The sequence below is a fragment of the Tinamus guttatus genome, unplaced genomic scaffold, assembly GCF_059628265.1.
Source record: "Tinamus guttatus ecotype Peru unplaced genomic scaffold, ASM5962826v1 Tinamus_guttatus_pri_ptg000226l, whole genome shotgun sequence".
Taxonomy (NCBI): domain Eukaryota; kingdom Metazoa; phylum Chordata; class Aves; order Tinamiformes; family Tinamidae; genus Tinamus; species Tinamus guttatus.
In genome coordinates, this window is record NW_028288760.1 from 5,119,114 (window position 1) to 5,183,678 (window position 64,565).

General features: G+C 41.8%; 2 protein-coding genes across 3 annotated transcripts; both read left to right on the forward strand.

Moving 5' to 3' along the window:
• The first annotated feature begins 34,120 nt into the window (after window positions 1–34,120).
• On the forward strand, window positions 34,121–37,866 carry ZBTB43 (zinc finger and BTB domain containing 43). Its single transcript, XM_088525416.1, has 2 exons — window positions 34,121–34,242; window positions 36,393–37,866. Exon 2 carries the CDS (start codon window positions 36,416–36,418, stop codon window positions 37,805–37,807), a length of 1,392 nt encoding a protein of 463 aa, XP_088381542.1. The 5' UTR covers window positions 34,121–34,242; window positions 36,393–36,415; the 3' UTR covers window positions 37,808–37,866.
• Window positions 37,867–44,551: 6,685 nt separating this feature from the next.
• On the forward strand, window positions 44,552–55,790 carry ZBTB34 (zinc finger and BTB domain containing 34). 2 transcript variants are annotated; one of them, XM_088525420.1, is made up of 3 exons: window positions 46,324–46,427; window positions 47,599–47,724; window positions 52,573–55,790. In XM_088525420.1, the coding sequence occupies exon 3, from the start codon at window positions 52,595–52,597 to the stop codon at window positions 54,086–54,088; it is 1,494 nt and encodes a 497-aa protein (XP_088381546.1). In that variant the 5' UTR covers window positions 46,324–46,427; window positions 47,599–47,724; window positions 52,573–52,594; the 3' UTR covers window positions 54,089–55,790. The 2 variants fall into 2 exon arrangements, with proteins under 2 accessions (XP_088381547.1, XP_088381546.1); XM_088525421.1 differs by lacking the exons at window positions 46,324–46,427; window positions 47,599–47,724 and adding an exon at window positions 44,552–44,594.
• The last annotated feature ends 8,775 nt before the right edge of the window (window positions 55,791–64,565 follow it).

The window sequence follows — 64,565 nt, forward strand, 5'->3', positions numbered from 1 at the left end:
TCACGCCGGAGCTGAGCCTTGCTCTCCCTGATAGCCTGTTAGCTGTCACACAGATGTTTGGGTACAGCCACACGCCTGCAACTGCTACACTGGGAAAAGAAAGCAACAGACAATGGAATTTAGTGCAACACAAGGAACTCCAAGAAATGAGCTACCCTAGGGGTCTTCCACAGTACCTGCAACATCCCCATTCCCCCAACAATAGTGTCACCCATCGTGAATCGTCTGTTGCGGTCGCTCTTCCCAACACTCCTGAAATGATGTGGCTGGAGCACTGTGAACTGGTTCAGATCACCCTAAAGCCCCCTTAGTGGTTAGTGCTGTGGGACATTAGTTCTGGATGACTAATTATTTGGTTTAAAAACAGGTCTTTTGTTTCTTGGGCTATAAAGACAACATGACCACTTTCTGTACTTTTGACCCCAGGGAAAGAAAAGCCACAGATAATAGAATTAAACCCTCATTTCACTTGAGATAATATTTGTGTAAGCTCCCTTAGTAAAACGTCATGTACACTGCCAAGTCTGCAGGTTATCACTTCCACAGTCTGAGTGTTCGGAGACAGGGCTTGGAAGTAGGGGGTATTTGGGGGAAAGCTCTGAGAATTATAAGAGCTGTAACTGTAGAACTTTTTTCCTACTCAGCCTGATGTTTCCTTCAAGCCTTTAGCTCAGACAAAATAACAGATAGGATATTTTTTATTGGCCCAACACAGAAATATTATATAAGGTTTCAAGGCCACACAGATGATTTTCCCTGTTCTAGTAAGGCTGTCTGTAGACTTTGCAGGGAGAAGAATCAACACGTTCAACTATGATTCCAGTTGTGTTCTCCTTTCAATGGATTATTTTAAAATACTAAACATCATGAAGTAAGAGCACGAGTCCTTCCCATCAGCACTCAGACCTTTTTCCTTACTACCCTGAAATCACACCAACAATAATAAAGCTCCTTGGCAAAGTGTTAGCAACATGTCATTCCATTCCAGCGAAGAAATGAGCTCCTCCTTCCTTTCCTGCTGCAGTCCTGTTGGGTTTGGATGCCCATGTAGTTTCAGATAACTAGGATCAGACTCTCCCATAACTTGGGGGCTAATCCCTTCATTGCCTTCTCTCTTCTCTGTCATGTGCTGTTCCTTAGAACAGGGTTGCCTTGCAAATTGCAGAACACATTCTACAAAAAATACCAGCAAGGAGATCATTTCAAACTCTTTGACATAAGTAGCAGTCTAAGCAGATTGTGGCATCTGACACTGCAGAGCTTTTTTGGATGGTTTAACTTTGTCATAAAGAAATGGGGAGGTTCAGAAACTCCACATAAAACAAAGTACAATCTTCAAAAAGTACAACCCTGTGGTGTAGGCATTCCCAGCATCTTGGTACTTTCCAGCTGTGTAACACAGCTCCAACCTTTTCTGTGCAGAAATTGAAACTATCTACTAGCAAACGCTCCTGCGCTGTTTCCACCCTGAGCACTCTTCTGGGGCTCTGCGTGCTCACTCAGTAATAGCATTGCACTGTAACACCCCCCCTTATCTCTCAGTTTCCCACCATTTCCACATCTGTTGCCTGCATGCAGTCATTATACAGGGAAAACACTGGACTGTGGCAGCTCTCCATACAACACTGGTTGAGGAGGACAGAGAGAAGAAAACAAGAGACAAAGCAATTACTAGTCCTGGTTTGTGCCATACATTTTGGTGTGCAATTACAGATCCGTCCACTCAACAGTAGAAACCAGAGTCCTTATGGGTGGCCACCACTGATGCATGACAACAGGCAGATGATGTTTAACTGGGACACACGCATATAAAGATCCTCCTTCATCCAGCTGAAAGTCAAAAAAGACCTAGCGAACACATTTCCATGGTTACTTCTCACACAAAATTAGAGGTTTATTTATTATTCTCCTCACCTTGAAGAAGTTTTACTGTAAGCCACCTCCAGACAGGTTATACTGACAGATACTTTTCATATTGCATGACATCGTCATCCTCTCCACAGCATGTTCCTCACTCCATGGGATACAAAGCCAACACCATGCCACTGGCTTCAGGGCAAAGCTGAGATCTGCCCCAAGCACATCAGTCACCTCTTGTAGAGTGGTGGCTGTTTTGCCTAAAATACCCAAAAGCCATGAGGAAGTTGAGCTGAAAATAAGCTCTGGGAAGGAAACAGGCAAGTCTGTGATAAAAAAGTTTGGAAAAAAATAATTAAAGCAAATTACATTGTTATGACTAAATTGCAGAATTCTGGGATTAGGACAATGCAAAAAAAATACTGAAAGCAGAAAGATCTTTAAGTAATGGTGCTTAGGAACTTCTCAGAGTTTATTATGGCTCTGGCGGTGGCCAATACTGTATCACCTGCCAAGAAAGCAGTATGACCTCACATACAGGAGACTAACTTTGCTGCTTAGGGCCAAGCCAGGACCTGAAGCAAGACCCGAAGATGACGGGAAGTAGCTTTTGTTCATTTCCACAGGAGTGGTCAATTGTCAGGGACACTAGGCACAGACTCAGCTCTTGGGCAGCAGAAGATGGACCCTCCACTCTGCTGTTCTGCAGCACAAGACATGAGGGTTTCTACCCATCAGGTGGACTGCGTGCCCCAAATTTTCAGCAGCTGATGATGCATATAAGATCAAAACAGAGATTTGTAGGCATAATCTCAGGAATTTGGGTAGCTGCTAAATGGCATTCCAGGGTCTATATCATATCTGTTACTCTGGTCTAAACCTGGCACACAGCCCAGCGCTACACCTCAAAAAAAGTCTCCAAGAGAAGAATCTCTTTAATCTGGAAGGACAGATGTGCAATAAATAGTACATTTTTAAGGACATAAGAGGACCTCTGTGGTTACTTAGTGTATACTGTGCTATAATGAAAAGCAATACAATAATCCTTTATAAAAGGGCAAACAACAAGGATTGTTTGAACAGAAATCTAAAAAGTATCTATAAAAATTTCTGCAGCAATTTAAGCATATTATTTAAAAATCATATTTTTAATAAAAACTCTGAAATTGTGTGAAGAGGATTATTCAGCTAAAATTCCAGAGAACACTTGTAGATAGTTTCTAGTTGTCTTGCTGTACAGGCAGAATCCTTCCCAAAGATCTCCAGCAATCATCCTCTGTTTCCTCCCTCTATATATATATCTATATATCTTCAGTATTTCTGATATTGCAGAGCCCTAATACTGAGCAATGAACAGGACAAAAAAAAAAAAAAATCCCAGTCTTCTCCTTTCAGCCATAAAAATGCTACAGAGGATACAAACACTATTTCTTCTCCTTCGCAGGTCACTTGTAATAGACAAGCTGCTTGTGATGCATCCCATACTGGGACCAGCTATAAGCCATGCATCTGCTGAATTTAGGAATAAAGAGCTAGCCCATAAAACGTGGAATCAGAGGAGTGGCCTCAGGGGCATAATGGTGCATTACTTCTGTGAGATCAGAGTGTTTCACTAAAAGATATATGTTTCTACAGGAAAAAGGGCTTCCAGGCTTTTTGATTATGTCATTATTTATTGTTTGCATTGTTCATTCTGCTGTGCTAGATTACATAGCAGGGTAACCCGAGCAGAGGGTCTGCCTCCCACCCCACAGCACGCATTATTTACCATTATTTACCACTGCTAAGGAACCGCTTGCTACAAGAGTAACTTGCGTGCAAGAACATTTAAGCTGTTGCTGGAAGGTCAATGGATCTTAGATAAACAAGTGTGAAGAAAGCTCAGCTTAGGAACAGCCTTATTCACAATAATATTTCTTCTGCATCTCTTTCTCCATTTCTTGTCACCAGAGACACATTCATGAAAACAGGATCTATGCCAAGAGTTCTGTTGCTAATTAACTTAGAAAAAAACATTTCTGGTAAAAACGGATTTCAAATAGTTTTTCTTCACTACAGTTACAATGACCATAGTCTATTACTAATTGCTATTCCTTGCTTTACACATGAAGAATCACAGGAAGCAAGGTTTTACCCAGGCTGAACTTGAAAGACAGAAGTGATTTGTTTTTTGACAAAGACACTTCACTAAGAGAGACCACAGTTTCTTCAGTGCAACAGCAAAACACTTCCAAGTGCCTAGAGTGCTCCCCTTCCCAATTGGGACTATTATGACAATGAGGCACAGAGAGAGGCAAAGAACACCCGAGCAAGCCCTGTCTCTCATCACTGCCATCAACTATTAGCTGGATTTTTTTTTTCTCTCTCTCCTCAAAACAATTTCTGAGATAGCTGAAGCATTGTTTTTCACAATCCAGATAATCAGTATTATTAATAAATTTGCTTTCTTATTGATCAAATATCTTAATTGCAGATCTGCTACCAACCCTGAGGCTGATACCAAGCTCGCAGGCCTAGGATTACCCAGCTGCTCCTGTCCGTTAGCTATCTCCATGCTCATGCAGTGCTTACGGCACTTTCCTGTGCTCCCCTTTGTGGCTGTTCAGCTGGGGCTGCCACAGTGCTCAGGGCTGGATTTCAGTCCTTGGCCTGTGAACACCCGACAAAAGCAGAGAAGCATTCCAGGCATTTTTCCTTTCTACCTGTGTGAAACAGTATGATGGAGACTAGCAGGACAAATCAAGAGAAGCAACAAGCTGGAAATAGGGCCACTTAATCTGGCATCAATGAAGGCAGAATTCTAGCTCCAACCACCCCTTTTAAGATCGACAAAGGACAAAAATCCATTTCACCCCACTCAGATCTTCACTGCAAGAAGACCCCAGGCCATGACAGGAAGTACTGACCTGCTGACTGTTTGTAAACCTAATTAGTCTCTAGATACACCTAGAAATCATCACATTTACAAAGCAATGAGCAACCACATCCTCTGCAAATCTGCCCAGCTCTGGGTAATTTCCTAAGCTTTCTCTGCTGTAGAGTCTCGGTGTATCAGAGGCTCATAAGACCATCGCTCCTTAGCTTTGCCAGACACAAAATATAGATTTGAAGTAGACTGAATAAGTTAACAATTAAACTTTCTTGTGAGATTTTTATCCAGAAACATGCCTCTTCAGATGGAGGTGTCTGTGCATATTTCTGCAGTCAGATTGGCAGCTTGCTGCCAAGTGCCATTTGGTCTTTCACACGACCAAATGGAAGATCATTGGTTATCAGACCAAATGGAAGATCATTATGGCTCAAGGTTACGGCTGATAACCGTTTCTAAAGCTGGCTCTAATAGTCAGGCCAAGCAATGTGTTTCTACTTGATAATATGTCCCCGCTGCACGAGCAGTGGAGCAGGGCTGCATGATAGGCAGCAACACCTTCTGCATGCTGAGGAGTGTCACTTTTACTAAGTAAATCAACACCATGTTTCCCTTCTTATCTTGAAAGCTATGGAGAACAAATTACATTTCTATGACACTTGGCTTTGCTCCTGCCATGCTCTGGCAGCATCAGACTGCAGTTGCACAAACTGCCTTTGCATGCTGTCGGCTGACTATCAGAAAAGCTCCACTGTGCTCAGCTAGGACAGGTTTGGGACGTTTTTATTGCTAAAATTCAGGCAGCATGCATGCTGGAAAGGCAACTATGGGACTTATCATTGGTGGGACAGAACTATTCAGCCCCTGCAGGGTTCACCTGGGCAACCACAGATGAGGCCACCCTCACGTGGAAGGGCTGGAAGTACCATGAGCACTCACTTTGCTCTGCCTCAGCTGGTCTGAGTTGCTCAGAAACTCCAGGTCAGTAAAACAGAAAAAGAAAGTCATAGGTCAAGAGAGGATTTCTGGAGATTAATCCATCACTTTTCCTCAGCACCCCAAAAGGGCTCAGAGTTACAAACTATCTCTGGGAAACTGTCGGAAAATACACGGAGTAGGATTACTAGGTGATAGCTAGATCTAATATACCAGTGAAAAGTGTGCCTTTTGTTGCAGGGAGACATAGCAGAGCAATCTATTGGCTTTTGCAGGATGCACACAGCCAGGTGATTCTGAGTGAGCTTGGATTTTCAGAAAGCTTTCCTTCAAGAAACAACACCAGCAAAGGCTGCTTCTGGGGCTTAATCAGACAATTAAAAGGGGAAAATAAAAAGCCTAAACAGTCTGCTGTTGCAGTAACACCTCTGCTCTTGTGAAGCTCTTGTGATATTCTTTCACATGATACCAACTTGCTGCAAAGAACTCCTGATAAATTACAAAACAGGAAAATAATACTTTATTTCACTTTGAGTGAGCAAATGCATGTGAATTTTCTTTACCATGGACTAAAGAAACATTGATCCCTGGCTGCCAAGCTGTACTCTGACAAGAGTCAGACGTGCAAGAGGTCTTCCCAAAAACCTTCACTAAGAGCATGAGGCTCACAAGTAAGACTCCTCACAAGACAACAAGGACATGAGACCACTCTCCTGTCGTCTCTTACATGAGGTATTCTTATTAATGGTGAATAAAAATAAATACTTGGATTTTGCCTTTTGTTTGTGCCTGCACCTGGGGAAATTTTAAAGCATGTTCCATAAAACAAAACTCAGTGATGACTGTGTATGTCACTGCTCTAAAAATGGTCATCTACATAGCTTCTATCACAAAATAGACACAATTAGTGACTAAGGGATAAGCACCACTGAGGCTCCTACAACAAACTGGTGTAACTGTCCTTTGCCATCCATGTCTAAGAATACACACATTTTAATGCATATGTTTACATGCATTTTAAATGTACATAGAGACAAACTGTCCTCATGTCCCAGATGTGTGGAAGGGGACAGGCAGGAGCAACAGAGACTAAAGGCACAAAGGAGTAATGAGAAAGAGCCAAATACAAATAGCTGGGCCCATGCAGCCAAGACAACAGCAAATCTGAGGTATTTATAGAAATATACTACAGAGATATATAATTTGTGTGTACTGGTCTACTACCAACAGGGAACCTGAACTTGAGGCTGGAAAGGGCATTCCCAGCCAGCTGGGTAATTGTGTCCAGTCAACTGAGTAAACTTATTTTATTGAAGTTTAACCCAGCACCCAAAAGCATTTAATTCACTCGCATAAACGTTCCTACCATAGCAACTTCCCAGAATTGTCTGCTGGGGACAGGATCTGCTCATGGCGCTGCCCTTGGCCGTGGCACAGCTGGCACTCACCTGCAGGCACGCTTTAAGGCCAGCATGGCTCTTGCCTGGTGCAGGAGATGCATGTGATGCTTGGAGTCTGGGAGAAGGCCATGAGGCGGAACTGTTCTAGATTGAAAATTATTAGCAGAGACTATGTGCAGAGTTAGAGGTTAAATGTGAATTTGTATTTTATAAAACAGCTTCTCTTTCACTCACCTGTCAAATCCTGACCTCCTACATTGCCTATGTTAGATTGATGATCTCACATATCCTACTAAAATAAGGTTTAAAAAAAAAAAGAAAAAAAAAAGAAAAAAGAAACTGCGGTAGGTGGCTGTGATGTCATCAGAAAAAACAGGAAAACCCTACCCCAAGTTCTGGATAAAATAATAAACAGGAAATGTTATATAAGCCTTACTTCTAAGATACATTTATCCTGCATGTCCACTGTATAAGCCCCATGTGGGATCTTAAAATGGATTGTGATCTTTTTCTTTTTCAAAGACTTACAAGCTGCATTTGTAGGTATTTCCTTCCCTGCGCTCCCTCTTCCCCCACCAAATGAATATGGATGCCTCTATATATTGCTATAGATTCGACCAAGACAATTCATTAATATTCTTGGAAGAAAGCAGGTTAGTCAATGCCTTAATACAAATGACATATAGGAGAGAAATAATGAATATAGATTCTGGATATTAAGTTGAGCACTCAGCAAACTAGTCAGAAAATGCAACTGCAGCAAGGTGAAGAGTAGAATGGATGTCTGCACAACCACAACCTGGTCACCCACAAGGACACATCACATCTGCCAATCCCAATCCACTCAACAAATGCTGAAAAGTCCAGGTCCCTTCTGGGATTTAAACATAGAAATTAGATGGAGAAAGAGAACCACATCCATTTTGTAAGGATGAGTACCAGATCATGGGTCTTTATATTTGTGACGAAAACCTTCCCAAGATGGTTGTTTTCATGAACAGCCAAAACAGACGTCCTTTTGACAATATAATTCGAAACTCCAGAAATATAGCTCAGAATCAGTGCCCTGTTCACATACAATCTTTATTTACTTTGGATTTTTTTTTCTTAGCTTGAATTTCACAGCACAAGAGAGAGAGGAGAAAAAAAAAGGAAGAAAAAAACCTAACTTGGTATTGATCCTTTAAGGTTAAGATCTTGGTGCACTTAAATTATTCTAACCCAGAGAGTTTGAAATTTATAGTCCCTCTTGAGCCTCCCTGCCTCACCAGCTTCCTTGGGAGGACCCTGCTGCAGGCTGCACGCCAACTGCAGTAAAATTTAAAGAGGTGAGAGAGAAACTTCCCAGAAAATATAAACATTTCATGGAAATGAAATAAGTCTTCCCTTATAGGAACTCACCTCAGCAAGCTTTAGATAAATGGAAAGGTATTCAGAATTGTAAGTGGATATAAAGTGTGGTGTTTTAGATACATTTGTTTATGAGCAATGCAGAAATGAGCATTGTCTCAGAGCCGCAGAGGCGAGCGGCAAGGGGCTGTCGGTCCCTTCTCCCTGCCAGCGCCAGCGCCGGGCCAGCCGGCTGCGGGCAGCAGCTCCGGGCAGGACGGGGGGCAGCCGCGCACCCCTGCCCGCCGAGCGCCCCGCGGGGCGGCCGGACAGGGCAGTTCAGAGCAGCAGCCGCGAGCGCAGCCGAGAACGCGCCTGCCTCCCGCGCCCCGCTCTCCGGCTGACACAATGCAGAAGGCTGCACAACCACTCAAGAACAACAGCAGGGTGAGAAGTAAAGTGCTAGACAGACTATAAATCTACCACATTGGGCACCAGCTCCATGGCCACTTGTCCCTCTGCTTGCTGTGACCCATGCTTCTGGAAAAAACAATGCACCTTTGAGGGCTGCGAACCACTAGGACTCCCTGGAAGCAGGGCCAGGATTTCAAAAGGGAGATGTTGCCTGGGTGGAGCCTGGCTAAGCCCCAGCCAGGGCAGCACCGGGACGCAGGAGGCTGGTGCTGCTCTGCTGCAGCCGCACAGAGAGCTTAGGCAAACACAGCGTGGCATGAGATAGCTCAGGCAGGGCTGCTGCACCCATGCACCAGGCCTTTGCTCACCTTCAGCTATTACCTGCAAATTGCTAACTGACCAGGGCAGATACACAGGAAACCTACGCTCACTCTGTGCATGCACAGAAAAAGCCACAGATAGAACCCATGCTTCTGGCCAGGCTTGTTACATTCTCTGTTTAATAGAAAATTAAATATTCTTAGGGAGGGAAAACTGATGCACAGCTTTACCAACTGTTCCTAGGCTTTTAAAAACTCTTTCAAAAATGCAATCGCACCCCTTAGAGATATCCCATGTCACTTACTGATCGTTATTGCTGGAGTGCTGTTGGTACTGAACAGGGACACATGTTGGTGCAAGCAGCAAACAGCAGTGCAATGCCACACACACTGGGCACAGCTTACACACACTGACTGGGAAGCTACTGCTGCTCTTCCAAATAGGAACAGCAGTTAAGGAGGAGAGATGGGAAAAGCTTCTGACTTCAGATGCCATCAATTAGCCGTGAATGGGAGAAACCTGTTACTGCAGCTGTGAGGCTCCTGGGGAGGCAGGCAGTGAGTGAGAGCCCCGTGTCTGTCCCTGCAACTGCACCAGAAACATTCTTCCTGTGGCTGGACAGGTGCAAATGCTGACTGTGTCCAGCAAAAGCCTGTCTGCATCCACGAGCTCATCCTGTGTTAGGGTCTGTGAGCAGGGGAGCAGCCCTGAGTGCTGTGGTAGGACACGGCCACCCTGTCCCTAGGTCCAGGCTGATGGCTTGGGCTCTCATCCCGGTTCTCACCGTCCCTGCAGTGTTTGCAGGCCTCGCTGCCCCTGCAGCCCCGCAGTGTGCTGGACATGCTGGCGCTCCTGGGAGGGGGTTTTGGCACCTGTGCGCTGCCGTGCTGAGGTGCAGCACACCGGGGTGCCCCAGCGCTGCACCATGGGCAGTTGGCCGCCCTGCTGCTCCTCCACATGTCCCATGGGGCAGACAGGACCGTGCTGCTGCACCCCGCGTCGGGTGCACCGCGTCCCACGGACGAGGAATTGCCTTGTAGGGAGCATAAATCAGGGGCAGCTTTTGGCTCCTCAGAAAATGAAAACTTTGTATGAATATAATTATAGCCTCCATGCAGGTAAAACAAGACACAGCAGATCCAGGAGACTGCCACTGCTGAGCTAGGGCCATGAAACTCCTGTAAGTGACTCACTGTTGGCAGGAGGTTCAAAGGAGACGCTGCACTCCCTGACATTGATAGTGTGCCTTTCTGAAGCCTTTTGCTCTGTTTTATACACCTTATGAAATAATAATTAGTCAAGTTTGCCTTGGACTGCTTCATTTGAGGCAAAGTTTTTGATTTCCAAGCACCAAGCAGCTTTCTTCCCAGAAAGAAGAAAGAGCACTCATGCTGTGTTTGGTTCTTGACAGTGACTCTCCACCTCATGCTTGAAAGGGTATGGCATTTCAAGACCCGCCCTCCACTCTTCATGTCCATCCTGCTCCATTGCCTCTATCTCTCTTTCATTAGCAAGAAAAAGTTGTGTGCATCTTTTCATGAAGGAACTGCTCTAAAGTGAGGACATTTCAAAATATGCAGCTTTAGATTCCAAAATATCTTCCAGCTTTTTTGCCTGAATAAACTGTTTTTGTCGTGTCCGTGTGACAGAGCAGCACTCAAACACAAGGGCAGAGTCTGTATAAGGCATCCAGGTTTTATAAACAGATATAGCGACATTATTTATGTGCCAGGCAGAGGGGCTGGATCAGGCACACCACAGAGGAATAATGTCCTGTCAGGAATCTGCAGGATTTAGGGAGTCATTAGCAGGAAAGACGACATCAAAGTCCTGCTCCCCCCTCTGTTAGAAGTTACCCAAATGCTCCCCGTTAGCTGCTCAGATGCTCTGCGAGTGATCAATCACCTTGACTCCTCATGAAGATAACACTCTGGGCAAGGGTAAATTATAATGATGAAGTCTCCAAGGGAGTATTTAAACAAACTATAATTACTGAAGGTTACTCTCTATGACACTTTCAACTACATATTCCTTATCAACAAGTCTCCTACAATTTGTTACTTTAATTTATAGCCTCCTGGGTTATGTTTGTCTTTGAAGTTGCCAACCTCCTCTGGTCTGACCCCTAAAATGCTCAGAAATTAGGTTACCTGGTATACATGCAATGTTTTGTAATGCCAGTCACTGTAAGTCTGATAATCATGCCACTGTAGTGGTGATGAATAAGTAGGTCTGCTTAAGTCAGGTAGAAGTTTGCAGTCTTTGCTTGCATTGCATTGGCTTTAACAAATACTTATTTTGCTGGTACACATTTTTTCATTGCATATAAAACATGGTGCTGGTTGTGTTACTTCTACCTCCTTGCCTGGGTAAGTGGCCTGTGCATCTAAGGGATCTCAGCTGCTGGTGTGCCGTTCTGTTGTAAACACAGCTCTTTCTTGACCAGGCCATGCCATCAGCATGCTCAGAGTAGAGGACCAATCTTCACTCCCAAATCGGGCTCTTCATAGAACAAGGTATTCTATGGTGAATTATTTGACCAAAGAGAAACCTCCCTTATGTCACCTGGATACAACAGTTCCCAGAAACCGGAAGATCCTGCAGGAGCCCTTGCAGCTACAAGGCTGAAGTTTCCATTCTGCTCTCTTTACTAGAGTTAATGCTAAAGCCAGACCCTGGGGGGCCAGAGTTCCACCACAGGCTGCATAGACATTATGGGTACAGCGCAGAGCAGCAACACAGATAAGCTCACTTGGGCAACTGTGCTGTTGTTGTCTTCCTTAGGTCATCACAGCAAAAGCAAGAATATCTCCATGTGCACATGGCATACATGACACAGAGTACTCGTGCTTCTCTGCCATGTTGCTTTACCTCTCACCACTGCAGACTGTTCAGCCTTAGGCTCCATCGTTAGCTCTGAGAGCCACCTAAATCATAGATGCTTTCAGTCTGTCTGAGCAATATTAAGTTTCACCAAGTCATTTGCTATTTTAAGAATAATAAAGTTTTGCAATTTGCCATTTTTCAAACCTATTGAATAAGAGTATCTAGTAATCTAATACTTTGCAGTGTCAAAGAGCAGGCAGGCTTAAGAACCACCTGCTAAATGTTCTTCCCCACTCCTCAGCATCTATTCTGGTCTCAGAGGACATCACAGATCTCCTGCAGGAATTGGAAAGAGAGACTAAGGGTGGACACAGCAGTAGAGAACAGCCTTGGACAAAGTTAGAATGAAAAGAACCAACATACCTGCAGTTGACAACTGTCTACACCTGATCCCATTGCTGCTGCCCTGGCAAAGCTTGTAGCCAGTGCTGGGAGGACCATGCAGCAGCTGTGGTTCACACTGTTCTACGGAACAATTAATGCAATCAATTACTTTCCAAGAATGTCTTGTCTAGTGAATCATTGGGCCATTAACCTAAACAGACCTAGCATATATTCCTACCATCAACATTGCTTGAATAATCCTCAAGGGAATAATTAAAAGTGCATCATGCGGAAGGAATGTGTAATGCATTACTGGGTCCTAATAAATACAGCAATCCTTTAGCATGTTGTCAGTGATTTAGAAAGGAGCTGGTGGATGCAAAACAAAGAGGAAGAGAGAGTGGCAAGATGTATGGGTAGCTGAAGTTAATACTGTGCTATAAATTCAGAAGGTTTGTGTATCTCTTTTATGACGTTCAGGCTGAAGAAGTGAACAAGAGAAGGAACTAAGTTACTGACATTCAATAGGATTTGGCCTCCCAAATGGTAAAGTTGTTTCTGAGTAGGAGATTTAGATCTTGCTGTGTCTAGCCTGCCAGACTGACTTGCTCCCTCTCTGCTGCAGACTGGCAGCCAGGTAGTCCGTACTTCAGGCATGATATTCCATGGGGAGGCTCCTTTCTTGTTGGTCACTAGTCCCTCCCTCACAGACATTTGAGAAGAGCAACTGAGTAATTCACACAAGGACTGGGCAAGGCAAGGGAATAGAGGAAGTTGGGAAAAGCAGCTTGCACTATCAGAGATTAAAATGGTGAGACCTTGAGTAGGAATTTTTAAATAATATATTAAATTCAGACTAATTCAAACAACAAATGAATTCCTACTCTCTTTTCTGGTACATGTAAGTCTGTTGTGGTAGTATCTCATGCCTGCTTTTCTACAGTCTAAGATAAATGATTTTCCATCATCATTAATTATGAGCCAGATGTAGCGAGTGCTTGTCCCAGGCCTGCCAAATTCACCAAACTTTTCAATGAACTCAGGGATATAGCGTGTGCACAGGGAGTAAACAAACACAGCATTGGAGGACTTTTCCTTTAAATGTTCTATGAATTGTACATGTCTGCTTTGTTTGTAAATACTGGTGGCAAAGTTCATTGATGCTAACTTTTGATACACAGTTGTATAACAAACAGCCTGTTAAGGAAGCCTTTTCCCACTTCTTTCTGTCATGCTCTCTCTTCCTCAAAATATTTATTTAGTTTCAGATCAAATAAATAACTTGATGCTTAAGCCAAAGCTTCAGGGCAAGCGCCTGTCTCTGATGCTCCTGGTCCTCTGTAATAAGCAGGATTTTGGAGGTCACTGTGGATTGATATAAAGTTTGAAATAAAATGTCAGAGCAAGTTTGGATATTAAACGGCCTTTACCAGTGATTTTTTGGGATAGGGAAATAGTAATACTTGAGTGTTCAAAGCCAATGAGAGCCTCTCCTAGCAGTGCTACCACAAAAAAAAGGAAAGAGAAAAAAATACAGAGACAACTGTCAGCTGCCAAATTTTCAACATCATGTCTAGGTGAGGGAATATGTGCTGCCCTGCTTCCACTGGGCTTGCTCTGCGTTCTTCAGACTGCTCATCTCAGGGTGATCAGAAATGGGGATGGAAATCTGGAACAAACGTTGGTGGCCCTGTCTGCTCCTCAGATGAGGACACGAGCTGCGGGGACACAGTGCTGGCAGAGCAGCAGGGAATCGCATCGCCAGAGCTGCATGGAGCACTGGGCACAGCCACACAGCAGGGAGCTGTCACTGCACAAACGCGGGAGGGCAAGGATGGTGCGCACTGCTTCTCCCTGGTTCTACCAGTTACCTATTACAAAATAGAGCCGAGTTGGTCCTCATAAAATCCCTTTGATGGAAAAGCTCTGTTTACACCTTAACATTGTGGAAATATATAAATAAATCAATCTGTCCTGTATCTTTCTTACTGCAGAGAAGATTTCAGGTAATGCTGACACTATAAGAACAGAACAACAAAGATATATGCCCACTATGAATAACATTTTTTCCCTCCTAAGTATGAAGAGTACATTAAGTAACCTTCCTCTCCAATAGGATAAGAATCTAATGCCAGCTTAAGAAACTTAAATGTTGTTAGCAGTTATATATTACTGGCAACATATTTTACACAAGGCAGCTATGAAAAAAAAAGTCATAAAAAATGCAATTAAATGTCTGAACTGTTGCTATTTTGGAAATTAAAACAACACACAGTATCCTTGCTGCAGCTTATATTACTTACTTATGACTTGTGTACAGTTATTTTCACCAGTTTAACCATGCTTCTTTTCCATAAAAATCTACTGTTAATGGGTCCCTTAGGAACCCTGAAAATAACAAGATCTGTAATAAAAAAATTAATAACAGTGAGAGCAAACTCAAGTTAGAAAGGCTGTTTAGAACACATTAAATGTTCTATTTTGAAAAAGAAATATTTGCAGAGAAAATCCCAACTATTTCATTTTCTACACAGTGTTGTGTAGCGGGGAAATCTGAACAACCGTTTCTGAGACATAAAAGATGAGAAGTCCAGTCTTCAGGGAAGGCTGCCTGACTTTGCTGGGTGTATGGCTTTGTGGTTACTGAGAATAGACTCACTGATGTTGCGTTAAAAAAAAAAAGGGTCTTTTGATAAAATCATACACAATAGAGGGTGGCAGTGAACATCATTCATGTATAAATCATTTCTGCATATATATATATACTTTTTCCTGTGCACAAAAACTTACAAAGATAGCACTGCCACACTAGTGGTTCATGTCACAGGAGTCCACAATGTCATCAAAACACCAGCTCCTGAGGGTGCACTTGCATCAGTTGCAGTTACACAGTATGTAAACAAACTCATTATCATTAAATATCACTAAATTAAGGTTGCAATTGAATTGGGCAATTCTAGCATGGGTAGCACAAATCCAAAGTGCAGCTTCCATTCACTTTGCTCTGACATAGAGTAGAACTTGCCCCAGCTAAGGAGCAGCACTCTAAGAGCTGCTGTGCTTGAAAAGAGAAAGAAAGATGAGTGGGTCTCTGCCTTATGCTACTAACAAGATTGGCTGGCATTGCTTTGCAAGACTGTGATAGTTCTGGGTTATTAACACTGACTTTTCCACAGACCATTCAGGATTAACTCACCTACCTTTGCTGGCGATTCTACCCTAGGATGCCTGTATTTTTCTGGGAGTGATGGCAAGGACTGATGCAAGCAAGCTGAATTATTTTGACAACTAGTAAAAACTCTAACATTTGTACAGGTCTGTAATGACCATACACCCCAGCTGCAGAGTAAGCTATATAGCAGAAAATAGAGAAAAATTCCTTGTTGGCTTTTCTAGTTCAGAGCTCATGGCTGTTCCTGCTGCAGGTGCTGTTACTGCCTTTCTCAGGATAGAAGATGTGAGAGGGACATGAGATAGAACCCAAGCTGGGGAGTTATCTGTTAGTTGGTCTCCTGTTATGCCGGGAGGAAGTGGACAGAGGACAAGACACACTTAGAGAAACTCTGAAAGCAAAAGCCGCTGCAAGAATAAATAAAAGAATAAATTACAAGATGAGTAATAGTCTAACTGCTTCCTATCTCTCAACTGCTGCAGGAAGTGTGAAACAGCTGTGGCTGCATTACACACAGTTTTCATATATGAAGATTACAAGGATTTGTTACCATATCCTCTGTCAGCTGCCAAAGCTGAAGGTGCTGGAACACACAGGGAAGAGGCAAAAGGTGCAGCTCTGTAAAACACTCCTGACCTATACACAGGTCACACGGTGCGGAAGGCCTCTTTGCCTGGCTTTCCCAGCAGGAAAAGTCATCAGACCCAGAAGGAGATGTTCATGAACAGTGCCCAACATCAAGGACCTTGGGAACAGGTGGCAGTGTCTCTTCCTGCTTCCCAAAATTACTGCAGTCCATGCTTGCTTTTACTGAAACTGCAGCTGTACAGAGGAAAAATCATGTTTATGCTGGGTCTTTTGGCTGCAGCCTGTGACCCAGACTTTAAAGCCTAGACAGAGTATGTTTGATCCTTCCCTTTTTAGTTTTTCAGTCCTAGATCTTTTTTATTTAACCCAACATAATGACCTAACTGATTAAAAATAATGGTGTGAACAGACAACACACAAAACAGGTCAGCTTCTGAAGTCAGCTTTGTTTATTCTTGTGTCATCCAAATTTTAATCAGCATGCAAAGCAATTTAGAAAAGCGTTTTTGTAAAAGCTCACCTAAATTCCTTGATGTGATGGAAACTCTTCTGCAAAGAAAAACTTCTCACACATCAGGACTCTTACAACTTGTCCTCAGCCTCCTAAACCACAGGCTTTAGTGTAAAATGTATTTTAATAACCAAAGTGTCCTCTGCAGAGATAAACAAAGATTAACAGACTGCAGACTATTATATTGCCATTAGAGCTATTATTTTTATTATTTGTTTCCTTGGCACCCAAAATGTGTCAGGCAACAAGCAGACACCGAAGAAAGTATTAATGCAGAGGTTAAAGGGAGAGGGAGAAAAAATAAGGACTGCCTTACTAATCTTGCCATGCAAGAAACTTCAAATGATTTGAACTTCATGACAGCAGGAAATCAGGAATGTTCAGTAGCTACTAATTTTACATGGACTGGCTAGAAAAATGTCTAGTTTTATAGCTTTATAACCAAAAGTTGCTGGCAGTATGAACACAGCCCTGCAGCAGCGACATCGGGGATGCATCCTCCATGGGTCTAGAGATGAATGCTGGCTCTGACAAAATTAAAAGATAAAATTATCATAAGTTATGGTTTATGGAACATAGTTTCACTCACTCTCTAAAAAGCATTTTCTGTAACTGAGAGCTGTCCTAATGGATGGAGAAGCAAAATGGTTAACTAAGGAACTGACATCTGGTGCTCCAAGAGAGCCAGGAATGCTCCTGCAGAGGTCTTGGGGTGAGCCTGGAGTCGCTGAGCAGAACCAACCAGGAGGTTTCATGTACGGGGTATCGCATTTCTGAGCATATTCTTGACATCTTGTCATATACATATCACCACTGTTGTAAATGAGTCATAATAGCAGTTCGCTTTGAATGCGGTGCTTACATATACAGTATTCTTCTAACAAATTCCCCATTTGTAAAGAGATTTGAAAGCTATATGTTTTTAAAGCAATATACCCAATATGCATGTGTAAGTGAATGATTTGAGCTCCACTAGAGCAACCACAAATCACAGCAGACCTAAATCAGTGACCCCAGCGGAAGCACCAAGGTGAGCATGGTTTCCCCTTTGCATGCTAAGGTGTGAAACCAGCCGCAGTGGCACCGCAGATCCCGAGAGCATAGTCACTGATTGCAACATAACTGTTAAAATACCTCCATCTCTCCAATACTTTGACATGCACTAGCCTCTGGAAGGCAACATAAGCGATTGGAAATAGCAATAAATACTTCCAATCATCTGCTGTCCTGTTAGGTCAACACAATTATTTTACTGTTGTTACATCCATATTGTTTCTTATCCCAGCTGAAACAAGCAACTTAGGAGCTACCTAAGAAAAAGGGCCAAAGAACCAGTTCTCTCAGAACAAGGAAAAAGTGTCTCTTCCTAGAGTTAACTGACCTGCATTTGGGAGCAATGCAGCAGCAGGAACTCACCGTGACATGAGGTGGATTTTTCTACAAAAGACAACTTCTGTTAACCCTAGTACAGCAGTATTTCAAGCCCCCTAACAGAGAAGTGCAAACAAATACAGCATTCCAGTCCAAGCCAGCAGCTTTGCAGTGTTGTCTAATGCTCCACCTCTGTCACCAGGGGTGCACTTGGCCCCCGTGCTTGGTCCTGGCTCCAGCACCTGCTATGTCATTCCCACATGTGCTGCTGACCATTGGAATGGCTGCTTGTCTTCTGCGATTGCTCTAAATCAATGCTCTTCATGTGTTAATGTTCATGTTCCCCCATACAACATTCAGACACATTCACACGCACTAGAACCAGCACCGACTTCTTACTTCCCAGATCCCACAAGAGAGCTAGCTTTTCAGCTCTAGCAAACCACAGCGCAAAAGTGACATTTGACTGTGAGGGTGACAGAGCCCTGGCACAGGCTGCCCACAGAGGTTGTGGAGTCTCCTCTGGAGATCTTCAAAACCTGCCTGGATGCCGCCCTGTGCCACGTGCTGTAGGTGTCCCTGCTGGAGCAGGGGGTTTGGACTAGATGATCTCTAGAGGTCCCTTCCAACCCTAAGTATTCTGTGATTCTGTGACTATTTGAAGTGAGCTCCATATACAGCAAACTCCTCACATCAGCCGCACTGCAGATAGCCCTGGGAAGCAGAGCCAGATTCAGCAGATGAAGCTTTCAGGAACATTCTCGTTGCACAACTGCCTGGCTCACTAGAAAACACTGGCCTCTGTGTTTAGTTGTGTTGAGTCCTGAGGTGTTTGGCACCTCCAAAATGCCAATTTGGTGATCGGGAGATCACCAAATCTCCCAAAGTTGAGATGGATCACAACCTCCAAATAGAACAGCTAGAGAGAGTCAATGTGCTGCTTCTCAGTGTTAGACACTGCCCTAAAACATTTTCTTCCACTGATTTATTTCCCATTAATATCCATCTTTTCGCACGTTCCATTTATTTATTCTTTTTTTCCACTTAAATGGAAATTTATTCTATTTAAAAGAACAAATACCAGACAGTAGTCCTCCCACAGCAAATTTGTAAATATGCATACGTCCTGCAAAGTGTCACAGAAATTCCTGTGTCACTTTTGAGTTCAGATTGATCTCTGAGTACAGCTGCATTATCAAAAGAAATACTATGGAAATTAGTTACAAGAATAGTCTGCTCTAGGTGTAGCTCGAGATTGTCCTTTCCCACATGGATTTTGCACACACAGACCAAGTCCTAGCTCATTCCCCAAAGGATAAGCTGTGTCCAGGAAAGGCCTGTCTGCTCCAATAAGCCACAGCTCATTCTGTGTTCAAGGGTGCGAGCTTGGAAACAGCCACGAGTGCTGCGGTGGGACACAAGGTGCAGCTCCCCACTTGCCCAGCACAGCGCAGCCCCCTCGCGCGGGACATGGGGTGCAGCCCCCTCCAGGCTTTGGGCTCGTGCTGGGAGCCAGCTCCTTGGAGCATCCATCATCGGTGCTGACGACATGCAACCCGGCCTCCAGACGAGAAGGGGAAATATACCCAGAATTATCTTGCACGTCAATGTCACTACCCAATCACTTAACAATCACTCAAAGAAATGATATAAAATATCACTTTTTTACATAGATGAATAATAGAGTGTTTGTCAGTAACTTCTAGGCTGACTGAGCCCCTTTAACTCCCTGAAACCAGAGTCCTTTTTTTTTCCCCTAAAACTCCCAAGAAAATGTTGACGAAACAGGCAATTTTCTGTAATTTCGACGCGTTGTCTGTCAGCATGTGGGGGCAGAGCCGCTCGGTGGAGATAGCGCAGCAGTGACCTCCGACACGGCCCGGCGGCCGCGCTGCCCAGCTGCAGCCGCCCTGCGCTGAGGCGGCGGGAGCAGCCGCGCGGCGCCCGCGCTCAAGGACGCCTTTGTCTGCGTCCCCGAGCAGCTCTGGCAGAGGGATAAGAAATGCGGCTAATAGCTCGAGAGTGGCCTAATCACCGGCTGCTGTTACCAGCAATATGAGGGGGATGACAGAGCTATCAGTAACGGAGCCCCAGGTGAGGGGTGGGAGCCGATAACGTGAACCTTGGCTTGATCTCTGCTCCACAGAGCACAGCGCTTGTTTGAAAGAGGAGCTAGCAGCTATTTTCATCTTCACATTGTGCCAAAAATCTTTCAGCTGGGCAGCTTTTGTTGTGTTTTTCTATCTTAACCCACAGTGATTTGACCAATTTCATTTATACGCAGAGATGAAAACCCGAGACAATGTGAGCTGGGCTGCACCTGTGTGCCTGTGCTCACTGGTGTGGCAGCGGCAGGAAGGCAGCAGCAGGAGTGCCAACCCATGTTGCACATAGACATGCGGTGCACTTGCATGTTTGCCCTTACAAATTGCACGTGCGCTGCTTGCAGAGCAAATACTGCGGGCACCAGCAGCAGCGAACCCAGGGCCATCTCAGCTCAGGGATCTGCTGGCCTCTTACATGCCTTGGGGTTCCCACCGCTCCTGGGGCACCACTGCACTGTGCCGTGCTGCTTGGCGCTTGCACACGATTGCGTGGGGTTCCTCATTGTTAAACTATGCTCAGTTTTTTTTTTTTTTTAAACAACTCTTCAAATTAGATTTCTGCTTAATACTTTTCTTTTGAAATAAGGGAACCTTTAACAATGCGAAGTGTGTATTATTTTAAAATGGATCCAGTCTTTCAAGAATGCCTTTGTTTTTATCAGGTATTTAGCTGGAGTTTTGTTACTAATGCTGGACTTATAGTAAGTAAAGCCAATATAATACTTTCCCGAAATGTTACTCAGAACTGCTTAGGCTAATATTTTCAAAGCCAGAATTCCTCAGGGAGCTAAGGACATGATCCCAATGGCTCACAGCCACATAGCACCAGGTCTGACACTACTTTCTTTAACTCTGGGCAAGTTCTGTGTTTTTAAACTACTACAGCAATTCTTGCATCAACTTCTGCCCTGGCAGTCTGCTCTTAGACCCTGTGAAACGGAAAAGAATTTATAATCCAAAACTCATAGTGCAGATTGGGATCTGAGCCGAGGAAACGTGAGCCCAGAAAGCAGTAATCCCTGTGAGCACTAGCAGCCAGTGGCCGTAGCGGAGTCTCCCAGCCTCATTCCAGCGGCCTCGGCAGAGCCATGTAGATGCAAGGAGCGGAGCCTGAGCTAGCCCTGGCTGCACCCAGCTCCAACACGGGGCCGCCCGGTGCCTTGGAATCACTTGAAAGCTGTAGAAGGGGCAATACATTGTGCATAACAGTACAATGTATATGTACAGGTGCACAACCTTGCAGGACGGCTGCCCCTGCAGAGGGTTTCATGGCACTGATGGGCAGTGTTTGGCCTGGGCTGCCACTCGGCTAGTGGTGCAGCACTTCTCCTGCAGCTCGACACTAGGGACACTTGGCTTCGTCCGTGGGGTTCAGGGTGTTCCGCATCAGCCAGGCAGGTAGGACGTCGCTACTGTGCTGCAGTGATGCTATTAGTTGTATTAACTGCTTTCCACCCACAAATGACAATACAGCACATGTCCAAATTAGCCTTTTTATTGAAATCAATAAAAGAGAAAACACATGACACTAAACTATTTGGTGGCAGCTTTGTTATAAACTCATTACTAGAAAACCAGCAAATGGGCAGACCTTTAACCACTGACATGGACCCCTGAGTGGGGAGGGTGATCTACAGCCTTAATCAGCAGAGCCGGGCTGCAAGCAGCACTGCTGCCCTGCCTGGTGCAGCGCGGCTTGGCACAGCTCTGCTGGGCTTAGCACGGCTCCCCTCAGTGCCGTTCAGCTAGGCTCAGCTCGGCAGCGGCTCCTCATGCGGCTCCTGGCCGAGGTCCAGGTATGCTGCCCTTGATGGGGCCTTTTGTGTCCTAAAACAAGGAGCTTTGAGATGCTGCAGTTGCAGCGATGGGTGCAAGGACGTGGCACCTCCCGCACGCAGTATGCATGCACACACAGAGCCGCACAGAGCGGGCGCTTCCATGGAGCAACCCTCATAAAGGGCCAAAGCAGCTTTATGATAAAGATTAGCAAGTTAATACATTGCAAATACTTTATATTTTAGTAATAAAGAAGAATATAATTCTGTGGGTTATAGAGTAATAGGAAAACACACTCGCTATTTGTTTAATATCATTCTTTGTTTCTATTCCATGTTAACCAAGGGATTAGAATGAACTTTTATCTTTATTTGATAAATTCTGGCTTGATGGTATTTTTACATTCTGTTTCCCTGGTTAAAACAATTTGATTGTTTTTTTTTTCACATTTCTGACTGCAAACATTTGTATTTCCAGGCTTCCGCTTATCATATTGAGTAGCATCTTTCTGTCATAGGGACACATAATGATTTTTTTGCTCTACAAAATTTAAGCTTCAATGGCCTCTACAAATCATGACTTGGAGAAGAAGACGAATCAGGGTTTTCAGCACTGTAGATAGCAACAAGCTGATGAGTCACAGCCAGGTCCTACAGTGACCGAAGGGCTTTTCTGGCAATCATACTAAAATCCTGCTCTGCGCCATCGCGCACTTCCCTGCAGTCACGTTTCCACAAGGCAGCGACCATGGCCTCTGACACATATGTGTGGGCTACGTGTATCTTATCCACCACCCGTACTGCACGCACCTTCCTCATCTTTAACTTTTTTAAAGGGTTTTGGCCATCTTCTAATTCCCTCCTTTTACATCCCTTGACATTCGAAACTTTCTTTTTAATGGGATTGTTGCTGCTGCTCTGCTCCTTGTCGCGACGTACCCTGGTTTATCGGTGTGGTCGTGTTCCTCCCTGCTCCCCAGGCAGCCAGGGGCTTTGGGAGCGGAGTGGCCGGTGGTGCCAGCTCCCAGTCAGTGATCACTGTCCCTGCGCAGGCTGCTCGCCCAAAGACAGGGACATCCCCTCAGCTTGGCGTGAGGGCTGAGCCACCTCGGGGTGAGCGCTGTTCAGCTCTCCTGCCACCTGAACAAGAGCAGCAGCGCGTCACGGCACCAGTCAGCCCTGCCAGGGAGGGGAAGGGCCTGTGGGTCCCAAACCTGTGGCAGCCTTTCACTGAAATGCTGCTGAGCTTTGAAATTTCTCCTGGAAAGGGGATTTTGTCCAAATTGTAGTTTTCAGGCTCAGGTTGAGAGCTGGGTCTTTGCTCTCGGCTCCCTCGCTGAGTTCAGAGCAGGGGAAGCAGGAAGGTGCAGGTGCCACTGCACTGCCCAGCTTGAGTGGACATGTCACAGCTGGGCACGAGATGCTGCTGTGACGGGGACAGCTCCGACCTCAGCGATCCTGGAGCAGGCAAAAATGTTTATGGTGGAAAGCTTAAAATAGCTCTGCCGTGCTCAGTAATGTGAAATGCGTTTAGATATAAATATCCCCAAAATGCTTTAAAAATATAAATGAGGAGAAGACATACTGATACCATGTATTCCAAAACTTCTGGTTTTTGGTCACCACATGATTTTTTATCATCGATCCCATATCCAGCAAAATTAGATTTACTGTCCTTGCTTCTTATGAAATTACACAGAGGCTGCTGCTTTATTCTTCTCCAGGACAGTAAAAAGCAATAAAATTCTTGCAGATTTTGACAGCAGGCAATTCAATAAAAGGCTATGTATATTTTATAACTACAATAAAGACAAGTCTATAGCTGAATCATAAATGGGTTTTGTTTGGTTGGTTTGATTTTGCAAGCATCCTTGTCAGAGTCTGTTTTCAGCACAGGTTGGTCTCCAGAACACACCACCTTCCTTTCTGGGGGAGAAGCAAGGATGAAATTTATATCTCTACAATGTATTATTTAAGATTTGCTCAAGGGATTTTGCAATGTGGGTCTGTTTAAAATTTAAAGGTGTTGTGGAACTCAATATTTTGCTGCTCTTGATTAGTGCTATAAAATTTTATATATAATTTTTTGTAAAGCTTATCTATCTTATCATTGTTGCTTTCCCTTTTTATATGAGCAAATGATAAATATTTGATACATACATAATTATTTCTAGACCTATATCAATGCTCAGATTTTTTTTTTAATTCAGCAATAATGTAAGACAACATGGAGATGAATAGATTAGTGTATTTCTGAACAATAGCGCTGTAGTGGATTTACGGATAGTACCTGCCAGCTGAAATGTGAAATTCCATACAGATGTGAACAGATTTAACAACATGCAGATGAACTATCTTGTGTAGTTACAGAAGTATAAATTTTATTTTCTTCTCACTTGAAATAAAAAGAAAATAAACAACACGAAGCAGCTGAACACAGATGTAAAAACATGCTCCCTCTCCAGTGCCTGGGACTTGCATGCAGCAGCAGGACCACGGAGCGGGTTGTCCTCGCAGCCCAGGGCAGGACGCCTTCCCCGCGCCCATCCTGGCCGTGGCCAGCTCAGCATCTCCAGTCTGAACCAGGCCTGGACTCTCAGGATGCCCAAACATCAGGGATGGGCCTACATACACCCCTTACAGTCATGGCGCAATCACAGCCATTCTTGGCCTCAGCGCAAGAGCAACAGACCTGCGAGACAAGGTGCTTGGCCACGACTGACCCAGCACCAGAGCACAAGTTCTGCCAAAGGCCCCAGGTTTTCCCCCAACGGGTCCCAGTTCCACCAGGAGGATGGAGGCCACAGTGGTCCCAGCAACATAAAACAGCATCGGTGCAATTGCCTGCCAGGACATGAGCCCAACTCCAGGCCAGCAACTTCTGCCAAGTAGCTGTCTGAGAGGTTCAGTTCAGACTGCCCTCACAAGAACATAACTGGGTCTTTTTTATTATCAGCAATTTTACTCATTTTAAGAAATACATAGAAAGGATTTGATTCTGCAGCAAGAGAATTTAACAAGCATTTCCTTTAAAGAGCAAAGCAATTGGCACCACTGTTACACAAAAGGAGTATTTCAAGCATTTGGCCTTGGAGTTCATGAGTATCACATTTCTTTTGTGGAGACATGGTGTTCACTCCACAGTAGTAAAAGGAACTGCTTTATGTTATTTTTGGATAGTTTAAGAGTAGGCAAAGGCAGAACTTTCCAGTTCAGCCCAAAGTGCCAGGATGGTGCCACATGGGAGCAAACCACAGGACACATCCGGCACATCCGGCGGGTCCTGCTGCCCCCGGGGATGCGGGGTGCCCCAGAGCTCTCACGCTGGCTGCCACCCCCGGCATCCCTGAGCAGGCCGAGCGGCCAGCAGCCAAACAAACCCTCCTTTGAATTAAGTTCATTCTTCTCTTAGAAACACAAAGAAAGATAAGCTAATGAGCCACCTGCAGCCTCCGTGCAATTGGTATCCAGGGAATAATCAGTGTGTAGAGCTGGGCCAGATATGTTATCTCTGCAGAAGATCTTTGTTGAGAGAAAGAGGCAGCTGCATTGCCGGACCGTGTTTTAGTCTGCATTCAGCTTTCAGTGCTGTGAGCTTCAGAGTGAACGCAAAGACGGCTATCCAAAAGCACCACAACAAAAGCAACCTGGAGCAGGACCTGTCATATTTATAAAATGCATCCTATTTCTGAGAGATAAGGAGAGTTGGTATCACATCTGCCAACGTCAGGAGAAAGGAGGAAGCCAAATAGGTGCTGTGAAATATGCAAACTCTCTATGGGGAAGCCTCTCTGGTTGGGCCCCTTAACACAAACATCTCATTAATTAAAGCCGCATATTTGTGTAATACTTTACAATTCTATTATTCCCATTTTAATGTTGGTTATAACTACCACTAGCCTCAGGACCCCTGTTTGTGCTGCTATTAAAATGCAAAGAGAACTTGGACATGCTAATAATAGATGATAAAACTCTAGCATTCAGTTTGGCATCCATCAGGCATTTTTCCTTTTGCTGTGGCTGCAGATCCCAAATAGAAGCATCACAGTTTGTAGGTCTCAAGAAATACTAGAATGAAAAAAATGATAATGTATTTGTATGTGATTTGCTTTCTTCCACACAGTCTGGGACCTGAGTACCTTTGTTCAGGCTGTATCAGGCATGTCCCTGGTCCCAGCCACCACATCTTTGGGGCAACTGGGGAGGAGACAGAGCCACCCAGGAGATGAATAGCCATGAGCACCTGACATGCTTATCAGAGCTCTCACGGAGGTGCCAGCTGGGAGGCTGAGTCTGGTGTCAGTTGGGAGGACCTCTGAGGGGTGAGTCCAGTGGTGCTGGTGTCCTGCAGACCCACTGTGACCTGTGTGTGGAAATGCAACCATAGTTTGCAGAGCCAAGTACTGCTTGCTTTTGTGTTGTTGACTCTTTGCAGGAACCTGTGTTTTAAAGAAGTTCAGTGTTCCTCTCTCTCAGTGCTCAGCAAGGTGACCCGTCAGGACAAGCCAGGTACAGAACTCACCCACTGATCATCTGTACAGAAACTGCAAAAAGCATTTTTATTGAAATAGTTTTTGTGGTCTGTTCAGTGAAAGCTAGAAGACAAGCCTTGCTGCAGAAGCATGTACAAAGAGAGTTTGCAATAAACCCCTTTTACTTGAGGAGCTGGAAGTGTTGATATCTGCAGCCAGCGCTTGTCACTTTGTCCAGAGTAGAACAGAGCAGTAACAAAAGCAGCTTCTACTACTGGTCCTGTAACATCCTAAGATGCTTAAGTAGAGACAAGCATCCTCACTAATTTGGCCAGAAAGAGTTTGGGTCAAGCAAACAGTAGAGTAAGCAGCAAAGAGGTGACTGCAAGAGAAGCCCTTTGAAACACCCACAATAGCTTAGTAGCATGTCAGAGCTCGAGGAAACCTTTTAATCCTCCAGTCCTCCAAGGGCTTTCATGATGGGAGTCTATTCCTAGCATACAAAATGTTTTGGTAGACTCAATTTGTTTAACACACCCAGCAGCTCTCTGTCCAAGCCTCCACATGCATCAGCACAGATGCATTGTCTGGGAGCTGCCTGCCAGCAGTATGGCACAGCTCCAACAATCCTGTTGTCAACTCTGTGCTGCCAAAATTAATTTTTAAAAATGGACAAAAATGACACATACTTATGATATGTCTCAAGTGCCAAGCTGGACATAAGTCCATCTAGCTGATAATACATATTAACTCCTCTTCAGGTTTAACTCTGATCCAAGAACTCATTTTATGCAATTTCTATAACATCAGAATGACATAAGGCTAAGTATAAAAGTTTGAAGCATCAAGCATTTCAGATTTGCCCGCTCTTTCTCAGCTGTAAATTGAACATAGACCCTCTGCCATGCAGAGACAAAAGTGCTTTAACAGGGTTTAGAGCCTATCTTGAGATTGCTCAGGAAAAGAACCGTCTTCCTCCATAGTGATGTAAGAAGCCCTCAAAAATGCAGTATAAAGGCATGTATTTCCACCAGCTTTCACCAGGAGAATCAGTTTTTAGAAGAAAGACACCAATAGCAATGCAAGTTGTGTAGGCGGGAAATCTCCCAAGTGTGCAAACACATTGCTGGAAAATGCTGAAGTAAATGATATTAATATAATACATACTGAAAAAGTAGTATCTATTGCTGATTTTCTTGTTTTGGTAAATGAAACAACATCCTATAGGAAATTGATTCAGCAGTGCCATGAAAAGATAACCAAGTTCACTGGAATTATTTCTGTATGCTTTGCAATTACCCCATAGGGCAATGAAAAATCAAACACTGCCAGTAGCAAAAGTGACTTTAGAGGAGAAATGTCAGCTTTTATCTGTCACTTTGACACATTCTTTTGGGAAAACATGAAACTTTAAAGGCACAGTGTCAAAACAAAATGTAAGCCTGTAGCACACAATGTGCTGCTGTCAAAGGGGCGAAGAACAGTATAGAAAAATCAACATAATGATCAAAAGCAAGATTACTTTTACCAGATTACCAAAATTCCTAGATTAAAGCATCCCATCTATCTAGCCATCCTCGTGCAGAAACCACTTGCGCCCATCAACCATCCCTGTCAGCCTCCTCCGTGTCTCTTCCAGGCTTGGGATGACACACAAGAACAAGCGCATTCCTGAAGGTGCTGGTATGTGCAGTTACTCCATGGTGTTTCCTATTTCTTTCTCTATTTCTCAGTACTATTGACTTCCTGCAACTCCTGATTTTTACCTCTTTTTCATCCTGCATGAATAACTCAGTGTCATCAGAAAACTTCACCCAGACTTCCTAATAATTGGTATGACATTTATCAGTTCTGTTACTCTGATTTAGAAGTGGTTTCACTAAGCATCTGTAGTTTTCATTGCCAAGATGGTGAAGCCATTTGACTCTTCCCATCACATACGTGCATATGCAAACCTTGCCTCAGGGTAACAGAATAAGGTACACTGTCCTGGAGTAAAGGAGAGGGCTACTTCTGATCAATTCCCAATTCTCACACACTGGTTTTTATGGTTGTTTGTTTGGTTTTGTTTGTTTCTGGGTTTTTTTTTTGTTGCAGATCTGTAAGTGTGACTTGAGTCTTGGTATATTGGGGAATTTATCTTTTTTTATTAGGGAAAAAATGCACTGAAAAGACAATTAATAATAATTAATAGCATTGGATGAAATATTTCAAATACAAACTAACCCCGAATTTTGCAGGTACTAAAATGAAAAGTAATGTATGTATTTTTTCACTATTACCTGTTGAAGTAAAAGGTTGAACTGTTGCAAAAAGTATCAAATCAGATTTCATGCAACAATTTCAAAATACAAATACTTAAGACACAGTCAATACTAAAACAAAGAATTGACAAATTTTGTTCAGATTTAACGTATTCTGGATCCCATTTAATATTTTACATAGGCCTTGTACCTAATTATTATAATATCTCCTTTCTATTGTTCACAAAAACAGTGCCTTTGCTAAATTCTGTAATGTTTTCAGATTTTATATTTTAGTATATCAGTTTAAATCTTAGAAACTTCACAAACTTTGGATTATATTTTGTCTCCATCTAATGATTGGTTCCATAAACATTGACTGTAAAGTAAAATGAAATTACCCTTACTTTCACAAGACTTCCTTTGCTCTAAAAAATTACAATCACAGTTGAGCAATAGAGTCCAGCTTCACAAAATGATCAGAAGTGATGACATCTAATTGTGCTAAATACGTGTGAGACCTGGTCAGAGCTGGAAGCTGTCCTGGGTCGGTGCGCGCTGCCCTAGACTTCAGCACCATCTGCTGTTTTACGGAGCACTGACAAGTCCTTCCCTGCCTTCGGCAGTCCTCCACCTGCCCCACTTCGCCTGAGACATCTAGACAAAATTAAGAATATGATATCATCTAAAGAGAAATCAAGCATATCAAGACTATATTCAAGTCAGAACTGACTGAAATAATCTAGAAATAAAATCTTCCAGAGAATTACCTTAAGTAACAGAGGTCATGGCCTAAATTCCTGGTCTCTCTCTCTTTAAGCTACTGAATCACTACCATCTGAAAGGTATTTGGTAACTGGCACCAGGGATGTCAACAAACTAAGTGCACTGATGCATAGATAGATAAATATAATCACAATGTCTTTTCTTTGAAGACTGTTTCATAGGGGAAACCAAGCACTCTGAGTGCAGCTAAAATTAAAATCATGAGTGTGTCCAGGTAGATTCAGAGCATCTAAACAGACAAGCCTGGGAAATGTGTGCAGTCACTGCTTATGCCAGATATCTTCCATGGTGTGTGTCCCCATGACTAAAATCATGGCTATTCATTTGTAAAGATGACCCACTCATGGCTTGCTTGTTTGTTTGTCTGTGTCCTAGCAAACTCAGTAAAACCTTAATTTGAAATAAAAAAAAAATCAGTAGTACTGCTCTCACTGAAATCAGCAGCTTCTTATTAAGAAGGAACACAGAGCTGTTTTGGTGCAGCATCCTTGGCAACTGTAGAGAAAAATGCCGTATTATCTAGCAATCATGATGGCTATACTTGAAAACTTTGTTTTTCTTTAGAGTAAGAGCCACAATATTACAGTATTTTCTTTCCCAAAATGCCCAGAAATCAGTTGTCCCTCTTAGCATACAGTCAAAATCAGTATTCAGATTTTGTTTGATGGCTTGTTTCCTAATAGAATTAGTCAATTTTATAATTTTATAAAGTTAAGAGACAACCCAACTATTTTTACAGTTACAATCTCCCTTAATATGTTGTCACAAAAATGCTACTGTGAATGCCACGGGCTTGTTTGGAGACTTCAAAGCAAATCTTTGATCTATTTGCAACCTATAAATTTTTCTTATGGAATCTGATCTTATTTTTGGAAAGTTCATGTATGTGCTTGTTGCATGGCCAACTGAGTGGTCTGACTGTACAGTACTCCTTGTCATTTGGCAGACCTAGGTCTTTAGCACAACAGCAGTGAACAGACAGGGCCCTCATAGGACAGTAAAATTTCCTCCTCAGGTAAAACCAGCTACTACTCTCTTGTTGTCCCCTGCTGATAGTGCCCACAGCAGCAGTGCCAAATCCTGAAAGAGCACATCAGTGAAATAAAGAAAAAGGAGAATCTTCGGGGATATATTGTGGTGATAAAGTTACTGTAACTGATTGTTTATATTGGAAAATACATCAACTTCCAAATTAAACTGTAAAAAGAAAGTCAACCTTAAAACATTTTTCAGCACAAGCCCTGAGTGGCAAATGTATCTCTACTACAGTATGTGTGATGCTGGTGAGTTTCCAGCTGTTTCTTTATTTTCCTCTGTTCAGTTTTGCATTTAATTAGTTTTCTGAATTACATACAGCTAGCAGTGAACTGCAGAAACGAAACCCTCTGATTGGTTTCATTTAAAGTAAGTATCATCCAGGTCTAAATTCCGTAGATATACTCTAGGTAATATAAGAAATTAAACCCAGTACATTGTATGGGTATTCTTTAAAATCTTGTTTAAAACAGCTGGTAGGAATTAAACGCTGGCTTTCCATCACTAAATCCAACTCTCAATTCTGACAGTATAGATTGAACAATTCTTATATAGATTTATATGATAATACACCTTAATACCAAGACAAAACCAGCAGTATTATTGGAGGATGGAAGTTATTATGGCCCTTTATATTGTTTCCATCACCAAACACAAACCTTTTTCAAAGACTCTAAAGAGAATGTATCCATACTTTACTACATGCTAAGTTTGGAAAAGAATAATCTGAGATGGCACATTCCTACCTAAACTTCAGTTAAAACAAAACAAAAAATGCCTGTTAACAATCAAATGGAATGTTTAATTCTCAGTATTAAATTATAGCTCCTTCTCATAATGTATCAGAAAGTATTTTTCCCTTATCCCATTGCTTAGGATAAAGCTACATGAATCTGCTTTCCCTTACTTGTTAAAGCTCAGAGACGGATACTCACTGGATGATGACAGAAGTTACCTCTTTGCCCAGTCTATCACTTTGACTTACTATTTCCATCAACATTCCACTAAGTTACATACCCAGTACTGAATCAAAACCCACTTTTCTGAAGATGCAAAAACAATTGTATCTTTAAACTAATGACACCAATGAGAGCTGACAGCCCATTTAGGGAATCCAGGAATGCTGTCACTGGGCAAACAACAAAACGCCTGTGTCCCTTTCCCCTCTTACACGTGTTTATGCTGCTGCTGACACGACGCTCCTATGGACATGTGCAGAGCTAAATGCAAAACAGGTTATTGCACTTGTTTTGGCTTGATTCCTACACAATGTTCTGCAGTATTATGCCTTCCAGCTGAGATGCTTATTTTCTCTTTCTTGTCTTCACCTACAAGTTAGGCAAGAAAACTTAACCTTGGGGGATAACACCAGGGACATCTGCTGTTTTTGTCCACTAAGTGATTCAGAATGAGCAAAGCAGCTTCTGTAATTACATTCTCGGACCATTTTTACGTCTATTACCTACCTTGCTAGAAAGTGTAAGTTTGACTCAACTTCACTCTCATGGCCGATATATCAACATCGTTATGCTCTGGGAGCAGTTCCTCAGCCACCCATATTCTTTAATTCAGCTATTCACAACATAAAAAGAATCCTAAAAATAATCTCCTAAGGGGGGCCTGCTATGCCAAAATACACCACACACGTCCCATCCTCAGGGCCTTAGGCTGCAGCTGCAACAGGGCCTGCCCTGCTGGGCCGCACCCGTTTTCTGTGAAGCGGAACCATGTTTTCTGAGGAGGCCCGCGCATCGCCCGCTGACATTTATTGACCGCTGTTGCCGCGCTTGGTACCGCTGTGTGTTATCTGCTCCGTGCCCGCTGACTGCTGCCGGCGCTGCCCGCGCAGGCCTCGGCTCGGCCCGGCTCGGCTCGGCTCGGCCCGGCTCGGCTCGGCCCGGCCCGGCCCGGCTCGGCTCGGCTCGGCTCGGCCCGGCCCGGCTCGGCTCGGCTCGGCTCGGCTCGGCTCGGCTCGGCTCGGCCCGGCCCGGCTCGGCTCAGCTCGGCTCGGCCCGGCTCGGCTCGGCTCGGCCCCGCCCCGCCCCGCCCGCCGCCGCTCCGCGGCCCCGCGCGCACTTCCGCCCAGAGCCGGCTCGAGGGCGCCCCGCCCCGCCGCTCGGCAGCGCCGCTTCCGGCTGCCCCGGACGGGGCGGGGCGCCGCGCGCTCGCGCCGCCAACCCCGCGGCTCGGGCAGGGAGGGGCGGAGCCGGCCGCCGCGGGCCCGGATGCGGAAGCGCTGCGAGGCGGGGTGGTTTCCGGCGTGGGCCGAGGGCGGCGGGAGCGGGGCCGCAGCCCGGGCTGCGGGGGATGCGAGGCCCGCAGGTGAGAGGCCGCCCCCGCGGCGCGCGCGAGCCGCCCCCGAGCGCGAGGCGGCAGCGGGGGGCGATGGCGCCGCGGCGGATGCGGAGGAGGCGCGAGGGCCGCCGCGGCGGGAGGGGAAGTGGCGTCCCGGGGTGCCGCGCGGCCGAGCTCCTGCCGGGTGCTGCTCTGCTGAGCTGGCCGCGGCCCCTCGGGCAGGCCGGGAAGGCGGCGCTCTCGGGGTGTGGGGCAAAGGAGGCGCAGAAGCGCCAGGCTGTTGAGGAAGTAAAACCTCGGGGTGTGTGTGCGGGAAATGTTCGTGAAATGTAGGATCTTGCTAGTTAAAAGTATCTCAGGCTTGTTTAAATGGCCTGGCTGTGTGCAGTAGTATCACCTCCATTGCCTCTTGGAGCGGTGAATTAATGTGCTTTCCAAGCTATGCTTGTTATGTGATAAGCTGTGTCCTTGCTGAGGGATGGCTGCTCAGGGTGGCGGTTGTTAGACATGTGGACATGGCAATGTCCATTTCAGCTGAATCCGTTGTGAAAGGGTGTCTCTACCAGAGGCAAATTTTGAAAAACAGATTTCTCCATCTAAAGACATTCTGAAAAAAAGAAAAGCATCTGCATATAAATAGAGGGTTTTTTGTAGTATTTTGTAATATTTACTGCATGCTAAGTGATTGTTCGTTGCATTAGAGAAATGTACTTCAATAATTTTGTTGACTTTAAGCAAAGTGGAAAAATACCTAACAGTAATGCAGGTAGTGTTCTGTTACTTTGGTGAATAGCAGCCCACCTGCTTTCTTGAACTTGGTTGATGTTACGGATATATGGAACGATTTATGCTTTGAGGGAAGGCTGAAAATGAAAAATTAACCCAATTGGTAAACAGTAAACTTAAAGATGTAAGTACTTCTGTCTGCTATTACAGAGGCTATAGTTCTGAGACAATCAGTTTAAACACGGGTGTTTGAGAGATTCCTTTCTAAGGAAATCATTTTGAAAGCTGTTATTTCTGACGTTCTGTTAGATTTACTAAATCAACAACCATTGACTGATCAACAGCTTATATTCACGTCAGATGAATTGCTCTCAGACTTGTTAAAACACAGGTAATAAGCACAGTAGTACTCTAGCAATTTCATGTTTTGTGCTTAAGGGAACTCCTTTCTAGTGAACTGCATACTGTTTCTAGGCATTTTTCTTTTTTACTTTAAAGGGGGTAAATGTGCCACTTTCAATCATGCAGCTTCATGTGGAGACTCTCAGACAGTGTTGAAAACACATATCAAACACTTCGTTCAAAGCTATCATACTTATTTCTAGCTTGTCTAATGTTTGAAGCAAGCTGTGAGGGCTGAAGGCCAGGACTCTTTAAGAAATAATGCTTTGGATGCAAAGGGCTTTCCTCTTTTCCAGAACTCTAGTCAAAGCACCTGACAGTAATGTTGCCCTAGGTTTGCAAATTTCAGGATGTTTCTTCAGCTGATGATTGTCCTGACAGGATGCGGCTACTCATCGCTGAATTATGTGAGGCAGTATTTGCAAGTAAGCTATCTTGTGTTACTGAGTATTAATTAATAAGCCACAGGGTTTTTGCCAGGCATCTCTGTCATTTCCAACACTAAAACCGTAACAGTTTATTGACATGTAAAAGCACATGTGACTGTGTACAGCATTATTGTACTTGGTTTCAAAATTCTTAGTCACTTGGCTGTTCCCCTCAGTGGGAGCATTATTCTGGACTTCCAGTCCTCGTACTGGAAACTAGTGTAAGATTGGAAGAAAGAAAAAAAAACTTATCAAAAAGGTACCATTTGTTTGCTGATATTATTTATATATCAAAATGGATTACATAAATGACTGATTATTATTCACAGTCTGTCTTCAGAGACCTGCACAAAAGAGAAGGATTGGCACCATTACTTCTAGTGAAAAGTAACAAAGACATTTTAAAGCATGATTCTCAGTTCTGTATGTGTGTTTACAAGGAATCCGGGCCTACATTTCTTGAAAGGTCTTTATGGTTTTCTGACTCTATGCTCTTTTCTGTGGAAACCCTATTCACTGGTGTCTGAGATGGCAATGAGTAATCTTTTGTCAGCTGTGCTCCATATGCTAATTACAGAAGAAAGACAAAGTAGCTCGTTTCTTGGAGAAGTCCTGAGGTTATGGGCTGGGAGGAGAAAGGTGTCAAGGACAAGAGTTAAAAGATCAGAAGAGTCAGGAAGGGATTATGTAATGATGAGCTTTTGGTTAAGCTTTGAGTGATTTACATAATGGCACATGTACAATCTGTATTTTGTATGCAAACATTGCTGTAGTCTTCTGCTTCTGCACTTAGCAGCCATGCATTGGTGCCAGATTCTGGCGTCTTAATGCACTGCACCAAAAACAGTTGAGAACAGTTCTCTATTGACAGTTATGTAACTGTAGAAAGTACTACAATTATCATGCACATTATTTGTAGCAAGAATTCTTATTTGCATAGAACTACATTGGTTTGAGTCCTGCAGCTGTTTGTAATACAGTTTGTATTTTTGCAAGATATTCAAAAAGGGCTTAATTCTTTTAGTGTGTGTGGTCTGCAGGTTTCTTAAATATTATCTCTGATATGCAGCCCTGTCAGATAAATATTTGACACTTTCTTACTTAAACAGACATTGACAGAGGAAAGCTGCTTGTTACTCCATGGTTTTCAGAGTTTTATTGTATTCAATTTAGACATTGCATAGTTGAAAAATTGTAAACATTTAACTTATTCAGGGAGCTAATGTTGGTCTTTTGTGCTTGCATTTAAATTAGTTATTTCTGATGTTAAAAATATGTAAATTTATCTTAAACTTCAATTCTAAGGCAGAAATTACCTAAGACTGCATCATCGTTGTAATAAGACATCTGGATCACGTGAGAATACAAATATTAAAATCTGAGCTGTTAGCTGAACTTCTAGCATCTAATTTTTTGAGGTTTGTTGCACATATACAGGGTACATAAGCAGAAAAAAAAAAACCCTACTGAAAAAAATCAGAATCAAAGGATTGGATTGTAGTATTGCAGCTGTAGAGAATGTTGCTTTTTCACCTTTCAGTTAATAAAATGATAGGGAAATGCCCCTAGTAGAGTTGTAAGCCTCATTCTCACTGGGAAGGTATGCTGCCTGAATCAGTATGTTGACATGTGAAAACTTTAAGATGGAACATTTCATAAGCAAACACTCAATTTTTATTGAAGGATTAATGAGATGATTTGGTTGGCAGTTGAAATACAAAATATTTCATACATTTTTATAAACTCTGGGATATCCTGTAGTTAACTGTAGTGCTAAAATTTATTTATTTTTGATATTGTCTCAAATTCATGCATAAGTAATCATTCTATCAGCTGGGTAAATCTGTTTATAACTTCTATTTTAGATGATGAGTGCTTGTGGATAGATGAAATGCAGCAAAACGTGTTGACGTAGAAATTTGTGGCATGGATATGACTTTCAAAAAGGAGAAAGATAAAATTGAAAAGGGAATGGAGTGGGTATTCAAAATAACCCAGTGACACAGGTTCCAGAATTTCTGGGTCAAATTCCATATAAACCTATTTCAATGCTGTTCCTTAAGGCGGGGGTAGAGGGAGGGATATAAGCAACTGGAAGGACCAAAATTTACTAAACAGAATTTCTGACTTTTCTTTTCCTCTTGCAGCACAACACTAGATTTGTAATGAAATGGAGTCTGGATCAAGCTCTTTTCGAGTGGAATTTCCAGATTTTTCTAGCACCATTTTGCAGAAGTTGAACCAACAGCGCCAACAAGGACAATTATGTGATGTGTCCATTGTAGTTCAGGGCCATCTCTTCAGAGCCCATAAAGCTGTCCTTGCAGCTAGTTCACCTTACTTCTGTGACCAGGTGCTCCTGAAAAACAGCAGGCGAATAGTCCTGCCTGATGTGATGAATCCAAGAGTATTTGAAAACATTCTTCTGTCCACCTATACAGGTCGGTTGGTTATGCCTGCTCCAGAAATTGTGAGTTATTTGACAGCAGCAAGTTTTCTTCAGATGTGGCATGTAGTAGATAAATGCACTGAAGTGCTAGAGGGGAACCCAACAGTTCTCTGTCAGAAGATGAACCATGGCAGTGATCATCAGTCCCCAAGTAGTAGTAGTTACAATGGCCTTGTTGAAACCTTTGAACTTGGCTCTGGAGGACAGACAGAATTCCACAAGGTGCAGGAGCTGAGGGATGGTGAAAATGAAGAAGAAAGTTCTAAAGATGAACTGTCATGTCAACTAACAGAACATGAGTACCTTCCCAGTAATTCTTCAACAGAACATGATAGACTCAGCACAGGAATGACAAGTCAGGATGGTGAAGAAGGGACTAGCGATAGTGCAGAGTATCAGTATACAAGACCGATGTATAGCAAACCCAGCATCATGTCTCACAAGCGGTGGATCCATGTGAAACCAGAAAGATTTGAACAGGACTGCGAGGGTGTTGATAATCCATATGATGAACACCAAGTTTCTGAATCCGTGAATGCCATTCAGGCAGAACATTCAATCCAGTCGTCAGGTGTGGAAGACTTTCATATAGGTGACAAGAAGATGGAGGCAGAATTTGATGAGCAGGCAGATGAAAGCAATTACGATGAGCAAGTTGACTTCTATGGCTCTTCTATGGAGGAATTTTCTGGTGAAAGGGCAGATGGAAATTTAAGTGCTCACAGACAGGATATTATGATAGCAGGCTATGGTGAAGGTATTGAAATGGCTACAGGAATTAAAGAAGAAACGTCCCTCACTGGTTTCTCACATGCTGATAAGCTGTATCCCTGTCAGTGCGGTAAAAGCTTTACACACAAGAGTCAACGAGATCGACATATGAGTATGCACCTTGGTCTTCGACCTTATGGCTGTGGTGTCTGTGGTAAGAAATTCAAAATGAAACACCATCTTGTTGGCCATATGAAAATTCATACAGGTATAAAACCGTATGAGTGTAATATCTGTGGCAAAAGATTTATGTGGCGGGACAGTTTTCACCGGCATGTAACTATTTGTACCAAATCATATCAAGCTTCTAAAGCTGAGCAGAGTACTACTGAGATGAATTAAAACATTAGTGCTTACATTTCTTTAGTAGTGTAAGCAAAATAAACTAATTATGCAAATAACGTCTGGTACTTGCTATTGTGAAATTTAAATTCTCAGAAAAACATTCTAGAGATTATGCTTGTTTGAGTAGACCAAACTATTTTTTATTTTTTTGCGGTATGTGTGAAGTAGAAATGATTAATCTGAAAGATGCTTGCCAAATGAGATCTGTAAAGCATTAGTGATATTGTTGATTGCCCTTGCAGGAGTATTCGGAAGCCCCATTGTCTTCCTAAGTCTTGTAAATTCACAGTGAAAACAAATTCTAAATTGATGCAAACTCTGCAAATATTTGTGTAAAGCAGGTATTCCAAGTATCCTCAATGGGGAAGAGAACAACAAGGATGACCACACCAGGTGATGTGGGCTACCTGTCCTAAAATTTGCATGATTCCTGATTTAATGGAGAAAAACATATATAATTTCACTTCAGTCTGGAAACTGCTAATGCTATTAACATGCTTTTAAGTAGTCTTTTGATGTGTAGCTTAATGAAAAGCTGTATTAAGGCTAGTTTGACATTTATTTGTCTTCTGTTTTTTTATCCATCTTTAGTAAAATATCTAGTTGTCTAATTTTGTGTTTATTTTTGTTTAAAGAGTCTGTAAGGCACTTAACTATAGTTGAGCACTATATAAACTTAAAACTATTTTGAATGTAATTTGTCTTTGCTCCTCTAGGGTCTAATGCTGTATGACTCTTGGTTTGACTCTCAATTTTGATTGCTATATCATGAGCGCTTTTAGAAGTGTGTGTAATTAGTATGTATTGTCAAAAAAAAAAAAAAAAGAGGGAGATGTAATATTTGGGTCTCATACAAAATACTGAAACCTTTTAACTGCAGTCTTAGGTTCAATTGTTTTTGACTTACTGCAGTAGCAAGTACCAAACTCTGTACATTTACAAAATGACTTTTTGGTACTAAGATTGTTTGAGAACCTCTATGTTTAGAGAAAAAAATAGTCATAGGTATTTATGCATTTAATTCTTTACTATTTGAACATTGAGCTATAATACAGATTCTTGGTACTGAACTACTGTGACTGGTTACAGGTGATCACAAGCAGCCAGAGTTGTTTGCCTGTTTGAATGAAACTGCTTGTTGAGAAAAAGTGGAAAGTGTTATATTTGGATCCACTAATGGTACTGAAGAACATGGTCACATCTCAAGTCTGGGTTTTTGCTGGGGAAGTGGCACCTGTGCTCTGTTTGGTTAAGGATCTATGTGCTGGTCTCTTAACTGGAGAAAGATGTGGGAGTGTTTATTACTTTGAGACCTGCTGCCAGCCCGCGGGTAGAGTGAAGGTGTCAGTTGTGAAGGAGACAATAGGATTTGAGGGTTGGAAGCTTAGTGCTTTCCTATGTGAGAGCAGTTAGCCCTTCTTTGTAGTTTCCTGAAACCTAGTGTAAAAAGGAAAGAGCCTTTAGAGCATAGTTTGACTATAATTCAAGTCAATGTAGTGTTGGTGGAAAACACCAATGCCGGTGTTTTGAAAACAAAACAAGCAAAAGAACAGTTAATGAGCATCAAAGGCCTTCTAAGCCTCTCTGGGCCCAATTTATATATTTGATACTGTAATCTGCAGAGTAACATACCTAAATTTAAAAAAAAAAAAAAAAGGAAAAGAAAAAAAAAAAACACCCTGTATATTGAAGCAAAACCACACAAATATGATTCTCATCTTGATGCTTTTTTGAACTCTCATTTGAAAATCATTGGAAGATACAAACAAACTGTGTTCTGAATGTGAATGTCTGGCACAAGCTGGGCCTTGTTACTCAGCTGTAGTTAAAATGCCAGAAAAATATACAGTAATTATAAACTTTGATTTTTTTTAGAGGCTCTTCACTCTTAATCTTTTGAAGCTTCAGATATTTTTTCATATGGAACTTTGTTTAAGCAGATATTCCCAAATATGATGAAACCATTGCTGGCAATGGGCATGAATGGTCTGCACCAAGGAGTTCCTATTTGAGCACTTGATTGAACTATATGAAATACTGTGGTGGCCATGTGTAATCCTTGCAATCAAGGTAACTAAACAGGGATTTGCTCACTGACACTGTAACCTGCTTAATGTATAGAAGCACTTTGTATAAAAAAAAAATCTTTATATGTATGTTTTTTAAACTTAAAAATTATATTCCCTTTATGGTTTGTTTCCACATTGCTAACACTGTCTTAATATTAAAATTTAAAATACTTGCCTGTTTACATGAGTGTAGAGGAAAGGGTTCTGTACTCACTGGCCCTATCTTTCCATTCTCCAAGGCCTTACCACGTACAGGATGTCACTTCTGCAAGTATCATTATTACATTTGAGGAAGGTATTCTCATACTCATTCCAAGAATGATCTCGTATCACAGAATGGTTGAGGTTGGAAGGGACCTCTAGAGATCATCTAGCCCAACGCCCTGCTCAAGCAGGGACACCTGGAGCACATTGTACAGGATTGCATCCAAGTGGGTTTGAAAGATCTCCAGAGGAGATTCCACAGCCTCAATGGGCAGCTTGCTCTAGAGCTCTGGCAGCCTCACAGTAAAGAATTTCTTCCTCTCATGGAGGAAGATATACATATATACACACACACACACATATATATATACACAAATAAAACCTTGTTTATCAGCCCATTTCAAATTGTGACACCAGTGTTATGTAAAAAAGGTTAAGGGTGCCACATCACGTTTAACCATAAAAAAGGCTGGTCAGAAATCCCAGACTGAGGACCATGGTCAAGTAAAAAGTTATTTTCATTAAAACTGGATCGTCCTATAGAGCTGCCAACAAAACCATCTCTTTTACCATCTTGGAATGATTTTTGTGAAGCATTTGAAAGTTAAACATTATCCGCATTTGCAGTTAGATTACACTGCAATAAAGCTTTAAGATAAAATGTACAGAGACACTTAAAAAAATCTTATACAGGTGTTCTTTTTAGTGATTTATCATAAATAGTAGCTTTCTCATATTGGGCTACTACTGTTTTACCAGTACTATAACATTGTATTGAAACACTAATGGTGTTGCTCTACTGTTTTTTGTTTGTTTGTTTTTTGTTGTTGTGTTGTTTTGTTTTTTTTTGATATATATATATTTTTTGGTAACACTTCCTGATGATAATCATATGAAACCAGGAAAATGTTATGATTGTTGTGATCTAATTGAGAGTATGATAATTTAAGGAAATTTGAGATTTATCTAACATCCTTTTTCATAAGCTGTTATTGCAGGCAAAATAGTCTCAAAGTATTTTTACAGAATTTAATTTATTGCCTGTCTAATCACCAATTCAGAGACTGAGAAAATGAAAACAAAGTACAACAAAACACTTGAGGAAACACTTTTTCTCCTCCTTCCCCAAGACTCTGTGTAAGTCAAACACATTTCTTTCCCCTTTTCTACTTTAGATTTTTTTTTTTTTGTCTGTTCATCAGTGGCAAAAGGGTGTCCCTTCCCACTCCTTGGTGCGGTGACAGTTGACAGTTTTGTTTTGTATGTGCACTGGTCTCTGCTGCTGCTTTGCGCTTTGGTGTTCCTGTCCCTGTGTGGCTTCTCCATGGTCAGCAGTCTTCAGGGTTGCACTTGCTCTGGAACAGGTACTCCAGGGTTCAGTCGCTCCTGAAGCGCATGGTTCGTGCAGGGGCCATAGGCCCTCAGAGGTTTGCCTCCTTCCAAGAGTGCATCTCCGTTCATGTCTCCCTCCACTTTTCCTTGCGTTGCCAACCATTTTTCCCCAGGGGCATCTCCTCCTTGCGTCTCCCTACATATCCCACTAGGATCTGCTGCTCCCTAACACATGCAGAAGCAGGGGGGTCATGGGCACTTCTAGTTGAAGTTTTGGCATGCAGTTGGTTGTTTATATAAGTTCGAGTCAGCTCTGAACCCAATCTTAAACTGCCCTCTGGCAGTTATGACCTGCTCCCACACGGGTCGTGCTTGCAGCCCCTTGCCACTGAAACTCTGCAATTTATGCCCAAGGGAGCTGGACTTAAACTAAGAAGAGGAAAAGCAGATGCAGCTTCTGTCAAACTCTAAAACATCGCTGATGAGGTGGACTAGCTCAAGATATAAGAAATTATTTCTTGTTTGTGCAAAGGAGGGAAGTGATCCATATATATATATGTATGTATATAATATAAATTCATGTGTGTATGGGTCGATTTCATTTATCTTCCCTTGCGTTTCTTCACCTGTAATGATACTGCTTGGGAACTTATTTGCATTTTTATAATTAACACCTCCCACTCTGTGAGTCAGATTGGATTTTCATTCCATTCTGTAGTTAAGGTGTTCATTACTGTGGAATCATAATTGCAATGCTGAGAAAATTTAAGTACTGGCAGGGTTAAGATCTCTCTGTAGGAGTTTATCTGACCCTTTTGATGGAGAAAGTTCCTATTCCATACACTACTACTTTTTTCTTTGTTTTTGTTTATGGTTGTCGGGGGGAGGTTGTTTGTGGGTTTTTCTTTTTTGTTTTAATAGCAGCTGCATGCAGCAGCTGTCTTTTATAGATGATCAGGTAGACTCTGGAAGATATTGTTGGTAGTTTTTGGTCTTAGCCCTTTTTTGTCCGAGGTGTTTCTGGCTTTAAGCAATTTTATCACGTATCAGAAGTAAGGAGTGAGGGGTGATCAAAGGCTGATACACAGCATGTCTTTATTGTAAAATCAATACTTGACATCCCCGTACTGTTGAGCCTGATAGAATGGAGACACATCAGATCTTGTAATCCCAACATGTTTGTGCTGGTGCCAGTAAGTTGACCTGTTTCTGATTCCTGAGAGCGTACAGCAGTATATTGAGTTTGTTGCTTTAACAAAATTAGAAGCTTTCTTACAACAACAAAGAGAAAGTTAGTGTTTTTGTCAGTTAAATGTTTAATTGCACAGCTAGAGTTCTTTAGCTACAACTGTAAACTGCCAGTGCCCTACGGGAAGATGCTGGAAAAGAAAGTGGTATGCTTTATAATGTGATTAAATTGTAAGTTCTGATTTTGCTTGAGGCCTGTGTCTGTCAATTGCTGCTCCTCTTTTGTTTTCCATGGGGTTCCATAATTTCTTCCAGAAATGTAACTGTTTATGCAAGTCAAGTGAATCTTACTTAATGAGCTCTAAGTTTTTATTCTAAACCAGTCATTTATAACAGTAAAATTGCATATCTTGATATTTTGTGAGATGTTATGCCTGTATTGAAGAGATTGGATAGTTTTGTCTATAAATATTGCTGTCCTAATTGTACAGCATGGTTTTAATTAATGTTACTGTTCAATATTTTCTTCTTATAGAAGAGTTCCATGCTCCTCTTTTGTATGACGTGTTTTAATAAATGTTATCTGTCAATTTTGTAAATGTTTTCTTAAGCTTGGATGAAAGGAATGCATGTCTAGTACTAGTATTTCATATTTCACTTTTGTCAAAAGGGTAAGTGCTCAAGCAAAACTTTAAATCCAAAAGTTGTTGATATATAACTTTATTAAATATCTAAAGAAAAAAATGCATCTAGTAATGCTTCTTTTTGAAATGTCATAAATGCCAACTTCACTTAAGAAAACACTTAACTAAAAATGGGTATTTAAAGCATGAAAAACTGATGAAAATGTAGAAATGGGTCTGTTTCTACAGTGTAGATAATTAGTCCTCATGTTTGCCCACATTTTTCCATCAGGCTTTAAGGTAACCAGTTTTCTCAGAATACTGATCTCATAGTTCTAGTAAAGTATGTCCAGGGTGGTATGAAATTCCCAAACACTCAACAATAGCAGAAACCGCATGTCCTAGAGGCCTACAGGCAATTTTATAGTATGTTTAATTATGTGCCAGTTTTTCCTTATCCATGCATGCAAGAAATTTAATAGATTTTTCACAATGTTAAAGGTTAACTTCCTTCATGATTTTATGACAAATTCCTTCTCTTCCCATCCAACTTCAGGTATTCTTACTGGAAAAAAAAAAATCCAGCCTCTACGTACTTAGTCCTCATAGACCTGTCATAGCGGACACTTACTCAACATCTGAATGCTTCCTATCAGAAAGTGAGTTTGCTTTCGCTCAAAACATACTGGGTGAATTCCTGGAAAAATCAGTATTTATATCTTCCACAGTCTTCCATGTTCAGCAACTTTAAACAGAATGTGATGCAAGAGGATTCCTTTATTGCTGCTTCAGATTTACATTTAATGAGTGAACACAGTTATTTGATTCCCAGATGTCAGCAGATGAATGCTGCCTCCATGTCTATGCTATTGAATTGTCTGGTCTTTACGCTGCAGCCTGAAGAGGTTCAACGGCGCCGCTGCTCTGCTGCAGGGCAGCTCCACGCCGTTTTGCAGCTGACCTTCCCTGTGCTTCAGAAGGCCAGAGAGAAGCATCGTCGCGGCCAGCGCCGTGTCCAGCAGGGCGGCGGTACCTCCGTGCGGCCCTGCCCGCGCGCCCCACGGCCGCGCCTTCAGCGGCGGCGCGCGGCGGGCCCTGCGCAGGCGGACGCGGTGCCGGGAGCGCCGCTCCCCGTCGCGGAGCTGCGCGGCCTCGCCGGGCCGGTGCGGCGGCAACGGCACGCGCGGCCATCCACGGCCACCGTACGTCACCGGGAGGCGGAAGCGCGACTCTCCTAATCACTTCCGGGTGCGCGTGGCTGTGGGAGCGGGCGGGAAGCGGCGGAGGGAGCGAGCGAGAGCCGGGCCGGGAACGGGACAGGGCAGAACAGGACGGGACCCGCCATGTGAGAGGCTCCGACAGGTCCAGGTGAGCGGCGGGCGACGGCCCGGGCTGAGGCGGCCGGCCGGAGGCCGCTCCCGCGGGGGTCCCGGCGCCTGCACAGGCCCTGTGGGGCGGCGGAGGAGGCGCCGGGGCCCGGCGGCGCCGCCGGGCACAGCCGGTCCGGGCCGCCCCGCTCGCTTCGCTCCCGCGGGGGCCGGCGGCGCTGCGGGGTGCCGGTCAGGCGGACAGCCGCGCGCCTCGGTGCCTCGCTAACCCGAGGCGGCTGGTGCGGCGCGGCCGGACCGGCCGAGGCACTTGGGAGCGGCGGCCGAGGCGGCCGAGCCGGTGCGGTCGGCAGCTGCCGCTGGCCGAGCGCACGGGTGCAGCGCGGCCGCTATCCCGTGCTGCGAGCGCCCTGCAGAACCGGCAGGTCTGCCTAGAAGGGAGCCAGAACCGGGCCTGTGTGCGCAGGTGTGGGAGGCCCAGGGTGCTCGATGAAAACAGTTGCAGGGCATCAGAACAAAAACGGTGTTTTGACACTTGTGGCAAAGTGGTTTTTCTCTGCTCCCGGATAAAGGGACAAGTTGGCACGAGCTTGTGCTTTAAAGACAGCTACAGGACGTCCACTCTATTGAAAGTAATGGAATGCAAGACTGGGAAAATGCTTATGAGAGAAAATGGTAGGGAATGTTCTTTTCAGACACATTTTGTTCTGTTTACACCTACTACAAATATGCTTGTTACAAATATCTAGACAATACAGTTATTGTTAAAAAATAACAAAAAAAGATTTAATTAGGACTAATATTAAACAGAAAAAGAAGATAGGTAATACTAATCAAGTACTTCCTTGTGAATAAATACTTCTTATTGTCATAACAACGTATAAAATCTCGTCCTTCCCCAACTTGAACAGTGAATTTCTCAAAGTTATTGGAAGTTTAGAAAATATTGGCTATGACCATGGAAGGGTAAATAAATGGGTTATTCTAATGCATGCATGTTATGACATCTGTGCACAAAATAAAAGCTTGTGTTGAGTACTTGTAAGATATTGCTGATTTAAATTGTGTATGTATCATAAACCTGCTTGGAAGTGTTATTTGTCTGACACTTAATAGTTCTTCTGATCTAGGCTGCCTGTACTTTGTCTTCTAGTAACCTGTTTTTTCCTCAGAAATAGGTCCATATGTTTTATAGTGTCTTGACTTCTAGAGCCAAGATGAGTTACTTTCTGTAGCCAAGTCTAATTACTAGATGATCTTTTATTTATGGATCAGTAGTTATTTGTTCTTATAATTTTATGTTGGTAAGCCATCATGAGGACAATTCAGGAATAAAGGAGGAAAGTGGTCCTTGCGACTTCCCTTTCTAGATTCCATTCCTTGGAGTTGTTTGCTCAGATGAAAGTTGTTGGTGTTTTTTTTTAATATATAAAATGTTGAATAGAAAGTCTAATAATTGCCCTGCTGAGTTTTGCTGATCAAAAATAGCATCAGAGTGCTAACAGTACTAGCATGTGTGTGCATGTATGTATAAAGCACTGTGTATATGCTTATGCAGTTGGGTGTTAAAAACGTCCAGTCCTAAAAGGAGTCTTTGCAGGATGGCAAAAGTAACAATTTTCCCCTTTCTCTGTCAGCTGTTTTTATTACTTCTCTGAAGTGCTTCCTAGCAGCATATTCATCTTTTTGTGGATGTGTTTGTGTGAAAATGAATCTGCTTCAAATTCTGTCAGACAGCAGTTATTTAATAATTAATTAATAGGTTTTTTTTTTTTTTTTTGCCAATACAAGTATGAGTTTAATGTTTTGCTTACCCATAAAATGATGGGATTATGTTCTGGAACATTTGAGCATGGCACTGATTTCCCGTGATGTGGGTTTTGCTCTTGATTTTGTATTTTGTTGTTTAATATTTTTGAGCAGAGTGTTGGATCTCTGGTTACAGAAGAGGAATAATGGCTTTTACCTTTTAGAACGCTTTTACTGCAGTGTCTTAATACTGGCTGAAGAAGAGTGTTCTTGAAAAGTCACCACAGTTATAAGAAACTGTATATTGTGGTCCAAAATAATATTGATGCAGACTTATTTCCATTTTCAGATGTATTCACTGTTTATTACACAACTTATTACATAATTCCCCATTTTAGGTGTCCAAAGTGATTGTATTTACATTATATATTTTATAAATATAGCATAATACCTATTGTATTTTATTATAATGTGGTAAATAGTATATAAATATTTCAGGAAGCAGATATTTTTAAGCTTGGATCAAAGTGTCCTGGAATTTAGTGCACCTTGTGAATTAAGTTTGCATAGCGATTCGTGAATGGTTAGCATTTGGATGAAAGAGGACTTGAGATTAAGATTTCTTAAAGGCGGTGCCACCTGCTTCCGTAGCCCTCTATTTTTGTGTGAAATTATCTTTTCCATAATTTCTGCATTACAGTGTCTTTAGCCTATTACAAAAGCATCTTAGTTTCTGCATGTTTTTTGGGGAGGATTTTCTTTTGAGGGGGTGGAATCAAGAGTGTTGTAGATTGCCTAAAACAATAGGAAGCTTAACAAAAGTATACAAAAGTATAGCTAGAAAGTTTACATAAATGGGGGATTGTATTAACTGTTTTTAATTATACCTGCAGGATCTTTTTTATCTGTTGGTGGCAAATTCAACAAGTAAGCAACTTCAATGAACTGAAAAGGTTTATGACATCACTTTAGTTGTAAAAGATGCCATAGCTGAAGTGAGTTTTATGCCACTGGAGATGCTGCAAAGAAAATGAAACTCTATGCCACAACAGAAACGTGCAGAATTTTCTGCTGTGCTGTTGCATATTTCAGGACCTGTGTTTCGATTTGTTAACTTTTGATCTGAGTCGCTAAGAGTGACTTATATATTCTGAGAAATCAAAATTCCTTATTTACATACAGTGAAATCCCTTTCTGTACTCTTCAATATGTCTAAGTTTAAATAAATTTGAGTAAGTTTCAAACCGAAGAACAAAATCGATCCAAGAAAAGATTGTTGTTTGATTATTTTTTAGGGTTAATAATACTTCTAGAATTCAACTTTGTGAATTTCTTAAAACCCAGAGGGGATCCAGAGTGCCCAAAACATAAATAAGAGTGATAAAGAATGATCATGCTTGAACTCCTGGATACTTGGGAAAGTAAGTCCATACTTTTTTTTTTTTAATGGTATATTAAACCTTTGAAAGAAAAGTGAGTGTTGCATGTGTCTATCATATTACTGCCTCTGTACCATAAATGTTCCACAGGGTTTTTGAGGCATTTGGCACAGTATGGTTTCTTTAAACTGTTCTTCAGGCCTTGTCTTTTCTCGCAAAAATCTCGCTTTTAGTTGTCATGTGCTCATGAATGATGGCTATTACATAACCTCTGGATAACAATTTCAAAAAAGAGTGAGGATTTCAACAGTTATTTCTGCATACTGTAGTGCTATGATTTATGTGATGTATGTTAAACAGCTTTTAATGTTCATTCTATATAGTGCAATCAAAGCTTGAAAAATCTGGTTGGTGCACAAAGGCTTATTTTAGACATTCCTTCCTAAGCTCTAAGTGTTCTCTCAACTATCAGGGGAAGCACCTATAATCATCCTTTCTGTTGCCCAAGGTTGTTTTATGTGTGTAGGTATGCATATATAAATATCTATATATACATAGATAATATAGAGTGTAAATTGGATGGAGAAGTGTATCATTATGTATATTTTCAGTCACCGGGAGGCTGTTTTTGGCAGCATGTTATATTGACCTCAATAGCCCATATATATGAGCCAAAAGCAGACAATACTCTATTTGTACCATTTATTGTGCAAATCCCTTTAGTGCAATATTTTTTTAAATCCATAAAAGCAATACTGTCATTATCTCATTTGAGATTAATAAATTAGTTTCATCTTTTCTAAAGACTGGAGAGTTCTCAAGAAAATAATGGCTTAAATTTAGGAAGAATTGATGCAAAAATTGATACTTCATATTTACATAGTACTGCTTTTATGATATTTATTATAAGTATGTGTTTTTTTTAATGACTTCTATGTTACTTACTTATTATCTTCTTAAAACTTTCTTATGAATGTCTGGGTAACTGTGAAGAGGAATGTCAGAGCATACTGTGGATATGACCAAAGTCAGTTTGCCTTGCGGAGTGCCTTTCTGTTTCAAATGACTTGTCTCTCCCCAGGACAGTTCAGTTAGAAGTTTCCACTTGGAGCAAGCTGTTAAAAAAAAAAATCATGAAAGGTTCCATTTTAGCCTTTTCAAACTCTAATAATCTTAGAGATTATTTCAAGAATAAATCTCTTTGTCTTAAAAGAGCTACCAGCTTGCCAGGGTTGGTAATTAATTATTATTATGGTATGGTACCCTCCTGAAAAATATTTTGGTTAGTTCTGCTGTAATTGGTTTATACTGTTATCAATTTCACTGTGTAGACAAATAAAATGATACCTTTTAGTCTATGGTAATATAATCTGAAAATGAACATGATTTCCTAGATAGTGTTATTGAGGATTCTTATGAATAAAGATCATCATTATTTTCTAAGCATTGTCCATCAATAAAACATTGCATTACATTCAGCGGTGACTGCCTCTCTGACAAGATGTGTAATGCAGAGATTTTTGCATGGGTCTTGCCTGTCTAAATCCATGTGAGAAAGTTGGGGTACCCTGGTACTAACCCAGCAATATAGTTGCAGGCTCAGTGCAGTTCTTGCTAGTCCTGCCTACTCATTAAGTTTGTATTCACTGGCAACCTCATCAGGACCTCTTCCATGAGAGATATTTAAGCTTGAGAGCTTGACTGGCTGAAAGCAGTGGAGGGATTCTCTTCTGTCAAGCACTGTTGCTTTTTAATTTTTTTTAAAAATTTATTTATTTGTTTGTTTTACTTAACACTTTCTTCAAATGTTTTCAAAATCACAAGAAGCAGGAAGTGTTTCGGAAGGAAGAAACTGAGGTGGAAAAGTTGCAACGATTGCATTGCTGTACCTTGTTCACTTCCACTTTTTAAGAACGTATGTGTATAGAGGCTCATTGTGTGCTGCTTTTGTCACTGTTTTGTATACTTGCTCTGTTTTCTGTTACTTTCAGTGTGGTGTGCTTTCCCCGATCTGAGTTTGTTTTTTGCTGCTTGTCCACTACACGGACACATCGGGCTTATTGATCTTCAATTCCATAATCCTCTCTGCTCACTATCAGGATCCATGCGCCGCTTGCTCAAATGAAGATGTTAATGGCAAACTTTTCCTTTTCTCAAGAGACAACCTCCAAGAACAATGATGTAGATTTGCTTATGTAAAGAAGACTAGAATTTCTAACTGTGTCATGCAAGGATTGTTAAGGATTCCTCTTCTATCTATGACCTCTTCTTCTTGACACCTATGCTTTCTCTGGCATGTGTTCGCAGTTCGTTTGTCATCCATATTCTAGGAATCTAGCACATTTGCAAGTGCTAAGATACCTTAATCAAAAGAAAGTAATTGCTCTGTCCCAAGAAAGGTGTAAAGTGGCATAAGTGATGTTGATCCATGTCATTTCAGGTCCAAAAGGTCTTCCTCAGTGTAACAGAGAGAAGTTCAGTCAAGGATATCCTGCTGATGATGCTGTAAACATTGCATAAGCCCCATACATTAAAGACAGTGACCTATGTTGGGTTAATTAGGAAGCCTACTGCCCTGTAAAAAGGAAAAGGATGTTGCTAAATACATATTCTAACTGCTGAGCCTTCAGTTTTCCCAATAGAGTGGACACATCCAATAAGGCCTTGAAGAGTGTGCTCAGAATAACAAAGTTATTCTGTCCATTTATTGACTATATTAGTGTTCATTTGGTTTTTGTTCCTTGCTTTGGTGTTTTTTTTCTGATCTACTTCTCACTTCTTCAAGTAGCTTTGCTTTCTGAATGAAAGAACTACCTTACCAAAGCTTTCTTTGCAAAGCTGTGATCGTATCACTTCTGATAACCTTCTTGTAGTCCTTACTTCCCTCATTGGTGTAAGAGCAAGTGAAATATCTTCTTCCCTGCTTTTAAATAACAATTGCAAAAACTCAAATGAAAGCCTAGTTTACTTGTTCTGTTGTACTGTGTGACACAGTGGTAGTTTACAAAACATGGTTAACAATTCTGATAATCTGATTGAGGATGCAGTGTGGGAGTTTCTGACGGTTTTCGCACTTGACTAACATTATGTCTTGATTTAGGAAGCTGGCTGTCTTATTTTACAGCTAAATAGAGGCTCTGTTTTTGAAGATAATGGATAGTAATTTTAGGTCCAAGTCAGCTGATGTATCTTGAATTCTTCCTTGTAGACTTCTTATCATATTCCTGGTTGTTGATGATGTTTTAGCGGAGTTCTTGAATTTTCATAGTTTGTTGATTTAAATTGTGTGTGTCCTATGTAAGAAAAGACACAGATGGGGGTAAAAAAAAAAAATCCTGTAGTAAGTTTTGATACACTGGACATGCTTCTTGTATCCAAAGTCAGCAGATGATGAGACCTGTTTGCTCAACTAGAAAAACAGATATGGTTGTTACATAATATGATTAGATTTCTGTCTTAATATTGGAAGAATAGTAATAAAAGACTGAAAATTCTTGGGCAGATGATTAGGAGTACAGTCCTGGAAGTAAGGTGTTGCCTGCTGAAGAGCAGTGTGCATTTGGCTTATGTGATAATACTTTATGAAAAAATTGCTGAAGTGCTTTTCTTTAGAAAGCCTCTTGAAACCACAGTTCCCAGTGTATGAGGAAAGTTTGGGAACTTACAGATTTGGTGTTGGTTTAGATTTTAAATAGCAAATCTTTGTAGCTAGGAAGTTAGTGCAGTGTCAGAAAGATCTATAATAAGTTTCAGAAGAATATGCAATAAGACTTGGATTGCTCAGATCATAGTTTATTTTAAAAGGGGAGGGGGCAACAAATATGGAACAATTAGGTACCGAATGCTGCAAAATTGTAAACCTGCAAATATATATGTAATGGAACCATAAAAAGAAACAAAAAATGGTAAGATCCTAGGTAGTTCCCATTCTTTTTCTTCAAATACTGCTGCACATAATGACACCAATTCTGTAGTGTCTGGAAACTTGTAGCACCCTGGGTAAGCAGTGTGGACTGGGTGAAATGTCGTCTTCAATTTAAATTTCCTTGTTCTGTGATGGCAGTATTGATTGTGTGTGTGTGTGTGTGTGTGTGTGTATGTATGTATGTATAAGTTGTTTGGGTTATTTTCTAAGGAAGTAATTTTTGTCTAGACCAGAAGTGTCATTGATACAGTACATTCAATTCCTTTGAAATAAATTTGACCTCTATAGATCTATGGAATACTTTTTAAAATATTTGTGACTGAAAATATATTTGCTATAGGATGTTACTTATTACTGACAAACAAATTTCATAATGAAATATATGTTTGCATGCTGAAGTCCTAAAGCAAACAAACCAAATACTATAAATACATACAGTAAGCAGTGAATGAATCTTGGGCTTTCCTTTAATAGGTTTCTCAGACTTAATGAAATACCTTCCAGAAGTCATTCTTAGGTAATTTAACAATGTAGTTTCCTGTGATTAGCAATATAGTCTCTTAAAGATCCAGTAGCAATTCTGAAGATTTTGACCTGCTTAGCAACTTTATTAATCTTCAGGGATGGTGGGAATATTGTTCTGCAGCTTTTACCAAGGAGTAAAAGTAGAAAGTTTCTTTTTGGTTAGACCTAGAAACACCCAGGGAGCCTGTGATATATCATGAGTAATTGAATTGCAAAGATTGCAGAGGTGTAATTTCAATGATAGAAGTGTGAAAAACTGAGATCCTATTCTTTGTATTATATGAAATATTTATACAAACTGTTCTATTTTAACAATTTATATAGTTCATTGTGACTATTTAACTTCACCATGTGTAAGCATTGATTTTTAAATTTAAATTTGTGTATCCGTCCTCAGTAGTAAAACCTCCTTTTTTTTTTTTTTTTTTTTTTCCTTTCAGATTACACCTTACATCAGTAGAAATGGACAGCAGCAGTTTCATTCAGTTTGATGTGCCTGAGTACAGCAACACTGTTCTGAGCCAATTAAATGAACTCCGCTTGCAAGGAAAGCTATGTGACATAATTGTGCATATTCAGGGTCAGCCATTTCGAGCCCATAAAGCAGTTCTAGCTGCCAGTTCTCCATATTTCCGTGACCATTCAGCATTAAGTACCATGAGTGGCTTATCAATATCAGTTATTAAAAATCCCAACGTTTTTGAACAGTTGCTTTCATTTTGTTACACTGGAAGGATGTCCTTGCAGCTAAAGGATGTTGTCAGTTTTCTAACTGCAGCTAGCTTTCTACAAATGCAGTGTGTCATTGATAAATGCACACAAATACTGGAGAGTATTCATTCAAAGATCAGTGTTGGTGATGTTGACTCTGTCACTGTTGGTGCTGAAGAAAATTCAGAAAATCGCAACGGAGTTAAAGACAGCAGCTATTTTGCCAGTCCTATTGAGATATCTCCCCCCTATTGCTCTCAGGTGCGACAGTCAACAGCAGGCAGTGATCTTAGGATGGAAACTACTCCAGGCAAAACTCTACGCAGTCGTCTGCAAGAAGAAGGGCATTCGGATCGAGGAAGCAGTGGGAGTATGTCTGAGTATGAGATTCAGATTGAAGGTGATCATGAGCAAGGAGACCTAATAGTAAGGGAAAGTCAAATTGCAGAGGTGAAGGTTAAAATGGAAAAGGCTGACAGACCAAGCTGCTCCGATAGCTCTTCCCTTGGTGATGATGGATATCATACTGAAATGGTGGATGGAGAGCAAGTGGTGGCAGTCAATGTTGGTTCCTATGGGTCTGTGTTACAACACGTTTATTCATTTACCCATGCCTCATCACAGGCTACAGGTGAAGCCTTTGGAAGCCTAAGCAATTCAAGTCCTTCAAGGTCTATGCTGAGCTGTTTCAGAGGGGGGCGTGCACGCCAAAAACGGGTGTCCAGTGGTCACTTGCATAGTGATGTTCAGAGCCTGGTGCAAGGGACTGACAGTGAAACCATGGTGAGTAACCCAGGATATGAAAATAGTCCACGGGAAAGAAATGCAAGAGGTCATTGGTATCCATATAATGAGAGGCTGATTTGTATCTACTGTGGAAAGTCTTTCAACCAGAAAGGGAGCCTTGATCGACACATGAGATTGCACATGGGAATAACTCCTTTTGTGTGCAAGTTTTGTGGGAAGAAATATACCCGTAAGGACCAACTTGAGTATCATATTCGTGGTCACACAGATGACAAGCCCTTTCGCTGTGAGATCTGCGGAAAATGTTTTCCTTTTCAGGGTACTCTAAACCAGCATTTGCGAAAGAATCACCCTGGGGTAACAGAAGTACGAAACCGGGTAGAGTCTCCAGACAGAACAGAGGCATTTGTAGAACAGAAAGGAGATAATGATGTTTCAGTTTCTGAAGCTATGGATTCTAGTATGGAAATTCATTCACTGTCTAACACATCTGATTAAAATCCTACATTCTAAATGCAACCCAAACAAGCACATTAATGATACATTTTTAATTTTTTTTATTCTTTCAGTAATCTTCAGTACAAGTATAACAGCCTGGAGAAGACTACATAAATGTTCGTTGTTTGTGAAGGAGGCTGTTTTTGTTTTCCATTTTGCTTGTGAAGATGCTCAAAATATATAAGACAGTGTACTGGGGAAAGGATAGGAAAAGTCTGCTAAAGTGTCCCTATTGCTTGACCTGCCAAGACGCAGCAGAGAAAAATATTAAAATAAGATGGCAGCTCTGCTGGATATACCGAGAAGCTTTAGTCTCCCTTTATTTGCTAAATCCTGTTGCTGGTAATGAGGATTATGCAGGTAGTTAGTCTGTTTATATATATAAAATTGCTTTATATATATAAAATGCTTTCACTTTTCCTATTCAGGTTGAGGTGAATGTAAAAGTATGTCAAGGTTTATACTGTGTACCGGTTTTTCAAATGCTGGGTCTTCTCCCTGCCTAGGAATTAGGACTCTGGACTTTGGGAAGATGTTTTTGGTTTTTAGAACAATGTTTGGTTTTTATTTTACTAAACTATTACTTTGTGTGCAAAAGTGAGCAAAGTAAATTACATTGTTTTAATAGCTTTGCTTTATAACATATGTAAACCAAATGCCATAAATCTATTAAGTTATGGTTAAATTGTTTGGGTTTTTGTTAGTTGTCTAGAACACAAACTGGACAACCTGTGGTGCTGACCTTTTTTATATATAGAGATAGATATAGATCTATATATATATTAAAAAAAAAAAAACAAAAAAACTATTAGCAAACCCAAAAGTAGCATTGTGGTTTTAATGTGTTTTTACTGGCCTCAGAATCTACCTTTATTTTGTACTGTAGAAACATACCAGGTAACTGAATTTAACTTCATCATTCTCTGTGGTTGGCTAATACCAACCTGAAAGGGATGGTGTAGTTTAAACTACAGTACTTCCAAGCAGTGTTGTAATGGGTCTCTTCACAGAGAACTATTTTCAGGTGCACGTTGACTTCCTGCTTACAGCTCCAAGTGATATGTTAGCACTTGGAATTTGTACTTTTTTGTATAAAAAACAAATACTCTATGGGAATTGTGAGCAATATGTCTGTTAATTTCATGTGTTAGTATTACAAAGAGTTGCTATGGCTTCCCCATTATTTCAGTGGTTGCTTTCTGCGTAAAGAAATCACCAATAACTTTAGAAGTACTCTAAATCTTTTTGTTTCACTTTTTTCTTTTTCTTTTTTTTTTTTTTTTTTAACATGGTGCTAACTTCATCATTTAGGTCAGTATAATATATAAAATGTGAAACCTAATGGTAACAGTGAAACAAAAGAAAAAAACAATAACTTAAGAGACCTCAAAAGCAAGAGCTGGCAAACACTACTGTGTGAAATTCTACCTGATGAGCAGAATTTGATTAATCACATATTCTTTAAAATACAGAGGAATTATGCTTTATATAATTGATCCTTGTGTTTGTTTATCGAATATTAAAAATACATATTTGAATATGTTGTTTAACTCCTGAAATTTGGAAAGTAAAAGTTCATTCCTAAGTTACATGAAAGCAGAAAGGTAGGTTTGCTATCTTGTAATGCTTTTTGGGCTCCTGTAGCTCAAATTGCTCTATGTAGATTTAAAAACAGTTTTCAGGCCCTTTGCCCATGAAATTGGGGCATATTTTGTGCAGTTGCTTTTTAAAATACACTAGTTCTTTATATTGTGACAGTCCACAACAAGGATTAATCTTACTAAATAAAGATTTAGGGTATAAACCCAACTTGCTCCATAGGAGCAGTTTCAGTTAAACTGAGTACCTAATTTGCCTTTTCGTCCTAAAACTGCCTAAATTAGGGGGTGGTGGGTGGGAAGGGTGTTTTCTTCTTGAAGTAACAATAAATTTTTTGTTTTCAATAAGGGATATTATATGTCTGTCTAGGGGAAATAGGATGTCTATATGTTTACCCTCTTAAACACATGCTGGTGTTTCTGATACTGTTTTTTTTTGTTGTTTGTTTTTGTTTGTTTTTCTGTGTTTTTTGTTTTTCTTTCTTATATGTTTTTAAAATAATTAAATGCAAAAAATGTATTTTAAAAAATTAAGATTGAGATATGCAAAATCCAAGAAATTCAGTAATTCTTAAACCCTCATCTTGTGCTGTGATGCCTTTGGTGTGACTATTTTCACGGTAGTGTAAGCTGAGGATAGCAGGATATAGGCTACTAATAATGTATTTCTTTAAATTTTGTGTGTCACAATCTTAAAGTTATTTAAATCGAGTTCTTTGTATTTGTAAAGTTGTTATAACTGGTTTGAGTTTACCAAAGAGTGACTTATCCAAAATTGTCTCTGACAAAAATAAATAAAAACAAACAAACAAAAACACACACCACTTTGATTGTACAGGTTCAGGTTTCAAATTTTGTAACAGGACTGTTAAGGGGCAGGAAATTATCACTTTTTCTACAATATCATGATCCAACAGTGTGCAAGTTCTGCTTGCTCCTATTCATTTTTATATGCCATTTACCTTTTCCACTGCTAGCAGTGTTAAGAATAATCAAGCCATAACACAGTACTGTAAAGTTAGACAGTGCTTCAAAGGATGCATACATAAAACATCATTGAGCATTATATTTACACTTACAAAGTGTGTGACTCTGGTAGAAAACGAACTTCAAACCTGGCAACAGGAGTTAAATTGTGCCTTGTCACATAATGGTATGCCAGGATTAACATTGCCATGAAACATGAAACATTATCTAATTGAAGTTCATTTCACTAGTCCACCAAGACAAAGTATGCTGTGTTATTATTAACCAATTATGGAAGTACTGTACAGCATCTTGTTTCTGTACAGTTTTAGGTTAGCACAGAGCTGTTATACATTTCATTTACAATAAATGCAGAAGTCAAAAATATGAAGAAATGTTTGACAACAAAATAAGTCATGAAATCATATAGGCTTGTTCATAATTGAGTCTCTTCTTAATCTACCTTTTTAATTATAGACAAATGTGAAAACAGTGACAGTGTCCTTTCCTCTAGATGTTTAACCCATCACAAACTGTGAAAATAAAGGATTTTATATCTTTGCTAATATTTGTGGTTACAAACAGTTTTCTTAATCAGTTATCTTCCATATAATTTCTATTAAATTTGTAAATACATTTAGTAAATAGCTATGTAAATATTTAGAGTATATTAGAAGTTCAGTTTGGTCAATACAGCCTCAAGATTGGCTCTGCGTTTTAGTGTGAATTCTTTCAATTGCGTATAAAGGATACTGTCAATTCACTGTTCAGCAGAATATACTGTAGGCCAAAATAGGTAACTCTTAATGCATTCTTCCCAAGCATGAATTCATGCTTATGCTGCAGCCTTTGGTTGACTTTGAGACAAAACAATGAGGCCTCTTAATATGTTTAGACTGAAATTTGGGAAGGAACAACAAGGACATCAAGGGCTGGGAAAAGATTGTATGAGCTTTATCTACAAAAATATATATCTTAATTGATTTTCTTTTTGTATTAGTTTACTGTGATTCTTTTATTGTCATTTTTCTAAATGATTTTCACATAAAACCATTGAAAGGGACTCAAATATGCAACACCTAATCTATTTTGCAAGGGAATTTTACCCTTGAATGGTGCTTTTAGGCTGGTCAGGGTTATTTATTAAATTTTATATTTGAAAGTATTTGGGGAATTGTGTAAATTCTTTATATGAAACTGTTTAGTTCATGAATTGTAAATTTCATAATACTCAGTGACTGAATCAAAATTTTAGTGAAGTCATTCAAAATGTTCAAATTGTATGAACCTTGTGCATTTTACATGTCTTTAAGCAAGTGCCAGAATAATTGTATTTAATATTGTAGTTTCAATATTACTTGCACATCCCTGTAAGCATTAAGTTAGTTATGCAGGTTTACATTTTAAAAAATGGTCAACAAATAAGCTTGGGACATGTGTTCCTGTTTTTCTTCAGGGGATGTGAAGCTAAGTGTCAATAACCGAGCAGGTTTGCTTGTAGTTTATATAAGTAATTCCTGCTATGGTAGATTAAATAAACTGCTGTTTTTCCAATTTACATATGCTATGAATTCAACCTTTGAACTTGCATTGCAAGTCTTTGGTTGTATATCTGATTAGAAATAGAAATCATGCACAATTTTAGAACTGTTTTGTTTCTGACTGAGAAATGGTATTTTAAAATGATTTTTGTATGGTTGTTTTTCATGATAAATATTTGAACAGTTTGAATGACTTGACTTGGTGTCATTACCTTGCAATATGAACTGGTAACCTCACAACTCCACACTTCATCACCATGTGAAGTAAATGAAGCTAGCTAAGCTGATGCTGTAACAATTAATAACTTGCCATTAAGGATTATTTTATAGCATGAATTTTAAAATATTTATTCAAATGATATTTTACTCTTATATTCAATTTGTTTTTAGATTTGTGACATGAATATTTCAGTGCTGCTTTATTTTGTTCTGATGAATATGCTTCTTGCTTGTAAATTGCTTTTTTTTAATGGTATAAAGTCAATGGGAATTGCTGTTTGTAAATTAAAATGCTTCTAGAGCATATCTGTGGTGTCAGTGTCTAAATTCAGGTATTTAATTGGTAGAGGACTTGTGTTTTAACACTTCAGGAAAAACATCTTTAAAAAATTGCAGTTTAATATAGATACCCAAGTACCAATTGAAAATCAAAAGACCCTTAGAGACAAATGACACTGAAGTTCCTCTTTTTTGACAGCCTTGCTTGTTTAGTTCCGAGCAGGTAATAGTTTTGGTATTGTGCTGCAAAAACGTGTCTGATCCTGAAAGCAAACTGAAAAACCTGGAATGGTGGCGGCAATCTGCCTAACACCTGGATGCAAGTCAGTTGGGATGGGAGGTATGTTTTGTTTTCACAGCAGCTTGTTGTGTATGCCGTACGTATCAACAGAACCAATGCTGGTCTCAGCAAGTCTAGGATCCCCGCCTAGACAAGCTCAGTTTAGCGCACGCAGCCAGCAGCTCCCTGGCTGCTTTCCGCTGTCTGATGGGAGAGCCGCGTTTCACTGCAGCTGGCTCTTGAGAACTCCCTAAGTGCCTTTGTAACAAGCAACTTCTAGTATTAACTAAATGTATCCTAAACTAAGTACTAAATGTACTATTGCCGATTTGCTGAGATAGATTAATCCTTCCTGGAACAACTAGAATCTTGCAGAAGGCATTTTTGCTTCATAATTCAGAGATACACATCTGTTACTATTTGCTTAAAATTTATTGGCATTGTGGCCAATTTTTCATTGTGTATGAGATGTATGTAGCAAAAACTTTTGTTCTTATAATAAAGTTTGAATGAGTTGTAAACTTACATGGCAGCAAGAGGTGTGCTTACATAGTGTTAATGCAGCTGAAGGATATAGCTCTCTTCAGTGGCTCCTCCCTGTTTTTCTTCTGTAGACCTTATTGCCTTCATGCTCAGAATTAGTAACTATCCAAGAAAAACATCTGCTCAAATCCCCTATGCTAAAAAAATGGTCATGTCTCTTTTTCTGTTCTGCATTACTTGTGAAAAGTGGAATTAATGTTGCTTTTATCTGAGGAGAGAAGGGGAACAGAACTTAGCAAACTTTAACTAGAATCTATTTCCGTCCCCACCCCCTTTTTTTCCATTTGGCAGAATTGTTTCATCTGGTCACGATTCAGTTCCTTCAGAAAAACCTTGGTGCCCTTCACTGTAAGCTGCTATCCAGAGAACAGTAATACAAGCAGCTTTACATGTGAGCTGGAAAAAGTGTAGGCTGAAATACTCCTCGACGCCTGCATTATGAACATTATAGATGGGTTTACAGCAGGCAGTGGGCACAGTGGCTGCTGGCACAGATGTTACACAATGCTGGCTGCCTTGTGGACATTGCTTTTCGTATGTGCGTATGCGGAGGACTGCACCACAGCAGTGGTCACAGGCTCCAGTATCTCTTCCATTTGCAGGCAAGGATAGACAAGCTCCCTCCTTGGTATGGCTGGCTACCTTCTACTTCCTTTTAGAAGCAAAACACAGCATGTTTATTTAGGCCATGGTAGGCATGTTCAAGTTACAGAATTCTTGATAAATTTTCCCTTTGGAGCAGAATGTTCTTTAGGGTACTAAAGTGGTGGGGGTTTTTTGTTTTTTGGATTTTTATGGGGGGTGGGATGGTGGGAGAGACAGAAAAGGGGGAGAAGGGGAAGTTAGGGAGCAAATAGAAAAAGTAGGTAGGAGCTTCTTTCACATAGAACTAGTATGTGTTTGCTGTTTGTGGAAATGCTTTGTTTGGTAAGAATGGAATGCAGAACATCGGAACAGTCTTTGATTTTGCATAATGTGTTCAACAGCGGCTGGATAGTGTGTCCTGTAGCACAAGTGGTGCCATAAATGATTTTAAATATTTTGAGTTAGTACTGAAATGCAACACTCCTCTAAAGTGCACCCTTTCCATTAAAATTTTAAATGATATTCTTTTGAAAAGTCTGCATTTTGATAGTGCTACAGTTTGGTGCTTTTCTAAAGACCATTAATTACTACCCATACTGATCACTTGTCCCTGGAGTTTGGTCAAGGTCGTTAGAGCAAACCTCGTACTTCAGTGAAAGCTTCTTCTCCTGACCACCCAGTGCAAACTGAGCTTTCTTCTAATTATACAAGTACTACATGTTGAGTAAGACATTTTCATATATAAATTTGTTTTTTCCAAAGATCTTGTACTGCATGTAACAAAAGACAACAGATAGGAGAGGAAGAAAAATAAAGGTGCTGGTCAGAGCAGATGATAGTGAGGAAATTTTGCAAGGCTGATGAGGAATTCATTGGTATGAGGCAGTGTTAGAGAAGGTACAAAGGTGCTTGTTGGAAAACATAATAAGCAGGCAAAGGACAATGACCTTGACTAGATGTAAGTGAAATGTGATGATAAGAGAATAGCTATATTGAGGATGAATGGATAAGTTCTTAAAAGGGAGGATAAACAATTGTTTTTTTGAAAATAAAACGGGGGAAAACAGTGAAGGTAGAGATCCAAAAAGAGAGAGTTGACATGACCAAAGCAACAAGCTTAGAAAACTATCTGTATAGGTTTAATAAGTCAAAACTAGTCAAGCTAGTCAGAAGGAAGTTGAAATTATGACATTGAAGTCAAATTTTCATATTGTGTACAGCAGTATTTATCCATTCAAGGTATATTCAAGTGTACAATATATCAGAAGATCTCACAGTATCTCTCTGAATGCAGATTTTAAGATTAGTTTCTCTCCTTTCGTCCCAGAAGAAAATTCTTCACAGTAGAAGGACGGCAGGTTCCACAGCGCATGGAGCATGGAACTGAGCATGAATAGCTCAGCTGTCTGTGCAAACTGGCTGGTGGCTTCAGCTAATGGACCCCTTCCTTGCCTATTACTGACATGTGAAATAGGAGAAGTTGTGGGGGTGCATATCAGACTGTTTTAAGATTTTAAAATATCTCTGGGTTTAATAGAATAATGCAGACGTTTGGATTTAACACTTGAGAGATCACTCTGAGGGATTCTCTGTAGTTCTCCTCTTTCCTAGATAACATTTTGCTCCATAGGATTCCACCTTCAACTAGCTGCATGCAGGGATACACCATTGACCTTGGACAGTTCAGGTTTGTTTAAAGTTGCAATCCATGGCAAAAATTACAGTGCCATAGTACAGTATGTATGGTTAAACTTCAACTCATCTGCTTGTTTTAGTTTGTCCCTAATAACTTGGAAAACACTTCAGGCTATTTCAGCACAGGTATCCAATGAAAGAACTATGCTGTACAAATCAAAACAACTTATTTCCAAAGTGCTAATTTGGTGGAGTTGAGAGAGAAATGCATTAAAAAAAAAAAAAAAGTTATGGTTACCAAAATTACTTCATGTTTCATCATTTTAACAGAAAGCAAGACTTCGAGGTCTAAGATAACACCAGGTCTGAACTGCTTATCAGAACTGATTTAATTTGGTTCATTTCTTCTACATTTATACGTAGTGTATCTTGTTTCCTTAAATTCTCCCTGTAAGCTTTACTGGAATCATATTGTAAACTGTGTCCACTGTTGCAGAGCTCTGATTCTAGCTAATGGGTATAAATGTTCTTGCAGTGTAAAGATTTACAGGGTGTTGCCCAGAACTGCTGCGTATGATCAGCAAGGAGATCCTGTGCTGGAAGCCTCCGTACTGTAGTGGAGTCCGCAAAAAGAAAGATGTAGCCATTTCCATGCAAAGCCTTAAGTGGGGATGAGATAGATAGATAGATCCCTTAGGAAATGCAAAGTTTTGTGTTGCACTGAATGAAATACTAATTCTGGAACACACTAATGATGATTTAAATGTCAATTCGTACTTCCTTGCCCAAAGCCAGCATTCATTTTATTTGATGCACTTTTAATGATTTGTTATATGAAATGCTCTGCAATCTTCAACTTTTCTCCTCTTGGCTAGGGCCATCTGAATTCAGCACAGGTCCTAGACTGCCCACATGTAGAAGCCGTGCTTTAAGTTCCTCCTCTCAGCCAGCCAGGAGTCAAAAGGCAAAGATTATGTAAAGGACCATTTAAGAGAGCTAAGGAGAAAGTTTGTTTTATGCTAAAAAAATATATTCAGCTGTGCTGTGTGTACCTGTTAATACACTCCACTATGTATTTTTTTAATCAGCGTAAACTAGAAACAGCTTGAGGGCAAACTAGAATAGCCAAAGAACATGACACTGTAGAGTTTATTTTCTTGCAGTAATTATCATGGGGAAAAATAGAATCTGATCCCACAGACGCTTCATTTCATTACCGATATCAAATAGGACATTCCAATTTACTGTGCATTGATTTAAGAAGTAGTTAAATTGAGCATTCGATGCACTGGCAGAATAGAAGGAAACTGCTCTGTAAATCTGGGGGAAATTACAAGGTTCAAGGTTTTGTTTTTAAAATCAGACTATTCGTGCAGGCCAACACGGAACAAGAGTCACAGCCCAACGCAAGGCCCCTTTTGGTCCGCGCATTTATCTCCCACGAGGGGGCGCGGGTTGACTCTTCCAAAACACGGTGACTCAAGGCGGGGGTCGGCGCCGGTGGCGCTGGGGACCCCCGGGGCCGCTGCTCCCCCGCAGGGCGCCCCGAGCCATCGCCGCCATCGAGCCCCGCGGAGCCAGAAACGCCGGCGAGAAACGGGGCAGCGCCGAGCCCTGCGGGACGGGCTGCTGCCGGGTCCCGGAAAACAGCCGGTCTTTAACGGCAGCCGATGCCTCGCAGAATGTCTGGAACGTGCTTCCATACACAGGTAGGTTGCTCGCATTTCTTCAGCACTTCTGGGGAAGAGTCGCAGGGAAAACACCGATCACGTCGTGCAGGGCTGCAGCGCGGGGCCCGGCGGTTCCTCCGAGCGCCACGGGCGGAGCCGCGCGAGCTCCGCGCGGGGCGTCTAAGGCCGTCGAGGGCCCCGCCCTCCAGGCTCGGCCCGGAGCCGCGCGCGGGGCGGCGGCGGCGGCGCCCAGGCCCCGCTCGCACCTGCGGGCGGACGGACGCCGCGGCGGCGGCTCCTGCGCACTGGCTCCTCATCTGCATGCTCCCGCCCCCGCCCCGCCGCCATTCGTGGGCGCTCCGAGGCGGAGCAGCAATTGGCTGGCGCGACTGTCAGTCCGGTGCGCCCCGTGCCCGCTCCGCCTTCCCGCTCGGCCAGCCTGGGCCTCGGCGGCGGACGCGGGTCGGGGTGGGGGGGCTTGGCCCGGCGGGCGGCGGCGCGGAGGGCGGCTCCCGCCGAGCGGTCCCGCGGCCACGGGGCGGCGGCGCCGGCTCCGGGCGGCCCCCGCCGAGCGGTCCCGCGACCACGGGGCGGCGGCGCCGGCGTCGGGCGGCCGCCCCGGACAGGTGAGCAGGGTCGGAGCCTTCGCGCGCGGGGACAGGTGAGTGCGGCCGGGCCGTCCCGCCGGGCCGCGGCCCTTCGCCGCGGTCGCCTCGCTCGAGCGGGGCCTGCGGCCAGGCCCGGCCGGCAGCCCCCGCGCGTGCCGGACGCACCGACCCCGTCCGCGCCGAGCGCCGCGCGGGGGCAGCCGATGCCCGGCGCGACGGCGGCGCCCCCGCGCGGCCCGGGGCGGCGCGGCCCGCGCAGGTGCTGGGCGGGCGGGCGGGCGGCGCCGGGGGGGCTCGGGCCGCGCTGAGGCGCGGGAAGGGCTTCACTCCTCTTTTTTTTTTTTTTTTTTTTTTTTTTTCCCCCTCCCATCAGGCCTGGGAGATGAGCCTAAATGGACTGAGGAGAAAAAGTTCAATGGAAAGATCATCCAGTTTATATATCGTGTCTTTCATTCCCGTGATACTTAGCAATATTTAGAAGTTAAAAAAAAGAAGCAGCAGTCTGTATACATTTTATTTTAAAGCCTAAGAACCAGATTATAGATTTCTTATA

Bases quoted from the DNA above. Each gene is read 5' to 3' on its own strand.
- ZBTB43 (XM_088525416.1), top strand. From the start codon at position 36,416: ATGGAGTCTGGATCAAGCTCTTTTCGAGTGGAATTTCCAGATTTTTCT.
- ZBTB34 (XM_088525421.1), top strand. From the start codon at position 52,595: ATGGACAGCAGCAGTTTCATTCAGTTTGATGTGCCTGAGTACAGCAAC.